Source organism: Salmo trutta, chromosome 22 (genome assembly GCF_901001165.1).
Source record: "Salmo trutta chromosome 22, fSalTru1.1, whole genome shotgun sequence".
Lineage (NCBI taxonomy): Eukaryota > Metazoa > Chordata > Actinopteri > Salmoniformes > Salmonidae > Salmo > Salmo trutta.
In genome coordinates, this window is record NC_042978.1 from 35,518,078 (window position 1) to 35,590,166 (window position 72,089).

At 44.2% G+C, this 72,089-nt stretch overlaps 2 protein-coding genes and 1 long non-coding RNA gene across 5 annotated transcripts in view; 2 read left to right on the forward strand and 1 right to left on the reverse strand.

The window, feature by feature from the left end:
* The window catches only part of LOC115158644 (solute carrier family 22 member 23), a 43,882-nt gene extending 43,341 nt beyond the window's left edge, over nucleotides 1-541 (reverse strand). The window contains exon 1 of the mRNA XM_029707829.1: nucleotides 1-541. This exon is cut by the window's left edge and continues 651 nt beyond it. The gene's annotated coding sequence lies outside the window, so the exon portion shown is untranslated.
* Nucleotides 542-15,513: 14,972 nt separating this feature from the next.
* LOC115158647 (desmoplakin) lies at nucleotides 15,514-57,485 on the forward strand. Of its 3 annotated transcripts, none has more exons than XM_029707833.1 (24): nucleotides 15,514-15,892; nucleotides 17,285-17,378; nucleotides 18,505-18,638; nucleotides 21,086-21,227; nucleotides 22,536-22,661; nucleotides 22,829-22,888; nucleotides 23,542-23,709; nucleotides 24,194-24,298; nucleotides 26,112-26,333; nucleotides 26,959-27,114; nucleotides 28,607-28,761; nucleotides 31,206-31,332; nucleotides 31,553-31,739; nucleotides 39,510-39,817; nucleotides 39,929-40,107; nucleotides 40,319-40,457; nucleotides 40,700-40,893; nucleotides 41,292-41,454; nucleotides 41,544-41,627; nucleotides 41,736-41,843; nucleotides 42,153-42,251; nucleotides 50,674-52,500; nucleotides 53,628-53,822; nucleotides 53,965-57,485. In XM_029707833.1, the coding sequence occupies exons 1-24, from the start codon at nucleotides 15,702-15,704 to the stop codon at nucleotides 57,205-57,207; spliced, it is 8,406 nt and encodes a 2,801-aa protein (XP_029563693.1). In that variant the 5' UTR covers nucleotides 15,514-15,701; the 3' UTR covers nucleotides 57,208-57,485. The 3 variants fall into 3 exon arrangements, with proteins under 3 accessions (XP_029563693.1, XP_029563694.1, XP_029563695.1); XM_029707834.1 differs by having other exon boundaries at nucleotides 50,674-51,171; XM_029707835.1 differs by lacking the exon at nucleotides 50,674-52,500.
* On the forward strand, nucleotides 35,695-35,923 carry LOC115158648 (uncharacterized). The gene is made up of 2 exons (XR_003868705.1): nucleotides 35,695-35,752; nucleotides 35,794-35,923. It is a non-coding gene; the product is annotated as an uncharacterized LOC115158648 (long non-coding RNA).
* Nucleotides 57,486-72,089: the final 14,604 nt, after the last annotated feature.

Sequence of the window (72,089 nt, forward strand, 5' to 3'; positions counted from 1 at the left end):
TATCCAACAAAGACTGGGGAAGAATGAGAGTTGAATCGGGGTACTCTGGTAGATTACCGAGTGGCTGCTCGTCTCACCATGGTGCTCCGGTTAGAATAGGCTGACCGAATGACGGTTTCAGGTGGAGCCTGGGGCTCAGGGCGAAGCTGCGGCGAGGACACCGGCAAGGTGTGGGCTCGGAGAGGCAGGCAGGCTCACCATGCTGAAGGTCTTTGTGTTTCTACGGGGTAGCATCCATCCATGTGGGGATAAACTAGACACACAGGCAAAGAGGTGTGGGTGACTGATCGGCACATTTGCTAGCCCCTCCACGTGCTCCACAGGTAACACACCTGCCCAGTCCTTGACCCCTCGCAGGTATAGTGGTGGTCATTGCTGCAGTTTACAAACAGAACCAACCTTTAGGTCTATCCTACATATCATACGGCTCTCATCCAATATGAGATCACCGTTTGATTTCAATGAATATTCGTCCAGGTCTCTCCGTCCGGATTAACTTGGCTTTGAACAAGTCGACCATACACTCCAATCCCGAAATGTTTCGCTGGTAATCGATGGTGTAGGCTAAACTGTGCGGTGCACGCAGTCTCAGAGAATCAAGCCCCGCCCTTCCCCGTTGTTCGGCGCGCTGTGATTGGTCCGTGTTCACGGGGCGATTGCACCACTGACGCGCAATTGGGCATCGGTGCCGTAGCCTACCGAAACCGCGACAAAGATATCCTTTGTTTACCACCTGCCCCCTTTCCCTCAAAATAATAACACGGGTTTGTGAGAAATACTATACAGTTCATGTTTATCGTCAATTAGGTGAGATTTAGAGATTAACTGGAGATGTGTTGGAGGCTATAAGGATTTGTGTCAATTAAAGTCTCACTCGCACAGGCTACCCCCCCCCCCCATATAGCTGCGTTTATTATGTATGTCAGAATGTCTGACTCATAAATAGATAATAACGTTTGCATTTCTGGAGATGACAATAGCCTGTCACACAGATGGGTTGCAGCTGCAGCCTACTGTCTGTCTCCTCCGCAGGGTGATGTGTGGAAAGTCCTTCGCCAGAGGGCGTCAAATGATCAAAAACTGTTAAGAGTTCCTGCCTGCATTTCTCAAGGTTTGACAAGAAGTATGGTAATCTGTTGTTTTAGAATTTATCTGATGCATCACTTTCTCTCCTATAATTTGTTCCCGGTGTGAAATGTTATTTGCTCAAATGTCAGGGAGACATGGATGAGTTGAACGTTACTCCCAGGCTTGAATTTGGCAAAGTTCTATGGAAATGACTAATGTAGGGCTCCTGGTCACCATAGCTCAGGTGTACCAGGAAGTGGTGATTATTAGAGGTCAGACATTAGATGTGTTTGAGGAAAACACCACGTTTCTCCACATTATCTGCTTCATAATCCGACTGCACGGTATCTAGGTCATTTCATGTGAAACAACACACCATTGAATCATTTGATGACATTTCAAGTCATATATTCATATGGCATATTCTATTTCCCCATCCTGCACTGCAGCTCTGTAAAGATGCAGTATTACTGTCGGGAACATGGAGGCAGTAGAACCTCATCAGAACCTTCACTAGTTAGGATACAGCAGTAACAGTAGGCTAGTAGCACAGCTAAGCAGAACCATATGGCTCTCCAGCAAGGTAGTCCTCTCTCTCACATTCTCAATCTCACAATCATTGCATTGGTACATTATTAGAATATACATTTCTTCATAGAATGATGGGGCAAAACTTGACCTGATATTGAAAACTTGTGAATTGCTTCTGAATGCCTGACTATTGCTCAGCTCTGGAAAAAACTCCATCAGCCAGCTGGTAGTCAGTGACTTTTTGACAGCATGTGTATGTAATGATGTTATGAATAAAAAATAACGGACAGATCTGATTCTTAATTTATTGGTGTCGGCATGACATCGCTATGACATCGAGGTGGTATCCGGAGTGTGATTGGCTCTTTCACAGTGAGATGAGAACATGTGCTCAGCCCTCACTCATTTCTCACCTTCACACAAGCACCTCGCCTCAGCTCGGTCGCTGCCTTACCCAGACATTCCTTCAGGGGGTTAGAGAGAGAGGGAGGGAGAAGGGGGGGAAGCAGAGGAGGAGAAGTGTGTGTCACATATCACTGTCTCCCAACCACACCCTTGTATACCTTCACTCCTGACGCGCACACACACACACACACACACACACACACACACACACACACACACACACACACACACACACACACACACACACACACACACACACACACACACACACACACACACACACACACACACACACACACACACACACACACACACACACACGTTGGCTTTACTATCCAAGTGGGGACCCATAACTAATAAACCTAAACCGAACTCCTAAGCCTAAAATAGCCTCTTCCTTTTGGGGACCTGCAAAATGTCCCCACTTATCAGAATGTTTCTTGTTTTTACTATCCCTGTGAGGACTTTTGAAACCCAAAAGGATTGGTCATTTTACACTTACAATCTACTTTAATTACAGTTATTTATTTGATATGCTTTGTGAATAAAGATGCCAACAGACTGATTCATCTCTCTTGTGAAGTATTAACTTGCCTTTTGCCTTTTAAAACAGGTTTGACAAAACTGTTGAAAAACTATTGTACTATCTCATAAAAGACATACACTATATATACAAAAGTATGTGGACACCGCTTCAAATTAGTGGATTCGACTATTTCAGCCACACCCATTGCTGATAAGTGTATAAAATAGAACACACAGCCATGCAATCTCCATAGACAAACATTGGCAGTAGAATGGCCTTACTGAAGAGCTCAGGGACTTTCAACGTGGCACCGATATAGCATGCCACCTTTCCAACAAGTCAGTTCGTCAAATTTCTGCCCTGCTAGAGCTGCCCCGGTCAACTGTAAGTGCTGTTATTGTGAAGTGGAAACGTCTAGGACAGGGGTATTCAAGTACTATTTGAGAAGGTCTGGTCACACAAATGTCCTAGCTGTAACGTCTGCTTCCAACTCACACCCTCAAACACATAGATCCTCTGAACACAGCTCACTTTCCAGCCCACTTTCCAGCTCACACTCTCAAACATCTAGATCCCCTGAACACAGCTCACTCTCCAGATCCCAATCACCTGAATTCTAATCACCTGTTCACATACCTGTATGTCATTACCACACACTATTTAGTTCAAGTCTTTGCACCCCATCACTGTGAGGTATTGTTTGGTTTGTGACAAACATCTTTCAGAGTGCTATTTGTGTTGTGATTCACACCTCCTGTGTATGATAGTTTTTGCCTGCCTCACTAACAATGCCTTTTGCCTATTCCCTGCCTGTACTTTAGCCTATTAGATTTCCTGATCTACCTATTGCCTGATCTCCCGGACTACATAACTAGCCTTCTCCCTGCCTGTACTATTGCCCTTTTGGACCCCTTGTGTATAACCTTCTGCCTGCCCCTGGACCCAGCTACCTGCCTCCTCCTGTGGTCCTTTACAATAAACACCTGCTGTGCCCTGCACTTGAAACCAGCTCTCTGTCTCCCCTCGTGTTCATTACACTAGGTGGCAAAGGTCTGGATGGATAATGTTATTTATCTGCGTAGTAACAAACACCCACCTCGCAACCCATGCAAACCCAGACTGTTCACACCCCTCTTGTAGGCGGAGAGCAAATTTTGCAGTTTTAAAGTTAATTTCCTGCAATTCTCCGCATTATTCCATGTCTTATGTGTGTTTATATGATACCAGGGGTCGAAGCCCGAGTAAAATAAATAATAATTATAATTATTTTTTGGGACCCACGGTCCGTATTGACCCTGTTCTGGGTCTGGGTGCGGTCTGCAGTCCTTCAATTGAGTATGGGGGGTCTAGGAGCAACAACATCTCAGCCGCGAAGTGGTAGGCCACACAAGCTCACAGAACGGGACCACCGAGTGCTGAAGCGCGTAAGGTGTAAAACTCATCTGTGCTCAGTTGCAACACTCGCTGCTGAGTTCCAAACTGCCTCTGGAAACAACGGCAGCACAAGAACTGTTAGTCGGGAGCTTCATTAAATGGGTTTCCATGGCCGAGCAGCCGCACACAGGCCTAAGGTCACCATGGCCAATGCCAAGCGTTGACTGGAGTGGTGTACAGCTCGCTGTCATTGGACTCTGGAGCAGTGGAAATGCGTTCTCTGGAGTGATGAATCACGCTTCACCATCTGGAAGTCCGACAGACAATCTGGGTTTGGGAACTCTACCTTCCCCAATGCATAGTGCCAACTGTAAAGTTTGGTGGAGGAGGAATAATGGTCTGGGGCTGTTTTTCATGGTTCGGGCTAGGCCCCTTAGTTCCAGTGAAGGGAAATCTTAACGTTACAGCATAGAGTGACATTCTGTGCTTCCAACTTTGTGGCAACAGTTTGGGGAAGGCCCTTCCCTGTTTCAGCATGACAATGCCCCTGTGCACAAAGCGAGATCCATACAGAAATGGTTTGTCTAGATCGGTGTGGAAGAACTTGACTGGCCTGCACAGAGCCCTGACCTCAACCCCATCGAACACCTTTGAGATGAATTGTAACGCTGTCTGCGAGCCAGGCCAAATCGCCCAACATCAGTGCACGACCTCACTAAGGCTCTTGTGGCTGAATGGAAGCAAGTCCTCACAGCAATGTTCCAACATCTAGTGCAAAGCCTTCCCAGAAGAGTAGAGGCTGTTATAGCAGCAAAGAGGGGAACAGCTCCATACTTTTGGTCATGTAGTGTGCTTGTAATGTAAAAAAATGCTAAATTAGTGGGCGGGGCCACATCAGTTAGTGGGCGGAGCCACATCGGTTCTTACAGCAGGTAAAAGTGATGTCAGTGGCCTAGTTGGGCTCAGGTGTCAGGTGACAGATATCTGATCCTCCTTTTTTTTCTCCCCCTCTCCCCCTCCATCCACCCCTTTCCCCTGCTCTGTCTCACCCCCTGGGTGAGTATCCATGTCACACGGCTCACACAGGTACTCTATTGTCAGGCATTGCTCTCCCTCCGTCCCTCTCACCGCTTCCCATCACTGTGCCCCTGGTGACCTAACAAAGCGTTGCCTATCCACAGGATCATTTTCTAAATAAAACAAACCCTGGTGAAGGGAATCAGATAATCACAAAATGTCCCCTCAAGTATTGTGATTTGTGTTTATTTGTCATGCCAAGCGTCATTTGACTGAGACCAGCACAGAAAAAAAATGTATGATATGTATGAAATGTATGCATTCACTACTGTAAGTCGCTCTGGATAAGAGCGTCTGCTAAATGACTAAAATGTAAAATGTAAAATGTGTTTGAGCTGCAAACAGAGAGTGACTGTGTCAGCCTCCCAGGTGTGACAGTGACAATCACCAATTTGGCCTCCTTCCCACACACTCACTATCTGAAAACATTGAAAGACAAGCTTCATCATCACAACCTACACTGAACAAAAATATAAACTCAACAAGTAAAGTGTTGGTCCCATGTTTCATGAGCTGAAAGAAAAGATCCCAGAAATGTTCCATACGCACAAAAAGCTTATTTCACTCAAATGTTGTGCACAAATTTGTTTACATCCCTGTTAGTGAGCATTTCTACTTTGCCAAAATAATCCATCCACCAGACATGTGTGGCATATCAAGAAGCTGATTAAAAAGCATGATCATTATACAGGTGCACCTTGTGCTGGGGACATTAAAAGGCCACTCTAAAATGTGCAGTTTTGTTACACTACACAATGCCACAGATGTCTCAAGTTTTGAGGGAGCATGCATTTCGCATCCTGACTTCAAGAATGTCCACCAGAGCTGTTGCCAGATAATTAAATGTTAATTTCTCTACCATAAACTGCCTCCAATGTCGTTTTAGACAATTTGGCAGTACGTCCAACCGGCCTCACACCCGCAGACCACGTGTATGGCGTTGTGTGGGTGAGTGGTTTTCTGAAGTCAACATTGTGAACAGAGCACCCCATGGTGGCGGGGAGTTTATGGTATAGGCAGGCATAAGCTACGGACAATGAATACAATTGCATTTTGTAATTTGAATGCACAGAAATACCGTGCCGAAATCCTGAGGCCCATTGTGAGGCCCATTTTCTTTTAAGGTATCTGTGACCAACAGATTTATATCTGTATTTCCAGTCATGTGAAATCCATAGATTAGGGCCAAATTAATTAATTTCAATTGACTGTTTTGAACTGTAACTCAGTAAAATCTTTGAAATTGTTGAGTTTATATTTTTGTTCAGTACATAATGTCCGCTGGGATACAGAACTACCTCATCATCATCTTACTGTAGACTCAGATTCTTCCATAGAGATCTTAGCTACATAATCTGAGAGAACAATTGTGTGTAAAGCAGAGGTGTGGACTCAAGTCACATGACTTGGACTCGAGTCAGACTCGAGTCACAAATATGATGACTTGCAACTCGACTTTGACTTTAACACCAATGACTGGTGACTTGACTTGGACTTGAGCCTTATGACTCGACCTGACTTGATACCCTCCCCAAGCTCAAATATTAAAAATGATGCTATTAAAAACAGTCAGCATCGCATCAACTCTTCATTTAACGGATTACAGTTTGAATCGGACAGCAGCCAATGAAATTGTGCCAGCTGAGAAAAAGTTGTGTGTGGCAGTGCAGAGGAACGTCGGGTGAATTCAGATGGAGCCCTTGAAAGATGATACCCAAAATTATTATTTTCGGATATGAAGACGACGCTGTATCAACAAAAACCGGATTGCAACTTGCAAAACATGCGGGAAGAAAATGACTGACGGAGGCACAACAATTTCTAACTTTGTTCGACATTTGAAGCTGCACAAAGAACGGTAAGTCGTGGCTAATATAGCCAACAGCTATATATTTTATTACCTTACTAGTGTATCATGTAGGCTAACGTAACGGTAAATCAATGAGCCTCCATACAGTCAGTCAGTGCGGGAACGTGATCATTGCACCCAAGATTGAGCTACAACTGGCTAGGAAGTTGGTAGCCTAAATCCTGCCTGATGTTACAGCTGTTCCTAAAACCATACGTTAGCCTACTGTAACCACACAGAGAGAGAGAGAGAGAGAGAGATAGAGAGAGAGAGAGGAGAGAGAGAGAGAGAGAGAGAGAGAGAGAGTGTGTGTGTGTGTGTGTGTGTGTGTGTGTGTGTGTGTGTGTGTGTGTGTGTGTGTGTGTGTGTGTGTGTGTGTGTGTGTGTGTGTGTGTGTGTGTTAAGATTGGGTGATTGTGTACAGTCGTGGCCAAAAGTTTTCAGTGACACAAATATTCATTTTCACAGTCTGCTGCCTCAGTTTGTATGATGGCAATTTGCATGTACTCCAGAATGTTATGAAGAGTGATCAGATGAATTGCAATTAATTGCAAAGTCCCTCTTTGCCATGCAAATGAACTGAATCCCCAAAAAACATTTCCACTGCATTTCAGCCCTGCCACAAAAGGACCCGCTGACATCATGTCAGTGATTCTCTCGTTAACACAGGTGTGAGTGTTGACGAGGACAAGGCTGGAGATCCCTCTGTCATGCTAATTGAGTTCGAATAACAGACTTGAAGCTTCAACAGGAGGGTGGTGCTTGGAATCACTGTTCTTCCTCTGTCAACCATGGTTACCTGCAAGGAAACACGTGCCGTCATCATTGCTTTGCACAAGGGCTTCACAGGCAAGGATATTACTGCCAGTAAGACTGCACCTAAATCAACCACTTATCAGATCATCAAGAACTTCAAGGGTTTCCCAAGAAAGTCCAGCAAGCGCCGGGACCATCTCCTAAAGTTGATTCAGCTGCGGGATCGGGGCACCACCAGTACAGAGCTTGCTCAGGAATGGCAGCAGGCAGGTGTGAGTCCATCTGCACACATAGTGAGGCAAAGACTTTTGGAGGATGGCCTGGTGTCAAGAAGGGCAGCAAAGAAGCCACTTCTCTCCAGGAAAAACATCAGGGACAGACTGATAATCTGCAAAAGGTACAAGGATTGGACTGCTAAGGACTGGGGTAAAGTCATTTTCTCTGATGAATCCCCTTTCCGATTGTTTGGGGCATCTGGAAAAAAGCTTGTCCAGAGAAGACAAGGTGAGCGCTACCATCAGTCCTGTGTCATGCCAACAGTAAAGCATCCTGAGACCATTCATGTGTGGGGTTGCTTCTCAGGCAAGGGAGTGGGCTCACTCACAATTTTACCTAAGAACACAGCCATGAATAAAGAATGGTACCAACACATCCTCAGAGAGCAACTTCTCCCAACCATCCAGGAACAGTTTGGTGACGAACAATGCCTTTTCCAGCATGATGGAGCACCTTGCCATAAGGCAAAAGTGATAACTAAGTGGCTCGGGGAACAAAACATCGATATTTTGGGACCATGGCCAGGAAACTCCCCAGACCTTAATCCCATTGAGAACTTGTTGTCAATCCTCAAGAGGCGGGTGGACAAACAAAACCCCACAAATTCTGACAAACTCCAAGCATTGATTATGCAAGAATGGGCTGCCATCAGTCAGGATGTGGCCCAGAAGTTAATTGACAGCATGCCAGGGTGGTTTGCAGAGGTCTTGAAAAAAGGTCAACATTGCAAATATTGACTCTTTGCATCAACTTCATGTAATTGTCAATAAAAGCATTTGACACTTATGAAATGCTTGTAATTATACTTCAGTATTCCATAGTAACATCTGACAAAAATGTCTAAAGACACTGAAGCAGCCAACTTTGTGGAAATTAATATTTGTGTCATTCTCAAAACCTTTGGCCACAACTGTACAAGCCTACATGGAAATATAACATTTATTTGGAAGGTAATGAATTTTTAGATATTTTTAAAAGCATTCATGATTTGCGTAAATGTAATATACTATCTATTACTCTTGTTAAAAATATGAAATGGTATAACATTTGGTGAAGAGCACATTATGACTTGTTTAGGACTCGAAACTCAAAGTTTAGGACTTGAGACTTAACTTGATACTTGACGGGCTTAACTTGAGACTTGACTCAGACTTGCCTGTCTTGTCTTGGGGCTTGACTTGGGACTTGAGTGCTAAGACTTAAGACTTACTTATGAATTGTAAAACAATGGCTTGGTCCCACCTCTGGTGTAAAGATCTCTCTTTCTTTCCTTCGTGAGATGAGGACAAGCTGTGACCCGGTTCAAATACATAAGAGTGAGACCAAAGCTAACCGCTCTATGTTTGGCATGTTACTGATTTCCTGTAAGAGCCTTGAAGCCTGAACACCATTGTATCAGACCGACTGACACACCACTCATTACCCATATTCCTCATCATTATTGACACTCCTGTTATGTCTTTTACAGGCAGAGCAACTTTTCCTGTGTACATACAAACCCACGTACTCACACCTACCTCCACCTACTGTTGAAGTCTGAAGTTTACATACACCTTAGCCAAATACATTTAAACTCAGTTTTTCACAATTCCTGACATTTAATCCAAGTAAAAATTTGCTGTCTTAGGTCAGTTAGGATCACCACTTTATTTTAAGAATGTAAAATGGCAGAATAATAGTACAGAGAATTATTTATTTCAGCTTTTAATTCTTTCATCACATTCCTAGTGGGTCAGAAGTTTACATACACTCAATTAGTATTTGGTAGCATTGCCTTTATATTGTTTAACTTGGGTCAAACTTTTCAGGTAACCTTCCACCAGCTTCCCACAATAAGTTGGGTGAATTTTGGCCCATTCCTCCTGACAGAGCTGGTGTAACTGAGTCAGGTTTGTAGGCCTCCTTTCTCGCACACACTTTTTCAGTTCTGCCCACAAATTGTCTATAGGCTTGAGGTCAGGGCTTTGTGATGGCCACTCCAATATCTTGACTTTGTTGTCCTTAAGCCAATTTGCCACAACTTTGGAAGTATGCTTGGGGTCATTGTCCATTTGGAAGACCCATTTGCGACCAAGCTTTAACTTCCTGACTGATGTCTTGAGATGTTGCTTCAATAAATCCCCATAATTTTCCTTTCTCATGATGCTATCTATTTTGTGAAGTGCACCAGTCCCTCCTGCAGCAAAGCACCCCCACAACATGATGCTGCCACCCCCGTGCTTCACGGTTGGGATGGTGTTCTACAGCTTGCAAGCCTCCCCCTTTTTCCTCCAAACAAAAATGATGGTAATTATTGCCAAACAGTTCTATTTTTGTTTCATCAGACCAGAGGACATTTCTCCAAAAAGTATGATATTTGTCCCCATGTGCAGTTGCAAACTGTAGTCTGTCTTTTTATGGCGGTTTTGGAGCAGTGGCTTCTTCCTTGCTAAGCGGCCTTTTAGGTTATGTCGATATAAGACTTGTTTTACTGTGGATATAGATACTTTTGTACCTGTTTCCTCCAGCATCTTCACAAGGTCCTTTGCTGTTGTTCTGGGATTGATTTGCACCTTTCACACCAAAGTATGTTCATCTCTAGGAGACAGAACACCTCTCCTTCCTGAGCGGTATGACGGCTGCGTGGTCCCATGGTGTTTATACTTGCGTACTATTGTTTGTACAGATGAACGTGGTACCTTCAGGCGTTTGGAAATTGCTCCCAAGGATGAACCAGACTTGTGGAGAGGCACTGAGTTTGAAGGTAGGCCTTGAAATACATCCACAGGTACACCTCCAATTGACTCCAATGATGTAAATTAGCCTATCAGAAGCTTCAAAAGCCATGACGTAATTTTCTGGAATTTTCCAAGCTGTTTAAAGGCACAGTCAACTTAGTGTATGGAAACTTCTGATCCACTGGAATTGTGAATGATAAGTGAAATAATCTGTCTGTAAACAATTGTTGGAAAAATTACTTGTGTCATGCACAAAGTAGATGTCCTAACCGACTTGCCAAAGCTATAGTTTGTTAACAAGAAATTTGTGGAGTGGTTGAAAAAAATGAGTTTTAATGACTCCAACCTAAGTGTATGTAAACTTCTGAATTCAACTGTACCTGTACAAACACAGGCAATGATTGAAAAGCAAAAATATAAGGTGACAGGAAATTGGCAGAGTTGTGACAGTTTGTTGACAGTTCAAAGACGGGGGTGGGGAGAGTCAAAGGGGCAATTGAACGGGTTTCTACTCAGTGTTCTTCAGAAGAAAGTGTCTGATCACGCCTCCCAGAGTCAGCACAGAGAGGGGCAGAAAGAGAGGGAGAGTGTGATAAGGGGTTGGAGGAAAGACAGGTAGAGAGAGAGAGAGTTAGGATAGGTGGAGAGATAGAGAGAGAGAGACAGTGGAAGTAATGTAGCGAGGTAGGACAGAGAGAGAGTGGGAATTGGCAGGCGCTCTGTTCTCGATACCAGGGCTGGGTGTGGTGAGATAGGGGTTGGTTTTAGTGTTTTTTGGTGGAGTTTTAGGTGTGTCTGTTCTTCAACAGAGCCTCCCAGGGCTCACTCATCTCAGCACACCTGATGAGGCACGATGGGACAGGTGTATGTGTTGGTGGTTGCCCCTCTATTGTGAGACTAGGGCGTAACCCCTAAGGCGTGGTCAGTTGGAAGTGTGATGAACGACCGGTTTTATCACACTACCATGGGAACAACTTCGAGAGATTTATATCAAAGAGTGTCACTATAAAAATGCTAATCACACAGTTTTTCTGGTCAGCCCACATACACAAGGAGACTTATTAGATGCTCATTACAAGCCCTCATGTCTCATCCTGTCTGACGTCTGGAGATGAGTGAAGTGTCATGTGATGTGTGAACTGAGAGCCTATCCAATGCCACACCTGATTCAGCCCAAGTATACACACACTACAATCACACACACACACACACACACACACACACACACACACACATTGTCATTCAATTGGGATGCTGATGGTGATTCTTCTTTGTCCTGTCTCTCTGATTCTTACATCCATTCTCGTAAAGATGTCTCCATGTACAACTGGGTCAGACATCTGTGTTTACTGTATACAAATGCATTTTAGACCTTGTAAAATGTACATCCTATATAACCTACCTGAGCCACGCACACATGTGAACATGTACATGTCTGCTATGCATCATCATAAAAGTGTCAAAGAAACATTTAAGCCCATGGAAGATTGTATTTCTATTAAAGACAAGAACACGGATGTGTTCCAACACACACTGATCTGTTTTCTTGTTTTCTATCGTGGTAGAATGAAGACCAGCTGTGGAATGTTGGTTTGGCAGAATGTGTGTGTGTGTGTCAGTGTGTGTGTGTTCATCTGTGTGCACACACAGGCAGGGACGTGTTTCAGAGAACAGAAATGCGCCAACAGGCATATAGCCTAGTGATTATAAGGGTGGGACTACATTGGTCTTCTATCTGAGAAAAACTCCAACTCCGAGTTTATTACTTTCATGAATCAATCCACCCATACTGCTGCTATTAAAAGTCTGAACATGTTGGGGGATGGAAGGGAGGAATGGGGTTGATAGAGAAGGGGTGGTTTGTAGGTTTGTCACGCTGCATTTCCATGACAACAAACTTAGGTGTACTAACCCTGGTCTCTGGCTTGGAGCAATAGGCCTAGCTCACACACCAAGGAGCAACATTCTGCACTTACATGTTTGAGCTAACAGAAAATATAGTCTTTCAATAATTCAATCATGACCACACAAACACCCACTGTACCCTGACAGTCAATCATCACACACACACACACACACACACACACACACACACACACACACACACACACACACACACACACACACACACACACACACACACACACACACACACTGTACCCTGACAGTCAATCATCATAAACACACACAGACTCTCTCACACACACACAAACACTGTCCCTTGACAGTCAATCATCACGCACGACACACACAGAAAGAGCTGTGAGATTCCTCAGAGCCTGCTGAAATCGTAGGAGTAGAGTTGTTCTGGTTTATAGGCCAAGTACAAACATAAAATCGAATCCCCCTTATTTATTTTTTATTTCCTTTAGACTTTTTCCCCTTACCCTACCATCCCTAACCTGACTGGAGTAAGCTAACGGACAACAATACTTCTACTGCTATTTACAGCTATTTTTGCTCACAGTCATGGTACCTGTAGTTAAATAATTATACATATAAATTCAGCAAAAAAAGAAACGCCCCTTTTTCAGGACCCTGTCGTTCAAAGATAATTCGTGAAAATCCAAGTAACTTCACAGATCTTTATTTGAAAGGGTTTAAACACTGTTTCCCATGCTTGTTCAATGAACCATAAACAATTAATGAACCTGTGGAACGGTCGTTAAGACACTAACAGCTTACAGACGGTAGGCAATTAAGGTCACAGTTATGAAATCTTAGGACACTAAAGAGGCCTTTCTACTGACTCTGAAAAACACCAAAAGAAAGGTGCCCAGGGTCCCTGCTCATCTGCGTGAACGTGCCTTAGGCATGCTGCAAGGAGGCATGAGGACTGCAGATGTGGCCAGGGCAATAAATTGTAATGTCCGTACTGTGAGACGCCTAAGACAGCGCTACAGGGAGACAGGATGGACAGCTGATCGTCCTCGCAGTGGCAGACCACATGTAACAACACCTGCACAGGATCAGTACATCCGAAAATCACACCTGCGGGACAGGTACAGGATGGCAACAACAACGGCCCGAGTTACACCAGGAAAGCACAATCCCTCCATCAGTGCTCAGACTGTCCGCAATAGGCTGAGAGAGGCTGGACTGAGGGCTTGTAGACCTGTTGTAAGGCAGGTCCTCACCAGACATCACCGGCAACAACGTCACCTATGGGCACAAACCCACCATTTCTGGACCAGACAGGACTGGCAAAAAGTGCTCTTCACTGACGAGTCACGGTTTTGTCTCACCAGGGGTGATGGTCGGCTTCGCGTTTATTGTCGAAGGAATGAGCGTTACACCGAGGCCTGTACTCTGGAGCGGGATCGATTTGGAGGTGGAGGGTCCGTCATGGTCTGGGGCGGTGTGTCACAGCATCATCGGACTGAGCTTGTTGTCATTGCAGGCAATCTCAACGCTGTGCGTTACAGGGAAGACATCCTCCTCCCTCATATGGTACCCTTCCTGCAGGCTCATCCTGACATGACCCTCCAGCATGACAATGCCAGCAGCCATTCTGCTCATTCTGTGCGTGTTCTGCCATGGCCAGCGAAGAGCCCGGATCTCAATCCCATTGAGCATGTCTGGGACCTGTTGGATCGGAGGGTGAGGGCTAAGACCATTCCCCCCAGAAATGTCTGGGAACTTGTAGGTGCTTTAGTGGAAGAGTGGGGTAACATCTCACAGCAAGAACTGGCAAATCTGGTGCAGTCCATGAGGAGGAGATGCACTGCAGTACTTAATGCAGCTGGTGGCCACACCAGATACTGACCGTTTGTTCAGGGACACATTATTCCATTTCTGTTAGTCACATGTCTGTGGAACTTGTTCAGTTTATGTCTCAGTTGTTGAATCTTGTTATGTTCATACAAATATTTACACATGTTAAGTTTGCTGAAAATAAATGCAGTTGACAGTGAGAGGATTTTTTTTTTTTGCTGAGTTTATATTATACATTTCTTCAAGTGCTGGATTTTCACCCACAGTGGCCAATCCACCATTAATTCTGATCTTAACGCCAACCCTCCGATGCCCAAGGCTGTTCAGCCAAGGATGTTCAGTCTGTACAGAGTGCAAGATAGGCTATACCCTATGCTAGACAAGCCATTACTGCAACATTATCCTCTGAGCTGGAAACATTTGAGAGCAAGACACATTACTGCAAACCTTTTAGAAGAGCTCGTGCCTAGTGTTGAAGACTGATTGTCTTCATATTATCTTTAAAGACAATATGGTGATAAGATGGAAATTATTATAATAACTCTTTATACAATGTGCTGAGCAGGGCCAGCTCCAGGCATACGCTTCATAAGCTGAGGCTTAGGGCCCCCAAAAGGCTAGAGCCAGCCCTGGTGCTGACTGACACCAGTATGCTTCACTGGCAGTGGCAATATGCAATCCAAATTGTTTTTCCTGTGGACCGCATCCACTGTCTTGGATGAGGGATAGAGTTTGTATATTGTTAGTGTGTAAAAATGTGTTGCTGTGAAATGTATTAAAAAAAATATTGCAATGAATGCTGTAATAAATGCTATTGTAATTAATGCTGTGATGAATATCTCATAAGAGATGAAATGTCACAATTGTGTGCAACATACAGCACTTTTTAAGATGTTTATTAGCTTATCCAGGGGGCCTTTGCTGTTCAGACTCTTGCTGCATTCGGTCTGTCAATAGTGATCTAGGGGAAAGGAACAGTAAACATTTCAGTGTCGAGACTTCTTAAACTTGAGTGACGCACTGAGACGCTGAGATAATAATAATTAGGCTGGTCACTAGAAACAAAATAATAGCGTACCCTCTCACAGAGCACGCACACACACACACACACACACACATTCTTCCCTAGTCTAGAAAGAGGAGGGTGTGGGAACATGGAAAGAAAAAAGGATAATGGTAGGTGTGGTCTGTCGTGTTTAAACAAAACAGATTCTCTTCCGTGTTGTCGATCCAGTCTGCGCTCCTCGGCAGAAAGGTGCGAGGGGAGAGAATTAAAGCGTCTCCACCAACCGCTTCGCTTCGCAGCATCTCCGCTCAAAGCTACCGCGCTGCAGCCAGGATTTTTAAGTCTTCGTCCCACATTTTTTTCCCCCTTCTACCGGAGTTTCATAACTTTTTGCATCCAAAGATGAGTTTACACACGTCCCAGAGAAACCGCAAATCCGGTTCTAGGCCCGACCTGAGTGGGGGAACTCAACTCTATGACCGGAGTGAAGTGCACGGTGGTAATGGATACGGACAGGAGTACATGGACGGCGCAGGATACAATACATACAGCTACTCAAAGACTTCAATGGGAGGTGGTGGAGGAGTACAGGGGTATGACGGTTTTTATTTATTCTAAAGGCCATTCATTGTGCTGTATTACACAACTGTTGTTCTCACTTGACCGAATAACTCGTTTAGTAGGCTAAATTCCTGCAGAGAGAAAATTCATTGTCCAAAGTGTTTCAATCTCCAATTGAAATCATCAAACACATATTTGATTTACATCTAGTTCATTAATAACTTGATATCAAGATAATGGAATTATTGAGGGATATGTATATATAGTTGTCTGTCTATTGACTGGGAGGAATATTTGTATTACCACAAAGCCTAGTAATACACACAGTAATTTTGTTCTGTGTGCAGTCCCATTTCATAATTTATTACCCTGCATTGAGAGGTATTTGTTTCGAAGAACGAAGCAGACCGCCTGACTGCTAAAAACATGACACTAAATGCAAATAAAACGCAATAACGTTATTATTGCAGCCTACATTAGTTAACATGTCACGACATGCATATTATGACCACTGAGAACGTATTTACATGCATCCAAATAGATATGTGGAGTTGTTTTCATGGGACTTTTTTCACTGAGAGATCACTCTGACTGTTGCCTGGCTACCTAAACGCCTTGCTCTGGCCAAACGCTATGCCACGCCCACCGACGTTGGTTCATGTGTGTAGTAAACATAGAACTGAAACTATCTGTCTTTGTGCCTCTCTGTCGACAAGCTGCTGGGAGACTTCAGCTTTAATTATAACTTGCATAGCAAACTGTGAGGCGTTCTTTAGACACCAGCTCTAACACGCTTTTACTCCATTCCTGAGACCTATGTAGGAATCTTAAACATTCTATAGATTTTATACTAGTATAGAGGTCATAGTTGATGATTACAGTATGAATACCTGTAGAAAGGCTATTCATATGACAACAAACAAAGACCAACAGATCCTCTGGGAGCATGTAAAACCACGTGAAGTTTCAGTCGCTCTTTAGCAGTTGCATTCTCTTTATATGTGAAGTGTTTAGTGTCTGTCACTCTGTGTTGTTGTGTTTATAGGCTAAGGAAAAGCATGTCACTACTCTTGAAAACCACTTCCCAGGAAAAGCATGTCACTCTTGATTCATGTTTCCCCTTTGCCCATCCCTGCACATAGTCTATTCAATCAGAAGCATCCTTAGATAACTAAATACTTGCTAGTTGCTGCAATAAGACCACAATTCATAACAGGAAACCTCTGGGGTCATTGACGTAAATCATTGATCAATGTTAAACATTTATTTAACGAAGAAGTCACATTAAGGTCAGAAGAAGGGCCAGTTGTTTATAGGGTTGTTGACGGTGATGAGGATGATGATTAGAATGTGCTATAGTGATGTTTATAGTAGGTTGATGATGATGATGATAATGGTGATGATGTCTCCCATGTCTCCTACAGCCAATCCACCGCCAGTGCCCTCCAACAGAAGGCCTACATCCTGCAGGGCCAATGTCAGGAGTACCTGAGGAAGGCAGAACACTGCCTACAGGCTGTAAGTCACTACCTACCATAGAGATATAGAATACGTGTTCTAGTCTGAGTCACTGCCTACCATAGAGATATAGAATAAGTGTTCTATTCTGTGAGTCACTACCTACCATAGAGATATAGAATAAGTGTTCCATTCTGAGTCACTTCATGTCCTGTCTGCTTTGAGATGCCTGCTTTGGTCCTGTTTTAGTCTAAATCCAGTTAGTCTGACAAGTACATGCAATCAGACAGTCTGACTAAGGTATGTACCGTACCTGACTGAGGTATGAAAGCTGAGATAGTACTGTACTAATCCTACAACCAATCACCCTTGACTTGATTTAGTGGATTTGTTGTAAGTACAAGTAGTAGGTTTATGAGGTTTCTTAAAAGTCAAGTATGTTGTGAGATGATCCATAACAGGTCATTATTATCTTCGGTAGACACTCACACATGACGAATCCTCACACCTGGCATGTGAAATATGCTCTGTCAGATGCGACTCCAACCTTTCACTTATGTTCTCAAATGAGCTTAAAACAGCTTTAGATATTTTTCTGTCAAACCAGGTTATCAGAATCATGTCTTTGTTTAAGTATAACCAGTGAGATTATATGTCTCCTCTGTCCCTGTTATGTTTGACATGTTCATGCAGGTATGGCTGACTCAACGCGTGTGTGTGAGCATGAGCATGAGTGCGTGCGTGAGCTTTTGATTAAATCTGCTTGGAATGAAAGTGTGTTTTTGATTATGAATGGAATGAAAGAAGGCAGTGTCAGCTTTTGTCAGGAACACAGTCTGCAGCAAACCCAGGGATGATCTTTAATCACACACCCAGGGAAAGTGCTAATTTGGCCGTGACCTGTCACATTATAGTACACTACTTATAGTACATTATAGTACACTACTTATAGTGCACTACTACACTCTGATAGAAGTAATAGAAGCTGTCTGTCTAGACAGAAAGGTGATTTATACATTATGGTCCTGTCGTTAACTGGGTTTGAACTGAAGGACTCACCTGACTGAACATAGTCTACCGTATTTTCATTTGAGAAACCTAGAACAACAAGTCAAAGCTAGACTGAACATAACGTACAAATCCATAATGTGGAGCTCTTCCTGACATTTCCCTGTTGATCCTACAGGGCGGCGACTCTGGGCGTTCCACAGTCGAGGCAGAGCGCTTCATGGCCATGGCCAAAGAGACCATAGAGCAGCTGAAGGCATGTGCTCGGGACCTGAGCCACATGGGCCAATCCAACGACAACGTGTTCCGAAGGTCAGTAGTCTCATGGTACCAAACCTCAACACCATATTCTTGTTTGAAACCTAGAAAGGCTGGAGTCAAGGTTAAGAGGTAAAATATACAGAGAAATGATCACTACTACAGCTTTTTATTTGTACAGATTATTCTCATTTCAGCCGATTTCGATTTAGGAAATCAATTTATTTTCTACATGTTTTGATGTTAGTACTTCTCAGTATTTGGTATTTAGACTTACCTTATCCAGGTGTGCAACGAGCTCTTTGGAAGTGGCTCCCTTATGCACACTGAATAAATCTAATTCAACCGCCAAAGAACCTCCCACTTATTGGCCAACAGAAATAGGGTTTTCAGTACATTTATCTAAAGCAATCCCTTTCAATAGTGTACCTTTTTTAATTTGAATTCCTGACAGATGTTCCCCAGCAAGAAAACCAAATAATGTCGCTCAAATGGAAGGGGGAACTAACAGAGTCACTGACTACAACCAGAATGAAACAGGTGGGGTTTTAGCAGGGGTTCTGAATGAACACCCGCAAACTTTGCCCAAGAACAGGCAAACTATATTAAAACTCACATCAAAGTTAAAGACAAGAAGCAAAACAAAAACAGGGAAGATCAGATAAAGGATTGTCCTTCTGTAAATCAAATAGGGAGCTCCAACTCAAGACAACTGGAGTATTGGGCCAGCCACTCTGTAATATCACCCGGGCCAGCACAGGTGAAACACCTACCCACTAACGAGATGACAAACCAGCACAGGTGTAACATATACTGACTAACAAGGTGACACCAATCGGTGCGCCCCACATGCTAACGTCCAACCTCAAACTATAAATGGGAATGCCAAAGCCTGTAACAAGACTCGCTAGAATATATGAAGAGAATTGGTTCTGAGTATTAGGGATCAATGAAGAAAACCATCAAAATATGCATATTCGTCTCTGTTTAGTATATTTAAAAATACTCTGATCTTATAAATTATTAAGGGTTAGGAAAGTATTAATGAATTTACCTACTTCTTAAAAAAACTAAACAGGTTTGGATAGCCTTTACGCACAATATTTTGGTGAATCAAAAATGCAGAGGTTTGATTCATCCTGAAAGTTGCCATATTCAGTTGTTCAATTCATGAGTATTGGAAGGGGAGAAAAGTGTACAAAGTTTGTTGAACAATAGTCATATAAATCTCCCTTAATCACTGATAATGGAACTGTGATGACTCGTTGTGAACCGTGCTACAGGTTTAAACTGCCACGTTTTTTCTGCGTTCCTTATTGATACCAAATTATTTCACATCAGTGTTTACAGAGGAACCAAATAAAGGTAGGCTAAATCAAACAATGTGGCCTAATGGAATGATACAGAATGTAGTGACTGAAGGGAACTAGCTGAAGGGAACTAACCCTAAATAAAGTTATAAGGCCATACAATTTAAATTCTGCTTAACGGCACAGCATGCCATACTTCACTGTGGGAAAGAGGTAGAAATACCTGTTATGTTGATATGCTTTTCAGTTTGCAGTCTTATGACTGATTTCACATTTGTCTCCAGTGATCATAAGATAAAATAGATGTAAAACAATAGGCATTTATATTTACCATCCTCTTATGATCCAAGAGGATTACTCATGTACCTAGCTCTTATCAATACAGTGAGCTCCAAAAGTATTGGGACAGTGACCAATTTTTTGTTGTTTTGGTCAATGTTGTTGTCCTTCCAATTGAACACCAGCTCTTTTGAAATGATACAACTATGAGTTTAAAGTGCAGAATCTCGGCTTTAATTTTAGGGTATGTTCATCCATATCGGGTGAACCGTTTAGAAATTACAGCACTTTTTGTACATAGTCCCCCCGCATTTTAGGGGACCAAAAGTTTTGGGACAAATTCACTTATGTCTATTGAGGTAGTAAAAAGTTAAGTATTTGGTCCCATATTCATAGCACGCAATGACTACATCAAGTTTGTGACTCCACAAATTATTTGGATTCATTTGCTATTTGTTTTGCTTGTGTTTCAGATAATTCTGTGCCCAATAGAAATTCATGCTAAATAATGTATTGTATTATTTTGGAGTCACTTTTATTGTTAATAAGAATAGTATATGTTTGTAAACACTTCTACATTAATGTGAATGCTACCATTGTTAGGGATAATCCTGAATGAATCGTGAATAATGAGAAAGTTACAGACGCACAAATATCATACCCCCAAGGCATGCTAACCTCTCACCATTACAATAACAGGGGAGGTTTGGTGGGGTATAATATTTGTCCGTCTAACTTTCTCACTCATCATTATCAGCACTCCTACTTTGAGAATCTTTGTGGATAAGGGCCCAGTTCTGTGTTAATATCTTAGAAATCCTTTACCGACTTTCCCTTCGTCCTCCAAACGGTTAGGGTTATGTATAGGCGTTGTTTAACTCTCTCTCTCTGTCTCTCCCCCTCCCTCCATAGTATTGAGCTGTTTAGGGACCAGTTAAAGGGAGTCCACATGGCCGTATATGGGACCATGCAGAGGCGGAGCAGGGGGAGTGGTGCATGGGAGGAAGCTGGGAGGAGCTTCAACGAGGCCATTGCCTGGATTGGACAGCAGAAGGTACAGAAAACCACACCCTACCTAGAGATATAGGACAGATGTCTAATGCTGTGTAGGAAGGCATATGCTATAGGATTGCATAATATTATTGCTGCCACCTGTACATATTCAAAATATATCATGATAACTGCATGTAGTTGTGAGTCAAAAGTGGTGTGGACAAATTCTTGCAAAACATTCCCAGTGCAGTCAAACAGTGATATTTAGAATATTTAGGTCATCATTGTGAGACACTTGACCCTTTGACTGTTTTGATCCTGAAGGGCTGGGGTATGTAGGAGAGGCCAGTGTAGATAACACACTGACAATGACATTCTAATCTAGATCTGAATACACAGGAAATCCCACACCGCACTCACACACAAATGCACGCATACACACACACGCAGTAATTAAAATAACCATAGCCCTTCTCTGACAATTCCCACTAAGACATACTGTACTGTTATCACAACCGCTGGTGATGTACGTCATCCCTGCCTGCTCAACTATTGCACACCTTCCTCTGCCAGCTCCCGCAACACTCTGGAGAAGGATGACTGGAGAATGAACAGAGAGGATAGAGCAGCTGGTGGGGAAGGTTATGACTGCAGCTTTGCCACTTATGTATTTACAGAAAATATCCAAATGTCATGTTAGAGGTTACCTGTTTAGAAATGTATGTAAATTGTTGTGCCAAGTTGAAAGCATTCTTCTTATTTGCACATGCAGTAATTAGAGTTTTTTTTAAGTTGTAAAGAATGCTTTTGAGTCCATCTGCCACTGTCAGACATAAATCTCAATTAGGAGGGGTGGAGACCAGAGACACAGAAGGACAAAAACATTCTCACACACACCCACACTTGTATGCAACCACACTCCCCACAAACCGAAGGGAAAGTGAGACTATGTTATTGTGGTCTTCAGTGGATCAAACTCCCTGTCTGCTGGTGAACTCCTGACATACTGTTCTTCCTTGGTTGTTTTTTTGTGTGTATTACAGCCTTACAGGGGTTACCATTCAACGCCATACCTCATGTTTCTCTATCACCACCTAGTGGCAATATGCAGCATTGTCTTCACAATAGTAAAATCAAATCAAAGTTTGTTGGTCACGTACATAGTTTAGCAGGTGTTATAGCAGTGCAACGAAAGGCTTATGTTGCAAATAAACATTGGGTCAAAACTGGGTATTCATGGACAGGTTGGTTGCTGTTGCGTGTATTCAATATGTCTCGCCTCTGTGCGTTGGTTGAGATGTGTTAATGTTGTGTGTGAGAAGGGGTTGATATGTGGTTATTACATGGTTGTGATATCTTTGTGTTCCAGCGTCTTATAGAGACCTCTCACTGGGGAGACGACTCTGCAGCCATCGAGCAGCAGCTGATCAGCCACAACAAGTTTCACAGCTCCATACAGAGAAGTGCAGAGGTGGACAAAGCCAAGGATGAACTGGTGTGTAGGATATATATATATATATATATATATATATATATATATATATATATATACAAACAAACATATCGCAAACACAGTTACTTTCACACTCTCACACATTCTATTTCTGTGTGTGCGGTTCTGAGTGTGTGTGATTCTAGCTCCGTGTGTGTCTTTCCCTACAGTTCAAGAAAGGAGACAAGGCCAACCAGCACGCTCTGGATCAGGAATGGGACACGCTGCAGGTGTGAGAGGGCTCTGGGGAAAACTCTCTCACACCCTGCATTACTTTATAATATGGTTGTTGTACCATATCTTATCTCTCTGTATGTTTGTGTTGTATTTAACATGTTGGTGTCCATCTGCCTGTCAGTTAGTCATGTCACAACCAGAGGTGTAGTGCTGCCAGAACGTGGAGCAGCGGCGTTCATTCACTTTTTTACATTTGAGAATGCACTGAGCTGGTAAAACTTTTGGGAAAATTCATTCAGATACATTTAAATAAATACCAATAACATTCCATGAAAAACGATGTATAGCAGCCTAGAGGTAGATGGTGGTTTCTTCCCTGACTTCTCTCTGGCAGTGGAGAGAATGATGCAGAACTATAAGTTACGTGTGTACCGCTAAGGCCCGTCGGAGGTTTGACCACTTAGGTTAATCAGAACGTGTGTCTGCCTTGATGTTCATAAAACTCCATGGATCCCCCTCGTGCGCAGTGGAACCCAGGATGATATGTGACCACTTGGTTATGGCAACACCGTTCTGCTGAGGACACCCAAACCAGAGTGGCCACCGCAAAGCCCCCAAGAATAGCACTACACCACTGGTAACAATGGATGTTTAACTTTATTGATTGTACCTAACTATAGATGTCTCACCATGTTTTGTGTGTCAGAAAATGTCTCATGGCCGTAGCAACCAGCTGAGAGAGCTGCAGCAAATCATTGAGGAGATCAGCAGAGAAATCATGTGGGTGAATGAGAGAGAGGAGGAGGAGCTGGTGTTCGACTGGGGGGAGAAAAACATTGACCTCTACATTCCCAAGAAGCAGGAGAGCTACTCGGTAAGGACTGGGTCAAGGGTTAAAGGTCAAGGGTCAGAGGGGAAGTGTCACAGTGGGAGGGGGGAAAGGCCATTTGATTATTCCCATAGAGGCCATATAGGATGTCTGGTACCAAATGGCACCCAATTACCTATTTAGTGCACTACTTTTCACCAGGACTCTGGTCAATGTAGGGAATAGGGTGCCATTTGCGGTGCATACTAGCTGTAATAATTCCTGATTGTTACCAATCATTCCTGATGATTGGTAATGTTTGGTAATCTCTAGTCCCGTGACTGACTCATCTAGTTTATTGTGTATCTGCATGTCATTATGTCTTGTTCATCTGTTTTGCATTCTGTTCCCTAGGGAACTATAATGCCAAACCACTGGGAGTTGTGCAATGAAACCACAGATCATTCTTCCAGTCCCAATGGGTCCCCAGGTCCTAACACTGTTTCTGTCTCTCCAGTTCTGCCCTAACTGTGTTGTTGTTCTCTGACAGAAACTGATGAGTACCCTGGAGGAGAAGGAGAAAGACCTGAATAAACTGAAGTTGAAAGTGGACAGCCTTCTGAAGAATCATCACCCTGCCTCTGACAAGATCGAGGTGAGAAGAATATCTATTTGATTATTAGCTGTTACAGTCGCAACATCTCCTCTTCCTGTGGCCCATGATATCTAGCAATATCTACTGTAGCTATATACACTGAACACAATTTTAAACGCAACATAAAACTCTTTCTAAGATTTTACTTAGTAATAGTTCATATAAGGAAATCAGTCAATTGAAATACATTCATTAGGCCCTAATCTATGGATTTCACATGACTGGGAATACAGATATGCACATGTTGGTCACAGATACCTTAATATAAAGGTAGGGACGTGGATCATAAAACCAGTCAGTATCTGGTGTGACCACCACTTGCCTCATGCAGTGCAATACATTGGCTTCACATAGAATTGATCAGGCTGTTGATTGTGGCCTGTGGAATGTTGTCCCACTCCTCTTCAATGGCTGTGTGAAGTTTCTGGATATTGGCAGGAACTGGAACACGCTATCATACACGTCGATCCAGAGCATCCTAAACATGCTCAATGGGTGATATATCTGATGAGTATGCAGGCCATGGAAGAACTGGGACATTTTCAGCTTTCAGTAATTGTGTACAGATCTTTCGACATGGGGCCGTGCATCATCACGCTGCAACATGAAGTGATGGCGGTGGATGAATGGCACGACAATGGGCCTCAGGATCTCGTCACGGTATCTCTGTGCATTCAAATTGCCATCAATAGAATGCAATTGTGTTCATTGTCCATAGTTTATGCCTGCCCATACCATAACCCCACCGCCACCATGGGCACTCTGTTCTCAACGTTGACGTCAACCAACTGCTTGCCATCTGCCTGGTACAGTTGAAACCAGGATTCATCTGTGAAGAGCACACTTCTCCAGCATGCCAGTGGCCATCGAAGGTGAGAATTTGCCACTGAAGTCGGTTACGACGCCGAACTGCAGTCAGATTAAGACCCTGGTGAGGACAACGAGCACGCAGATGAGCTTCCCTGAGACAGTTTCTGACAGTTTGTGCAGAAATTCTTCGGTTGTGCAAACCCACAGTTTCATCAGCTGTCCGAGTGGCTGGTCTCAGATGATCCCTCAGGTGAAGAAGCCAGATGTGGAGGTCCTGGGCTGGCGTGGTTACTTGTGGTTGAGGCCGGTTGGACGTACTGCCAAATTCTGTAAAACAACGTTGGAGGCTGCTTATGGTAGAGAAATTAACATTCCGTTCTCTGGCAACAGCTCTGGTGGACATTCCTGCAGTCAGCATGCCAATTGCACCCTCCCACAAATGTATTTACCTTTATTTAACTAGGCAAGTCAATTAAGAACAAATTCTTATTTTCAATGATGGCCTAGGAACACTGGGTTAATTGCCTTGTTCAGGGGCAGAACGACAGATTTGTACCTTGTTAGCTCGGGGATTTGATCTTGCAACCTTTCGGTTACTAGTCCAAGGCTCTAACCACTAGGCTACACTGCCACCATCTGTGGCATTGTGTGTGACAAAACTGCACATTTTAGAGTGGCCTTTTATTGTCCCCAGCACAAGGTGCACCTGTGTAATGATCATGCTGCTTAATCAGCTTCTTGATATGCCACACCTTTCAGGTGCATGGATTATCTCGGTGAAGGGGAGATGCTAACAGGGATGTAAACACATTTCTGCACAAAATGAGACAAATCAGCTTTTTTGTGCATATGGGAAATTTCTGGGATCTTTTATTTCAGCTCATGACACATTACACCAACACTTTACATGATGGGAATATATTTTGGTTCAGTGTCATTTGTGATGTTATCTTGATTCATTCATCCTTTAACCCCTCTATCCTATTGTTTTTATTTCTTCCAGGCCTACATGGACACTCTGCAGACCCAGTGGAGCTGGCTCCTCCAGATCACCAAGTGTATTCATGTCCACCTGAAGGAGAATGCTGCATACAGCCAGTTCTTCAAGGAGGCCAATGAGACATACAGCAAGCTGCAGAAGGAGCATGAGAACATCCGTAGGAAGTTCACCAGTGACAGGAACACACCTCTGGAAAACCTGCTGGAACTACTCAACAGCCTGGAGGTAAGACATGTATATCAGCACCACGGATGCTGTTCATCAAGGCACAAGGTGAGACCCAAATGCAGATACAGGAGGCAGATGGTTGGAGTTTTACAATGTTTATTAATCCAAAGGGGTAGGCAAGAGAATGGTCGTGGACAGGCAAAAAAGTAAAAAACAGATCCGAGTCCAGGAGGTACAAAGCGGCAGGCAGAATAGTCAGGCAGGCGGATACAAAGTCCAGAAACAGGCAAGGGTCAAAACCAGGAGGTCTAGGAAAAAGGAGAATAGCAAAAAGCAGGAGAACGGGAAAAACTCTGGTTGACTTGGAAACATACAAGACAAACTGGCACAGAGAGACAGGAAACACAGGGATAAATACACTGCGGAAAATAAGCGACACCCGGAGGAGGTGGAGACAATCACAAGGACAGGTGAAACAGATCAGTGCGTGACAGTTCAAGGCTATATCTCAAACAACCAATTCCCAATATAGTGCACTGCGTTTGACAGTAGTCACTCCAATGGAAAAAAACTGCACTACATAGGGAATAGGCAGTGATTTGTGAAGATACCAAAGTTCAATTGCTCCCTTGTCCTCTGAAATGGATATTAACCTCTGACCCCTAACCTCTGTGTCCAACAGAAGGAGAAAGAGTGGATCTTGGAGAATAAGAGGCAGGTGCAGCACCTGGTCAACATGTCCAAAAGCATCGTGAGGCTGAGACCACGTAACCCTGAGGAAGAGAAGAGCAGCAGTCCTGTTATGGTACAGGCCCTGTGTGACTTCAAACAGGACCAGGTCAGAGACGTATTTATTTAACCTTTATTTTATCATGGAGTCATACTGAGACCAAGGTCATTTACAGATGAGCCCTGAATTACATAAATTACAAAAAAATACACATCAATATAAATACAAAATGCAAGCAGAAAGAACATGGTCATTAAAAACAAGCGCATTCGTCAGTAATGAGGTCCTAAAATCAGCCTACTGAATTGTCCTAGAGGCACCAAAACATAAAATGTAATAACATTTTGAAGATTGTTCCACCAATAAGGTGCAAGAAAGGTAAATCAGCTTTTAGTTAACTCAGTAGAGACCAAAGGAATTCCCAGAGTTAACCATTCCTGAGACTGGGTGTGGTAACTCATATGTCTAAAGTTTAGTTATGTTAGGTACAGTGGGACTTTTTGTAAAAGGGCTTTATAAATGAAAACATAGCAATGTATCAACCTACAAGACATCGAAGAGGGCCAACCAACTTTCTGCTAGAGAATGCAGTGATGAGTACTAAAATTGTCACCCGTAATAAAGCGCAGTGCGCTATGATAAACTGCATCTAACGGCTTTAATGAGGTGGCATTTGCGTTCATATAGATGATGTCGCCATAGTCTAGGACCGACAGAAATGTTGACTGAATAATCTGCTTTCTACTATTTAGCGAGAGGCAGGACCTATTTCTGTAGAAGCCCATTTTTTAAAAATTACTCATCATTATGCTTTGTAAAAGACAGCTTTTCATTTATCAAGATGCCCAGATATTTGTAAGCAGGGACACAATCAATATGCACACCATCCAAAATACATGTGCGTAAATCAGCTTTACTTTTATGCGCGCTAGAGAACGACATATACTTAAGTTTTACCGACATTCAATACTAATTTCAGGTCAATAAAGTGTTTCTGTAATACAATGAATGCAGACTTTCTTCAGATAGAGCCTGGTCAACCGTGGGGACAATAGCATCATCGGCATACAAGTGCCGGTTACAATTTTTTACAGACAAGTCGAGATTGTTAATGTAAAAAGTACAGGACCCAGAATTGACCCCTGCGGGATACCTTTCGTAATATCCAGGAAACCTGATTCAACACCATCAGTAGATAGTTTTATCTGTCAAGTCATTTTTCAACTAGTTACATGCAGCCTGGTCTAGGCCAATTGAGGAACGCCTCTGAATTAGAGGTGAGTGATCAACAGTATTGAAAGCCTTTGAAAGGTCAATGAAGAGGGCAGCACAATGTTATCTTTCATCCATACAGTTAACCACATCATTTATAACTAGGGTTGCAGCAGAGATAGTGCTATGACCTGGACTAAAACCCGACAGATATACATTTAGAATACATTTCAAATATCAAAAAGATCTTAGCTGAGAATTAATCAAGGATTATATTTTAGCTAGGCAAGAAAGTAGAAATAGGGCAATTTGTAATTATTTAGGTCACAAATAAGGGTCTCCTCTTCTACACATTCTTGCCTAACATTGTATGTATTGTGCTCTACAGAAGGTAATTCTGAAGGGCAACGAGGGCATCCTGAAAGACAACTCCCAGCGTAGTAAGTGGCAGGTAACAGGACCAGGAGGACTGGACATGCTGGTGCCTTCTGTCTGTCTGCTGGTGCCACCACCCAATTCCCTGGGCATCAACCTGGCCAACAAGTAAGAACACTCGCATACACACACACAGTACCAGTCAAAAATTCTACAAATGTACTTAAAGGCACACCTCTTAATTGAAATGCATTCAAATCAAAATTGTATTTGTCACATACAAGGTTAGCAGATGTTAATGCGAGTGTAGCAAAATGCTCGTGCTTCTGGTTCCCACAGTGCAGTAATATGTAACAATTCCCCAACAACTACCTAATACACACAAATCTAAAAGGGGAATGAGAATGTACTGTGGCAGACCAGGGGGTTTGGGCAAGATGTTTACACAGATCAGACAGACAGACTAGGATTAGCTCGGTTTCAAGGGTGTTGATTTAAATAATAAATCAAAAAGGATAGGTCTCACCCCTGAGACCCTCTCTGGGATACCGTCTTCTGGGCGCCGGGTCTTGCTGTATCCTGTCGGGATCAAAACTACACTCACTCCTGTTACCTCTGCAACTATACGGGAGTCCTTTCTTCCCCCCACTCTCCCTGTGCGCTGCCCTTCTGGCAGCTTTATGGGCCTTGCACAGCTGGTGAGCAATCAGCCCTTGATTACTCACCAACTCCCAATCAGCCCCAATTAGTCCTGGCCAGAGAACCCATCAAGACCTGGCACGTCCAGCAGATGGAGCCATCGCCTCGTGATGTATACACCGTCTGTCACCAGGCCTCGACGAGTCTCCCCCTGTTGGCTGACCTGCTGTACGCCACAGTACATATAAATATATGGATGAGCGATGGCCGAGCAGCATAGACAAGGTGCAATAGATGGTATAAAATACAGTGTATACATATGATATGAGTAATGTAAGATATGTAAACATTGTTAAAGTGGAGTTTTTTAAAGTAACTAGTGATCCATTTGTTAAAGTGGCCAGTGATTGGGTCTCCATGTAAGCAGCAGCCTCTCTGAGTTAGTGATTGCTGTTTAGTAGTCGGATGGCCTTGAGATAGAAGCTGTTCTTCAGTCACTCAGTCCCAGCTTTGATGCACCTGTACTGACCTCGCTTCTGGATGGTAGCGGTGTGAACAGACAGTGGCTCGGGTGGTTGTTGTCTTTTATCTTTTTTGCCTTCCTGTGACATCGGGTGGTGTAGGTGTCAGGTAGTTTGCCCCCGGTGATGCGTTGTGCAGATCGCACCACCCTCTGGAGAGCTTTGTAGGTTGAGGGCGGAGCAGTTGCCGTACCAGGCTGTGATACAGCCCGACAGGATGCTCTTGATTGTGGATCTGTAAAAGTTAGTCAGGGTTTTGGGTGACAAGCCAAATTATGCGCTGTTGCACCTTCTTCACCACACTGTCTGTGGGTGGACCATTTCAGTTTGTCGTTGACGTGTACGCTGAGGAACTTTAAAACTTTCCACTTTCTCCACTGCTGTCCCTTCGATGTGGATAGGGGGGGTGCTCCCTCTGCTGTTTCCTGAAGTCCTCGATAATCTACTTTGTTTTGTTGACATTGAGTGCGAGGTTGTTTTCGTGACACCACACTCCGAGTGCCCTCACCTCCTCCCTGTAGGCTGTCTCGTCGTTGTTGGTAATCAAGCCCACTACTGTTGTGTTGTCTGCAAACTTGATGATTGAGTTTGAGGCGTGTATGGTCACGAAGTCATGGGTGAACAGGGAGTACAGGAGGGGGCTGAGCACACACCCTTGTGGGGCCCCAGTGTTGAAGGTCAGCAAGGTGGAGATGTTGTTTCCTACCTTCACCACCTGGGGCGGCCCGTCAGAAAGTCCAGGACCCAATTACACAGTGCAGGGTTGAGGCCCAGGGCCTCCAGCTTGATGATGAGCTTGGAGGGTACTATGGTGTTGAATGCTGAGCTGTAGTTAATGAACAGCATTCTTACATAGGTATTCCTCTTGTCCAGATCGGTTAAGGCAATTTGATGGTGATTGCATCATCTGTGGACCTGTTAGGGCGGTAAGAAAATTGAAGTGGGTCTAGGGTGGTTGGTAAGGTGGAGGTGATATGATCCTTGACGTAGTCTCTCAAAGCACTTCATGATGACAGAAGTGAGTGCTACGGGGTGGTAGTCATTTAGTTCAGTTAACTTTGCCTTCTTGGGTGAAGGAACAATGGTGGCCATCTTGAAGCATGTGGGGACAGCAGACTGGGATAGGGAGTGATTGAATATTTCCATAAACACACCAGCCAGCTGGTCTGCGCATGCTCTGAGGATGTGGCTAGGGATGCCGTCTGGTGGATCCTTGCAAGGGTTAACACGTTTAAATGTTTGCTCACATCGGCCATGGAGAAGGAGGGGGGGGGGGCGCAGTTCTTGTTAGCGGGTCATGACGGTAGCACTGTATTATCCTCAAAGCGGGCAAAGAAGGTGTTTAGTTTGTCTGGAAGCGTGACGTCGGTGTCTGTGACGTGGCTGATTTTCTTTTTGTAGTCCGTGACTACAAAAAGACTAAATCCTTGTCCGTGTTGTGTGGTCCATCAGGAATGAACAGTACTATGAGGCCATCCTGTCTGTGTGGAACCAGCTCTACATCAACATCAAAAGTCTCATCTCCTGGCAGTACTGTGTCCAGGACATCGCACGCATTAACTCCCTCACCATCACCATGGTAAGAACCTATCACCACCGTAACCATATCACGTCATCACTGTCACTACAGTTTCACTTACAAGGTCCACGACTGACTCAAATGTCAGTTTGACTTTATGGTGCAGCTGAGTCCATTATTACTAAGATTACAAATGACCTGACTACAAAAACTACCTTCACTAAAACGAGGACACAAAAACAATGTCTGAATTTTTCTTAATATGTGTGTGTCCTCTCAGCTGTCCCGTATGCGTCCTGAGGAGTACCGCAGCATCCTGAAGGGTCTGGAGACCCACTACTCAGAGTTCATACACTGTTGCCATGGCTCTGAGATGTTCAAGGACGAGGACAAGAGGAGCATCGAGAGCCAGTACACTGGAGCCCAGGCTCACTACGACCAACTGGTGGTCCAGCTACCTGCTTACAGTGAGTAGATATACAGTAGCGAGTCAGTACACTGGACCCCAGGCCTACTACGACCAACTGGTGGTCCAGCTACCTGCTTACAGTCAGTAGATATACAGTAGAGATATAGTAGATATACAGTATAAGGTCCATTAGAAGGATTACTTTATCCTATCCCAGGTATTCCTTAAAGAGGTGGGGTTTCAGGTGTCTCCGGAAGGTGGTGATTGACTCCGCTGTCCTGGCGTCGTGAGGGAGCTTGTTCCACCATTGGGGTGCAAGAGCAGTGAACAGTTTTGACTGGGCTGAGCGGGAACTGTGCTTCCGCAGAGGTAGGGGGGCCAGCAGGCCAGAGGTGGATGAACGCAGTGCCCTTGTTTGGGTGTAGGGACTGATCAGAGCCTGAAGGTATGGAGGTGCCGTTCCCCTCACAGCTCCGTAGGCAAGCACCATGGTCTTGTAGCAGATGCGAGCTTCAACTGGAAGCCAGTGGAGTGTGCGGAGGAGCGGGGTGACGTGAGAGAACTTGGGAAGGTTGAACACCAGACGGGCTGCGGCGTTCTGGATGAGTTGTAGGGGTTTAATGGCACAGGCAGGGAGCCCAGCCAACAGCGAGTTGCAGTAATCCAGATGGGAGATGACAAGTGCCTGGATTAGGACCTGCGCCGCTTCCTGTGTGAGGCAGGGTCGTACTCTGCGAATGTTGTAGAGCATGAACCTACAGGATCGGGTCACCGCTTTGATGTTAGCGGAGAACGACAGGGTGTTGTCCAAGGTCATGCCAAGGCTCTTAGCACTCTGGGAGGAGGACACAATGGAGTTGTCAACCGTGATGGCGAGATCATGGAACGGGCAGTCCTTCCCCGGGAGGAAGAGCAGCTCCGTCTTGCCGAGGTTCAGCTTGAGGTGATGATCCGTCATCCACACTGATATGTCTGCCAGACATGCAGCGATGCGATTCGCCACCTGGTTATCAGAAGGGGGAAAGGAGAAGATTAATTGTGTGTCGTCTGCGTAGCAATGATAGGAGAGACCATGTGAGGATATGACAGAGCCAAGTGACTTGGTGTATAGCGAGAATAGGAGAGGGCCTAGAACTGAGCCCTGGGGGACACCAGTGGTGAGAGCACGTGGTGCGGAGACAGATTCTCGCCACGCCACCTGGTAGGAGCGACCTGTCAGGTAGGACGCAATCCAAGAGTGAGCCGCGCCGGAGATGCCCAACTCGGAGAGGGTGGAGGGGAGGATCTGATGGTTCACAGTATCAAAGGCAGCAGATAGGTCTGGAAGGATGAGAGCAGAGGAGAGAGAGTTAGCTTTAGCAGTGCGGAGAGCCTCCGTGACACAGAGAAGAGCAGTCTCAGTTGAATGACCAGTCTTGAAACCTGACTGATTTGGATCAAGAAGGTCATTCTGAGAGAGATAGAAAGAGAGCTGGCCAAGGACGGCACGCTCAAGAGTTTTGGAGAGAAAAGAAAGAAGGGATACTGGTCTGTAGTTGTTGACATCGGAGGGATCGAGTGTAGGTTTTTTGAGAAGGGGTGCAACTCTCGCTCTCTTGAAGACGGAAGGGACGTAGCCAGCGGTCTACCAGCCTGCTAGCTGGTAAAGTTGGCTAGCTAGCAGTGGCTGCGTTGTTGACTTTGTTAGAAAATGTTGCTGGCTAGCTAACCTCGATAGTTTCTCTGTACTACACCTTTATCTTTGATATAAAGACAACTATGTAGCTAGCTAACATCACAAATCGTTCCATTGTAATGTATTACGTTTCTACAGTACTGCTAGTTGGTAAAGTAAGCTAGCTAGCAGTGGCTGTGGTGTTGACTTTGTTTGGAAAACGGCGTCGCTGCGAACGAATATAGCTGGCTAGCTAACCTCGATAGTTTTTCTAAACTACACCTTTATCTTTGATACGAAGACAGCAAAGACAACTATGTAGCCAGCTAACATTACACTAATCAAATCGTTCCATTGTAATGTAATATAATGTAATGAAATGTAATATTACCTGCGGAGCAAAGTACAGCACGACTATTTTAATGTTAATTTATCTACCATAAGCCACCTCCAATGTCGTTTTAGATAATTTGGCTGTACGTCCAACTGGCCTCACAACCACAGACCACGTGTATGGTGTCGTGTGGGCAAGCGGTTTGCCGATGTCAACGTTGTAAACAGAGTGCAGATATACTATATAAGAGAGACAGTGAGAGTTGATATACAGTATCAGGTCCATTACAGTGAATAGATATACAGTAGAGATATAGTAGATATACAGTATCAGGTCCATTACAGTGAGTAGATGTATAGTAGAGATATAGTAGATATACAGTATCAGGTCCATTAGTGAATAGATATATAGTAGATATACAGTATTGGGTCCATTAGTGAATAGATATACAGTAGAGAGATGGTAGATATCCTCTTACATCTAGATGTTCCGCTAATGGAACACCTGCTCCAATATCCAATGATGGGCGTGGCGCGAAATACAAATTCCTCTAAAATCCGAAAACTTCCATTTTTCAAACATATGACTATTTTACAGCATTTTAAAGACAAGACTCTCGTTAATCTAACCACACTGTCCGATTTCAAAAAGGCTTTACAGCGAAAGCAAAACATTAGATTATGTCAGCAGAGTACCCAGCCAGAAATAATCAGACACCCATTTTTCAAGCTAGCATATAATGTCACAAAAACCCAGAAGACAGCTAAATGCAGCACTAACCTTTGATGATCTTCATCAGATGACACACCTAGGACATTATGTTATACAATACATGCATGTTTTGTTCAATCAAGTTCATATTTATATCAAAAAACAGCTTTTTACATTAGCATGTGACGTTCAGAACTAGCATACCCCCCGCAAACTTCCGGGGAATTTACTAACAATTTACTAAATTACTCACGATAAACGTTCACAAAAAGCATAACAATTATTTTAAGAATTATAGATACAGAACTCCTCTATGCACTCGATATGTCCGATTTTAAAATAGCTTTTTGGTGAAAGCACATTTTGCAATATTCTAAGTACATAGCCCAGCCATCACGGGCTAGCTATTTAGACACCCGGCAAGTTTAGCCTTCACCAAAATCAGATTTCCTATAAGAAAAATGGTCTTACCTTTCCTGTTCTTCGTCAGAATGCACTCCCAGGACTTCTACTTCAATAACAAATGTTGGTTTGGTCCCAAATAATCCATCGTTATATCCAAACAGCGGCGTTTTGTTCGTGCGTTCTAGACACTATCCCAATGGTAAATCAGGGTCTCGCGCATGGCGCATTTCGTGACAAAAAAATTCTAAATATTCCATTACCGTACTTCGAAGCATGTCAACCGCTGTTTAAAATCAATTTTTATGCAATTTATCTCGTAACAAAGCGATAATATTCCGACCGGGAATCTGCGTTTCGGTAAAAAGAGGGAAAAACAGAAAGGCGGGGGCGGCCAGTGCACGAGCATGAAGCCCTTTGTCCTCTGATAGACCACTTAGCAAAAGCGCTCGTGTGTTTCAGCCAGGGCTTTGAATGACGTCATTCAGGTTTTTCCCGGGCTCTGAGAGCCCATTGGAGCCGTAGGAAGTGTCACGTAACAGCAGAGATCCTTTGTAATGAATAGAGATGACAAAGAAGGGCAAGAAATGGTCAGACAGGGTACTTCCTGTACAGAATCTTCTCACGTTTTGGCCTGCCAAATGAGTTCTGTTATACTCACAGACACCATTCAAACAGTTTTAGAAACTTTGGAGTGTTTTCTATCCAAAGCTAATAATTATATGCATATTCTAGTTTCTGGGCAGGACTAATAATCAGATTAAATCGGGTACGTTTTTTATCCAGCCGTGAAAATACTGCCCCCTAGCCATAAGAGGATATACAGTCAGGTCCATTACAGTGAGTAGATATATAGTAGAGAGTACAGATATAGTAGATACAGTAGATATATATAGGAGACACAGTAGATATACTGTAGAGCGATAGTGTATATATAGTAGATATATAGAGACAGTAGATATACAGTCAGGTCCATTACAGTGAGTAGATATATAGTAGATATACAGTAAGGTCCATTAGTGAATAGATATACAGTAGAGAGATAGTAGATATACAATCAAGTCCATTACAGTGAGTAGATATATAGTAGAGTACAGATATAGTAGATACAGTGTGTATATACACTGCTCAAAAAAATAAAGGGAACACTTAAACAACACATCCTAGATCTGAATGAAAGAAATAATCTTATTAAATACTTTTTTCTTTACATAGTTGAATGTGCTGACAACAAAATCACACAAAAATAATCAATGGAAATCCAATTTATCAACCCATGGAGGTCTGGATTTGGAGTCACACTCAAAATGAAAGTGGAAAACCACACTACAGGCTGATCCAACTTTGATGTAATGTCCTTAAAACAAGTCAAAATGAGGCTCAGTGGTGTGTGTGGCCTCCACGTGCCTGTATGACCTCCCTACAACGCCTGGGCATGCTCCTGATGAGGTGGTGGATGGTCTCCTGAGGGATCTCCTCCCAGACCTGGACTAAAGCATCCGCCAACTCCTGGACAGTCTGTGGTGCAACGTGGCGTTGGTGGATGGAGCGAGACATGATGTCCCAGATGTGCTCAATTGGATTCAGGTCTGGGGAACGGGCGGGCCAGTCCATAGCATCAATGCCTTCCTCTTGCAGGAACTGCTGACACACTCCAGCCACATGAGGTCTAGCATTGTCTTGCATTAAGAGGAACCCAGGGCCAACCGCACCAGCATATGGTCTCACAAGGGGTCTGAGGATCTCATCTCGGTACCTAATGGCAGTCAGGCTACCTCGGGCGAGCACATGGAGGGCTGTGCGGCCTCCCAAAGAAATGCCACCCCACACCATGACTGACCCACCGCCAAACCGGTCATGCTGGAGGATGTTGCAGGCAGCAGAACGTTCTCCACGGCATCTCCAGGCTCTGTCACATCTATCACGTGCTCAGTGTGAACCTGCTTTCATTTGTGAAGAGCACAGGGCGCCAGTGGCGAATTGACCAATCTTGGTGTTCTCTGGCAAATGCCAAACGTCCTGCACGGTGTTGGGCTGTAAGCGCAAGCCCCACCTGTGGACGTCGGGCCCTCATACCACCCTCATGGAGTCTGTTTCTGACCGTTTGAGCAGACACATGCACATTTGTGGCCTGCTGGAGGTCATTTTGCAGGGCTCTGGCAGTGCTCCTCCTGCTCCTCCTTGCACAAAGGCGGAGGTAGCGGTCCTGCTGCTGGGTTGTTGCCCTCCTACGGCCTCCTCCACATCTCCTGATGTACTGGCCTGTCTCCTGGTAGCGCCTCCATGCTCTGGACACTACACTGACAGACACAACAAACCTTCTTGCCACAGCTCGCATTGATGTGCCATCCTGGATGAGCTGCACTACCTGAGCCACTTGTGTGGATTGTAGACTCCGTCTCATGCTACCACTAGAGTGAAAGCACCGCCAGCATTCAAAAGTGACCAAAACATCAGCCAGGAAGCATAGGAACTGAGAAGTGGTCTGTGGTCCCCACCTGCAGAACCACTCCTTTATTGGGGGTGTCTTGCTTATTGCCTATAATTTCCACCTGTTGTCTATTCCATTTGCACAACAGCATGTGAAATTTATTGTCAATCAGTGTTGCTTCCTAAGTGGACAGTTTGATTTCACAGAAGTGTGATTGACTTGGAGTAACATTGTGTTGTTTAAGTGTTCCCTTTATTTTTTTGAGCAGTATATATATATATATATTTATACATACATACATACATACATACATACATACATACATACATACATACATACATACATACATACATACATACATACATACATACATACATATACATACATATATATATATATATATATACATACATATATATATATATACATATATATATATATACATATATATATATATATATATATATATATACATATATATATATATATACATACATATATATATACATATATATATATATATACATATATATATATATATATATATACATATATATATATATATATATATATATATGAGACAGTAGATATACTGTAGAGCGATAATATATATATATATAGTAGAGACAGTGAGAGTAGATATACAGTATCAGGTCCATTACAGAGAATACATATACAGTAGAGAGATAGTAGATATACAGTATCAGGTCCATTACAGTGAGTAGATACTGTAGATACAGTAGATATATAGTAGAGTACAGATATAGTAGAGATATAGTACATACAGTAGAGCGATAGTAGATATATAGGAGAGACAGTGAGAGTAGAGATGGTAGATACATAGTTACAGTAGAGATACAGTATAACGATAGTATAGATACAGTTGAAGTCGGAAGTTTACATACACTTAGGTTGGAGTCATTTAAAACTTGTTTTTCAACCATTCCACAAATTTCTTGTTAACAAACTATAGTTTTGGCAAGTCGGTTAGGACATCTACTTTGTGCATGACACAAGTAATTTTTCCAACAATCGTTTACAGACAGATTATTTCACTTATAATTCACTGTATCACAATTCCAGTGGGTCAGAAGTTTACATACACTAAGTTGACTGTGCCTTTAAACAGCTTGGGAAATTCCATAAAATGATGTCATGGCTTTAGAAGCTTCTGATAGGCTAATTTACATAATTTGAGTCAATTGGAGGTAACTGATGTATAATGTGGATGTATTTCAAGGCCTACCTTCAAACTCAGTGCCTCTTTGCTTGCCATCATGGGAAAATCAAAAGAAATCAGCCAAGACCTCAGAAAAACAATTGTAGACCTCCACAAGTCTGGTTCATCCTTGGGAGCAATTTCCAAATGCCTGAAGGTACCACGTTCATCTGTACAAACAATAGTAGGAGGGAAAAGGGGGAGGCTTGCAGGCCGAAGAACACCATCCCAACCGTGAAGCACGGGGGTGGCAGCATCAGGTTGTGGGGGTGTTTTGCTGCAGGAGGGACTGGTGCACTTCTCCAAATAGATGGCATCATGAGGGAGGGAAATTATGTGGATATATTGAAGCAAAATCTTAAGACATCAGTCAGGAAGTTAAAGCTTGGTCACAAATGTGCCTTCCAAATGGACATTGATCCCAAGCACACTTCCAAAGTTGTGGCAAAATGGCTTAAGGACAACAAAGCCCTGACCTCAATCCTATAGAAAATTGGTGGGCAGAACTGAAAAGCGTGTGCGAGCAAGGAGGCCTACAAACCTGACTCAGTTACACCAGCTCTGTCAGGAGGAATGGGCCAAAATTCACCCAACTTACTGTGGGAAGCTTGTGGAAGGCTATCTGAAATGTTTGACCCAAGTTAAATAATGTAAAGGCAATGCTACCAAATACTAATTGAGTGTATGTAAACTACTGACCCACTGGGAATGTGATGAAAGAAATAAAAGCTGAAATAAATAATTCTCTCTATTATTCTGACATTTCAAATTCTTAAAATATTGGTGATTTTAACTGACCTAAAACAGGGAATTTTTTACTAGGATTAAATGTCAGGAATTGTGAAAAACTGAGTTTAAATGTATTTGGCTAAGGTGTATGTAAACTTCCGACTTCAACTGTATATAGTTGAGATACAGTATCAAGTCCATTACAGTGAGTAGAGCATCTCTCTCACTGTAGGGGACAGTATGCTCCTCTATTCTGCTGTGTCTCTGCACCTATGTACTCTGAGTGCATGTCAATAATCTGTTGTACCTTTACCATACAGCATATGACCTCTAACTCTCTGTCCCTAGCTGCACAACAGACCGCCAACGAAGGGAGGATCAAGGCAGAGGAGGAGGCTAGGATACTGGTGGTCAATCAAGAGGAGGCAAAGAAGATAGAGGAGACCAAGATAGTGGAGGTTAAGCAACAGGATGTGAAAAAGGGGGTGGTTAAGAAGGTGAAGAAGAAAGTGGTGGTGACGTCACACAGCCTGACGGAGCTGCACACGCTCAGACAGCGCCTGGAGGAGGCGGAGGCGGGGCTTACCCAGCACATCCATATCTGTCTGGGAGAGGACGGAGCGCACGACTGTGGCCTGAGGATTAGCCAACTAGAGGTACACACACACACGGACGCACGCACACACGGATACAATATACTGTACAATCCTAGGAGTACGTAGGGTTAGGTTTGGGCATGTGTATAATTGTGTGTGTTTTTTCCCCAGTCTGTACAGAGGGATGTGAACTCTATCCGTGAGGAGTACCAGCGTCTGAATGAGCATGTTCTGAAGGAACTAGAGGGCATGACTGACTCTGACAAGGCCACGTTCTTACGCAGCCAACTCAGCCTCATCAACGAGAGACTGGGCAGTCTGGACGGGTGCTCCGCCGCCTACCTGCAGAGGTAAACATTATGCTGTGTGAGCATACACACAGCCTGAAAGGGTTCTCTGCAGAATACCCATATAACTACTCCATACACAGACAAACTCATCCATACACACACTTATTGCTCAAATTGAACTAATTTGTTCTGACGAATCCTCTCTCTCATTCTTTGCATCTCTTCCCCGTCTCTTTCTCTTCTCGGTCCTCCCTCCCTTTCCCACTCCAAGGCTGCGGGCTCTAAGGGCCCTCCTGGAGAGTGAGTCCAGGGCTGAGGACATCATTAAGGTCCACGAGGCCAGACTGACAGAGAAGGAGACCACATCCCTAGATCCTGCAGAGGTGGAGGACTACAGGTCCACTCTGAAGGTAACAGTTACTGTTTGAAACACAAGCCCCAACATTTTGGGAATGGGAGTGTCTGTCACAGCAATGATTAAGCTGTGTGTGGTGCTCCTAGGCTAAATGTTCCGTTGTGTGTAAATGCTTTGAAGTCAGTGAGTTTTGTGGTTATTACTATTCCCGGTATGTACTCTGTAAAGGCCAGTTAGCTTTGTGATTCAAATCTCAGATGTTCTGTTGTGTGTGTGTGTGTGTGTGTGTGTGTGTAGAGTATGAGGGCAGAGCTGGAGGGGAAGAGGGACATCCTGGTCTCCATGGAGACTGAGCTCGGGAAGGCGGTCCACTGGAACGGCCAGGTGGGCGGAACCTTCCACAGGTGTGACGTGGACCTGTCCAGATACAGTGAACAAGTCACCCAGCTGTCTGACCGCTGGAGACGCCTCCAGAGCCAGATAGACTTCAGGTATACAGACCTCTCTATATCTTATCTATGCACACCTTTTTGGTTCCATATCTCACTCAGACATTTATCTCAGTCTCTAGCTGTATCTGTTTTGTTGTCCCTCTGACTTCTGTATATAGAGTCCTGTTCTCCATACATATTCACCTTGTGATGTGCTGTACCTCCTTCCTTTACTTTGTGATGACTTCAAACATTTACTATTGATGACAATTTTTTTCTTTTATATATATATATATATATATATATATATATATATATATATAAAAGAAAAAAATTGTCATCAATAGTAAATGTTTATATATATATATATATATATATATATATATATATATATATATATATATATATACACACCTCAAAATATTTTTTACCTGTATCTCTTGCTTTTCCTCTCTCAGACTGAGGGACCTAGAGGGGTACCAGGGGCGACTCCAGCAGTACACCACCACTAGCTCAGTCCTCAGTGAGTGGATCGGTACTACGCGTCAGAAACAGGATGCCCTGCAGGCCACCAAGATAGACAGCATCACAGCCCTAGACGAACACCTCAACCAGCAGAAGGTCAGTCAGTCGGTCAGTCAGACAAACAAACAGTATAATTGTTCAGGGCAATATAATCAACATATGGAGGTTTTTGTGTATTTGTCTAGGCTCTGAACTCTGAGATCAAGGTGAAGAGAGAGAGTGTTGAGAGTGTTCTGAGAGACACTGACGCCTGTGTGAACTCCATCAAGGTAAGGGCTTTCACATCGGCCCATGTATTACTATACCTGTCATAGTATAGTAATGTACTGCTTTTCCTGCCTTCTAGTCCTGTGAAATTAAGATATATTTGTTTTCAGGATTATGAGCTGGAGTTGGCTTCATACAGTGCTGGTCTAGAGACTCTACTGAACATCCCTATGAAGAGGACCATGCCACAGTCTCCTTCTACTCAGCTCACAGAGGAGGTAACAATCATAGCTCCACCAAGTCACTCAAACATATACTGTTTACTTATACAGGTACATACACTACATGTACATCTCTGTTACTGAGTGCCTTCAGTGTCAAGGTGAATCTAGCCTCATACATACAAACTCTGCTTTACCCCGGGTTAGAAACCCAGTAAATAGGTAGACCTGCGTCCCTAGTCCGGTGTATTCGGTGCCCAGTATGTTAATTTTACAACTGAGTTGATTGTGTGGTTAGGTAACTGTGTGTTACTGAGTAGTTTGTATGTTTCCGTTATTAACTGTGTGCTGTATGCCCTCTCCCAGGCTACTCTACTGCAGACCCGTTACATCGAGCTGCTCACTCTGTCTGGCGACTACTACAAATACCTGGGAGAACTACACAAGAACATGGAAGAGCTCAAGGTACTGAGAGGAACCACACTGACTGCCTGTAGAATCAATCTGTTCAGCTGTTTTTACAACGATGAGCTTTTAGACCTTCTGCATTATAATTTCAAGTTTATTTTCCATGATTTAATGAATACATTGGAAATATTATTCAGCCTTATAACTGGTAAATCTAACATTGCATTATTATTATATTAAATCTAAAGTGCTACTATTTTGGTTGCATATGCTCCTTAATATTTTGCTGTGCAACCTGCATGTAATAATAATGTTGTAATAATTGAAAACGGATCGTTTTTAGCCCAAACAGTTCCAAAGATTCATTAATTTACCCAAGTATACCTCCCCACCCGAAAACATGCAGAAAGTGTACAAAAATTTAACGGAGGCCATTACCACTTCAGGAATAATTACTTGTTTAGCCCTTGCTAATGAATTGAAGTTGAAATGATTATTACATTGTAAAATATGTGAGAATGTGGACATCACCTGACTAAATAGATTGGATGCATGGTGATTTTTCTGTAGACTGTGGCCAACGCAGGCACACATAATAAAACCATGAATAGCGGTAGCATTAATCTCACCATTTGAATCTCACCATTGCTGTTTATCATGAGAAAGTGACCAAAAAACAGGTCATTTTTTTAATGGAAGGATTTGTATGGAAAGCCAAGTTGAAGCCAACATTAGGTTGTCGTCCTCATTATAACCACACCTGGTTTTACCGCAACGGAGTACTGCAACACCCTTCAATTGAAGCGGCGGGAAACAAACGAAAGTGGCCACATCTCTCACAAAAACAAATAAAAAATAGAATTACAGATAATTATAAGGGAACAGGAGAATTTATAAATTGGCTACAATAATTACAATAACTTTTCAAGCACCAAATTGAGGAAATGTCAGTTTTTCAAGGTAATCCTATTCTAGTACTTGAATTTCTGAACTCTAAATTCAAGTTCAAGTAGGCTACTGCAAGCCTCTTGTGTTGTTTACAATTGCTGGTCAAAATGTATTTTTCATGTCATTTCATTACCAGATCATATTGTCAATAAGCCCACTAGGCTATGTAATTTGTTGTCCTTATATCCAGAATACTTAATAGGAATAGCTTTGGGGTTGCACAATAGTCTATCCTACACAATTGTGCACAGTAAACTCAGAGGCACAAAAACATATGAAAACATGAACTCAGTACCTTGATGCTTTCTCTGTTAAATCAAAGGAGACCCTGCTGTAAATCAAACAGACAACAACATATGATCAACATCAATTCACTAGGGATATTAGATCAAATGTGGATCCAGGCACAACTGTCTTCCCTGGCATAACAAATTAGACAACAAAATATTCAAACACTTTTTTTCCAGCACTTGCCTGCACTATCAAAACAGCTGTTCGTCACTTGACAGACACCAAATGTGCATCCAACAAGTATTATGCATAATTATTGAAGAACCACATTCATAACATTATTGATTTAGGTGTTAAGTATCAAGGTAAGGCGACTCTTTCGGTTAGAAGAATTTGATTTTGCAATGCATACATTATTTTAGAAGCCCATGAAAACTGTTTTCACCCTGTAACATAAGGACACAAAATGTTATGGAGTTACACTGCATTTCTGAGATCTCTATACAAAAAAACATAAGAATCCTGGATCTAGCTGTCTTACAAGGTTCAAGTTCAATGTCTAATTTAACTGATTAATACTTAATATATTACGTACAGCTGAAGTCGGAAGTTTACATACACCTTAGTCAAATACATTTAAACTCAGTTTTTCACAATTCCTGACCTTTTTAATCCTAGTAAAAATTCCCTGTTTTATGTCAGTTAGGATCACCACTTTATTTTAAGAATGTGAAATGTCAGAATAATAGTAGAGAGAATGATTGATTTATTTCAGCTTTTATTTCTTTCATCACATTCCCAGTGGGTCAGAAGTTTACATACATTCAATTAGTATTTGGTAGCATTGCCTTTAAATTGTTTAACTTGGGTCAAATGTTTCGGGTAGCCTTCCACAAGCTTCCCACAGTAAGTTGGGTGAATTTTGGCCCATTTCTCCTGACAGAGCTGGTGTAACTGAGTCAGGTTTGTCGGCCCCTTTGCTCACACACGCTTTTTTCAGTTCTGCTCACAAATGTTCTATAGGCTTGAGGTCAGGGCTTTGTGATGGCCACTCCAATACCTTGACTTTGTTGTCCTTAAGCCATTTTGCCACAACTTTGGAAGTATGCTTTGGGTCATTTTACACTGCTGCTACTCTCTGTTCTTATCATCCATGCAAAGTCCCTTTAATAACTCTACCTACATGTACATATTACCTCAACTAACCGGTGCCCCTGCACATTGACTGTACCGGTACCCCCCTGTATATAGTCTCACTATTGTTATTTTACGGCTGCTCTTTAATTATTTGTTACTTTTATTTCTTATTCTTATCCCAAAAAATGCAAACTGCATTGTTGGTTAGGGGCTTGTAAGTAAGCATTTACCTGTTGTATTCAGCGCATGTGACTAATACAATTTTATTTGATTTAATAGGCTCTAGTGGGAACCAATTTGGAAAGATTTTGGGGTGGGAAAGGGCATACTTAGTCAGTTGCACAACTGAATGCATTCAACTGAAATGTGTCTTCCGCATTTAACCCAACCCCTCTTAATCAGAGCTGCGGGTAGCTGCCTTAATCGAAATGTTCAAAGATATAGTTATACTGAACAAAATATAAACGCAACATGCAACAACGTCAAAGATTTTACTGAGTTACAGTTCATATAAGAAAATCTATCAATTTAAATAAATAAATTAGGCCCTAATCTATGGATTTCACATGACTGGGAACACAGATATGCATCTGTTGGTCACAGATACCTTTAAAAAAAGGTAGGAGCGTGGATCAGAAAACCAGTCAGTATCTGGTGTGACCACCATTTTCCCCGTGCTTCGCGGTTGGGATGGTGTTCTTCGGCTTGCAAGCCTCTCCCTTTTCCCTCCAAACATAACGATGGTCATTATGGCCAAACAGTTCTATTTTTGTTTTATCAGACCAGAGGACTTTTCTCCAAAAAGTGATCTTTGTCCCCATGTGCTTTGCTGGGGTGGCAGGTAGCCTAGTGGTTAGAGCGTTGGACTAGTAACAGGAAGGTTTCAAGATCAAATCCCCGAGCTGACAAGGTAAAAACCTGTTGTTCTGCCCCTGAACAAGGCAGTTAACCCACTGTTCCTAGGCCATCATTGAAAATGAGAATTTGTTATTAACTGACTTGCCTAGTTAAATAAAGGTTAAAAAAATAAATGTGCAGTTGCAAACTGTAGTCCAGCTTTTTTATGGTGGTTTTGGAGCAGTTGCTTCTTCCTTGTGGAGCGGCCTTTCAGGTTATGTCGATATAGGACTCGTTTTACTGTGGATATAGATACTTTTGTACCCGTTTCCTCCAGCATCTTCACAAGGTCCTTTGCTGTTGCCTGGAATTGATTTGCACTTTTCGCATCAAAGTACGTTCATCTCTAGGAGACAGAATGCGTCTCCTTCCTAAGCGGTATGACTGCTGCGTGGTCCCATGGTGTTTATACTTGCGTACTATTGTTTGTACAGATGAACGTGGTACCTTCAGGCGTTTGGAAATTGCTCCCAAGGATGAACCAGACTTGTTGAGGTCTACAATTGTTTTTCTGAGGTCTTGGTTGATTTTACCATGATGAGTTTGAAGGTAGGCCTTGAAATACATCCACAGGTACACCTCCAATTGACTCAAATGATGTCAATTAGCCTATCAGAATCTTCTAAAGCCATGACATAATTTTATGGAATTTTCCAAGCTGTTTAAAGGCACAGTCAACTTAGTGTATATAAACTTCTGACCCACTGGAATTGTGATACAGTGCATTATAAGTGAAATAATCTGTCTGTAAACAATTGTTGGAAAAATTACTTGTCTCATGCACAAAGTAGATGTCCTAACCGACTTTCCAAAACTATAGTTTGTTAACAAGAAATTTGTGGAGTGGTTGAAAAACTAGTTTTAATGACTCCAGCTCAAGTGTATGTAAACTTCCGACTTCAACTGTAACGACAACTTACACTGCCATAAATGCAAGGACAGAAAAGTAAATGTTTTATGTCACATGATTTTGGACAAATCCGTCAAGACACCAACCATGATAAAGGTTTAAATTGACTCGTATGTTTTCTTGAATATAGCTATGATCCCCCCATATATCTTAATATAATGACAGAAATGTTTTTTGCATGTTATTATCAATAACTTATCAACAGCTGTAACAAGTTGTTCAGTGTAGGAAATCCTCACTGATACCCTAGTTTTATAGAAAGACCAAAGTACACAAAAAAATACACATTTCTTATATTTGTCCCAGACCTCAGACTTAGAACATCCAATTTTGTTATTTTCAGATTAAAAAAGTGTTATTTAGAGAGCTAAAACCTGAAAAAAATTGAGAGAATCCTAAACCTGGAAAAACAAAACCAAGAAAATGGATGGCATGGATAAGAGCATTTGGCCAGTAACCAAAAGGTTGCTGGTTTGAATCCCCAAACCGACTAGGTGAAAACTCTGTCAATGTGCCCTTGAGCAAAGCCCTTAACCCTAATTGTTCCTTTGTCGCTCTGGATAAGAGCGTCTAATAAATCACTAAAATGTAAATTTGTGACAAAATGGAATTAGGCAAAAAATAACACAGATTTTATAAGACCCTAACTACAGTGCATTCGGAAAGTATTCAGGCCCCTTGACCTTTTCCACATTTTCTTACGTTACAGCCTTGTTTTAAAATTGATTACATCGTTTTTTCCCCCTCATCAATCTACATACAATACTCCATGATGACAAAACAAAAAACGCTTTTTATTTTTTTGCTAATTTATATATTTTTTAATATCACATTTACATAAGTATTCAGACCCTTTACTCAGTACTTTGTTGAAGCACCTTTGGCAGCGATTACAGCTTCGAGTCTTCTTGGGTATGATGCTACAAGCTTGGCACACCTGTATTTGGGGAGTTTCTCCCATTCTTCTCTACAGATCCTCTCAAGCTCTGTCAGGTTGGATGGGGAGCGTCGCTGCACAGCTGTTTTCAGGTCTCTCCAAAGATGCTAGATCAGATTCAGGTTCTGGCTGGGCCAATCAAGGACATTCAGAGACTTGTCCCAAAGCCACTTCTGTGCTGTTTTGGCTGTGTGCTTAGGGTCATTGTTCTGTTGGAAAGTGAACCTTCGCCCCAGTCTCAGGTCCTGAGCGCTCTTGAGCAGGTTTTCATCAATGATCTCTCTTTACTTTGCTCCGTTCATCTTTCCTTCGATCCTGACTAGTCTCTCAGTCTCTGCCGCTGAAAACATCCAAACAGCAAGATGCTGCCACCACCATGCTTCACTGTAGGGATGGTGCTAGGTTTCCTCCAGACATGACGCTTGGCATTCAGGCCAAATATTTCAATCTTGGTTTCAACGAGACCAGAGAATCTTGTTCCTCATGGTCTGAGAGTCCTTTAGGTGCCTTTTGACAAACTCCAAGCGGGCTGTCATGTACATTTTACTGAAGAGTGGCTTCCGTCTGGCCACTTAACCATAAAGGCCTGATTGATGGAGTGCTGCAGAGATGGTTGTCCTTCTGGAAGGTTATCCCATCTCCACAGAGGATTTCTGGAGCTCTGTCAGAGTGACCATCAGGTTCTTAGTCATCTCCCTGACCAAGGCTCTTCTCCCCCGATTTGTCAGTTTGGCCAGTTGGCCAGCTCTAGGAAGCGTCTTGGTGGTTCCAAACTTCTTCCATTTAAGAATGATGGAGGCCACTGTGTTCTTGGGTACCTTCAATGCTACAGACATTTTTTGGTACCCTTCCCCAGATCTGTACCTCAACACAATCCTGTCTCGGAGCTCTACGGACAATTCCTTCGACCTCATGGCTTGGTTTTTGCTCTGACATGCACTGTCAACTGTGGGACCATATATAGACAGGTGTGTACCTTTCCAAATCATGTCAATCAATTGAATTTACCACAGGTGGACTCTAATCAAGTTGTAGAACCATCTGAAGGATGATCAATGGAAACAGAATACACCTGAGCTCAATTTTCGAGTGTCATAACAAAGGGTCAGAATACTTATGGAAATAAGGTATTTCTGTTTTTCATTATGGGGTGTTGCGCGTAGATTGATGAAGAGAAATGATTTTAGAATAAGGCTGTAACGTTACAAAATGTGGGAAAAGGGTCTGAATACTTTCTGAATGCACTATATGTAGAAAGCTTAATATTCCACAAATGACTTTGTAATTTTAATGACTGGTATTTCTATCAACTTTTTTGCTTTTCATAATAAACAAATACATTTACAGGGTTACCTATTCGTTTCTCAATCGATTAGAAAAATCCTAGTTTCTGATGCTCCTACATTTAGTGGTGTGCTCCAAACTTATTTAAGTTGGGAATAGGGCTGTTATGGTGATCATATTACCTCCACACCAGCGGTCACAAGCCATGTGACTGTTTAGTCGCGGTAGTTAGGCTTCTCCAAGCTCTGATGCTGCTGATGGTCATTAGTAACCTACCAAACTTGCTAACTGCCTGGTACTCAGCACTCTATTGTCCCTCTAATTACTCTGACATCAATGCAAATGTGTTTGAAAATCGAATCAATCACTTCATGAGAGCCTATGAGCTCATGTTGCGCAACATTTCTATAGGTTATGAAATTGCATGAAAAATACAGAGTGATGGCCTCTATTAAAAAGAGGATGATCCCATCAGCTTTCAATAGGCTAGGCCTACTATATTTATTTCTCAACTTTCCTAATATTAAGCACATTGCTTCTCTTTACAACAAGAGTATAGCCTACCTGGCTGGCATGAAAATGAATCACGGGAAAAGTGTCCTCCATTCACTATTTAAGTGCATAGATGACATTTATTTTTTCCCCTTTCCCTGATTCGAGACAGGTGCATGATAATGGTCCATTCTAAATCAAAATAAATTTCACACATATACTAAATAATATATGTAAAGACAACAATAAATCAAGAATAGGCTGATATTGTCGCCCATCAGATGATCACTTGTGAATGATATATTATCACTTGTGAATAATGCCCAGCTTGTGTGCAGTAAGGCCAGAAATGCATACCTTTTTTTTGTGCTACTTTTTCAAATCATAGTCACACACCTCATGTAGCCTAGCCCATAGGCCTATATGGTTTGTATCACAACTAAAGTGGCCAAATAATGTCTATAAATTAAGTACATTAAATTGGCTTTACAACGGGTGTAGAGCCTAACTTGCATACATACGCAGAGCCTGAGTTTGAAGTTTGATCATTTTCACATGCATAGTCACATTTGTGGTCACTTTTGAAAATTGTGTTTTCCCAGTAATGGAACATTTGCACTTACAGCCTACTGCTGTAGGAGCATTGCTGCGCTTATAATGTGAAGAAATAGCCTACTAGTTTATCAACATTTTAAGCTAAAAGTTCTGACCTGTTGCGTCAGCATCACTGCATAAAAAAGTTTTTTTTTGATGCTAGTGGTTGTATTAATTTGGAATCTACCTCATCCCACAACTGTCCCAGACTATGTTTGGAATATTTATTTCTCGCACAGAATAGGTCAACTTTCGTACTATGGGGGATAGTAGATTGACATAGGCTAGTGCTTTTGCTGTTCGTTAGGCTTACTCATCTTGTTGGTTGACGAAAAGTAAATGTGGACAGTTCGTCCAATATCTTTAATATGCACCTCTGAATTGAATAAGGACGCTCACAGTTGCATCCCCGATGTGTCTGTCTTCACTTATAGCCTGTGAGAAAGACCCGATCACGTGACGGGTAGCCATGTGAGTGAGAGGTGCTTCGAGCATACAGCCGGGAGAAGGGAATTATAATTAGTATATTCAGCCCAAGGGCACAACGGCCACTGGCCGCAAAAGGCATGGATTTTTTTAGGGTTACACAAAGAGGATGCCACCGGGAAATTCTAGGCATTATCAAGTGCTTGTCAAATTGTGAATGAGAGACTGATGAAGTGTGTACAGCCTGCAAAAAAACAAAGCAGAGCTCATGCCTTTCATGCAACTTTTTTCAAATCATCATTAGAGTTGCATCATGCAGCCTTAGAATGTATTAAAATTGAAAAATATTTAGCCCAATGTTTGGATCACAACTACAGTTACATAAATAACTCTAAATTAAGCGTGTATGATGTGCTTATGTTAATTTATCAGTCAATTACTGTGGGACTGGCAGTTTCAGTATTTGCTTGACAATCACCAGCTGACTAAATTTCATGACCGCCACAGCCCTATTTTGGAGCACCAGTGCTACCAATGATTCTTTTTTTAAATTTAGAGCCCTGCATGTACTTCCTCCACTTTACCTTACACCTGGACCCGAATCCTTCCTTCTCCTCCTCTAGATGCGTAACACCAGGATCGACCTGTTGGAGGAGGAGCTACGGCTCCTCAAAGAGGATATCAGGTACCGCAACACTAAGAACAGTTCTCTGGAGGAGGCGTTAGCTCGCTACCGGCTGGAGCTGTCCCAGTCGCAGGAGCAGCTCCACTCTGTGGAGGAGGTGAAGAGGAGCAAGGCCCTGCAGTGCAGCGTCACCCAGGACTCCCTTGCTTCCACACACAGCCAACTGAAGGAGCTGCAGGAGCAGGTGGCCCGCCTCACCTCCATCATCGAGGAGGAGAAGAGGAAGAGGATGCTGGCGGAGGAGCGCTACAGGGAGCAGCAGGAGGAGCACGAGCAGGTGCTGAGGAGGAGGCAGAAGGAGCTGGAGGAGGCCAACTGGGCAAAGATGGAGGTGGAGAAGAGTGTGGGGGACCGGGATAGGGAGGCGGAGAGGCTACGGAGGCAGCTGGAGGAGGAGGTGCGACGCTGCAAGGACCTGGAGCAGGAGCTGTCTAAGGTAAGGAGCCAGTGCAGTGTGGAGATCAGTAACCTAAAGCTCAGCTACGAGTCCCAGATCACCTTCTGCAGGACAGACATCCAGCACCTGTCTGCCCAGAGGGAGGAGGTGGACCAGGGCATCAGACTGCAGTGTGATAAGCTAGAGGCCGAGAGGAGAGACCAGGAGGACCAGCTCAGGAGGCTAAAGGTGTGTCTGAGCCAGGCCGAAGAGCAGAGGAGGAGGGCCGAGGAGGAGGCGCATGCTCAGAAATCTGTGGTCACAGAGGAGGTGCGGAGGAGGAGGGAGCTGGAGGCTCAGGTGGAGATGTTAGTTAGGGAGAGAGGGGAGGACAGTAATCAGTATAGAGAGGAGGTGTCAGAGCTCACAAAGGCCCTGCAGGAGAGGAGCGGCCAGCAGGTTCTCCTCACACACAGCCTGGAGGAGGAGCAGAGGAGGAGGAGAGCCCTGGAGGAGGAGAGGATCAGGCTTGAGCTGCTCCTGGGGGAGATTCAGGCCAAGCAGGCATCCTACTCCCAGGCTGTCACCCGGCTGAGAGAGTTGGAAGAAGAGCTGGTTAGCATCAGTACAGAGTTTAAGAAAGAGAATGGTGAGAAGAATAAGGCAGAGCAGAGTGTAACCAGGTTACAGGGACAGGTCAGGGAGCTGCAGGCCACGGCTGATAGGCTAGAGGGGGAGGCGGAGGCCCTGAGGAGAACCAACCAGGAGGAGGTGACCAAGAGGAGGCTCGTGGAGACAGAGCTCCAGAAAACCACCCACACCATGCGGGAGTACACCAGCACCATCGCCACCCTACGCCGGAGCCAGGAGGAGGCCCAAACCACAGGGAGGAGGGGAGAGGAGGAGCACAGGAAGCTCCAAGTGGAGCTGGAGAGTAAGTTGAAGGAGTTCAAGGCCTCCACTGAGCGCCTGACGTCCCTGAGCTCGGAGCTGAAGTCTCTCCAACAGCAGCTCCTCCAAGAGCAGGCTAAAGTCCGTGAGGCAAACATGCGCAATGAAACACTCTACAAGACCATCGAGGAAAAGAGCCTGGCACTCAACGAGAGTTCTGTAGAACGGGAGAGACTCCAGACCCTGACCCAGACACTGACCAAGGAGCGACTGCGGCTCGAGGAGGAGCTGAGGGGAGTGAAGCACGAGAGAGAGGAGTTGCTGAGAACGAGGCAGGGGGCTGATGATGAGCTGGTGTCCCAGAACACTGCTCTGGAGCTGCAGCTAAAGAGCAGCTTGAGAAGCAGCGTGGAGACCCAGATCCTCGTGGCAGAGCTCTCTTCAGAGAGGGAGAAACTCAGGATGGAGATAGATCAAGTCCAGAGGCAGGCCATGGAGGTACTTGTCTTGGACCTTTAGAGGTTCATGTCGGACTGTTCTGTGTTTCTCTAAATCAAACTATACTCCTTCAGTAAGTCTTAGTGGAATAGGCTTTAGGCTGCCTGTGGACAATGCTTTCTCTTGCATGCTGAAATACCTCCTGTTGATACCTTTAATTGTTCTTTGTTTAGTTTTTTGCTCTAATTAGATTGTGAAACACATACAAGTTATTCTTCTATGATGGAATTTGCAATCTTTGGATAAAAAAAAAAAAATGATGCAAATGCCATCTCTGCTTCCCCTTCTGCCTTCTCTCACAAAACTGCTGTCCCACCCACAACTATACTCTTAGAAAAAAAGGTGTTATCTAGAACCTAAAATAGTTATTCGGCCCCCTTTGAAGAACACTTTTTGATTCCATGTTGAACCTTTTTGGGTTCCATGTAGGACCCTTTTCACAGTCGGTTCTACATGGTACCCAAAAGAGTTATACGTGGAACCAAAAAGAGTTCTTCCTGTAACAAAAAGGGGGTTTCCTATGGGGACAGCCAAAGAACCCTTTTTTTCTAAGAGTGTAGACGCTTCTTCTGTGATTGACTAATCAGCATGCTTTTTTGCCATTGCTTGTTTTGTCTACAATGATCCACAGTGTCTACATCATCACTGGTCCTGTGGTGTCTCTCGTGTCATCCTCAAGTCCTTGTCTAGTCTAGATATCAGTCCTAGTCTACTGTGTCTGCCTATTTCCTTTGTACATTCTAGAAACCTACAATGTACAAATGTGCTGTTAATTGCACTCACTCTTAATTGAATGTGAATTGTGTTGATGTATCCATGTTGAGGTTTAACTGGTAATCTCTTTACTCTTATCATTTTAATTGACAAATGATAAATGCTCATTGTTTATGTGTGGGTAAGTTATTGGAGCTGTGTTGTGTTTCTTCAATAACAAAGCATGCTGTCACATGTCATTCTTATTGTAAATGCCAAATCAAAATATTTTGTCATTTTTAAACAAAATACTTAATTATTATTCTCAAACAAATTACTCAACTAATATTTTGCCCCTTCCTGTCTGTCTATATCTCCTCTCTCCCTCCCCATCTGTATCCCTCAACTCTTCTTCCCCATCTCTCCCCATCCAGACCTCTCTGATCCAGTCTACCAAGACCCAGTACAGTGAGATGGTGGTGGAGAGAGATGCTCTTCTGCTAAAGCTGAAACAGACAGACCAGGACAGGGCCAGGTCCCAGAAGCTGGAGGAAGAACTAAACCGCATCAAACTCTCTCTGGAGTCCGAGTTACGCCTCAAACTGCGTCTGCAGGAGGAGAACGAGAAGGTGTGTATTGTTGTTTTCACTTTGCCGTCTAGAAGCAACTTTAATGTATATATTTATTTTAAATTTGTCAAGTAAAATTCATTCATTCATCCATCCATCCATTCCTTCCTTTATCCATTCCTTCATACATTCATCCATTCAGGTCAAGAATGACTTCCTGTACTGGAAGGGCCAGTACGAGTCCAAGGAGGGTGCGGTGAGGCAGTTCGACTCCGTGAAGGAGAAACTGGAGCGGGAGAGGAGCTCTCTTGAGACTGAGATTGAGCGGCTGATGAGAGAGCTGAGGGAGGGGGAGGACAGGTATAAGAGCAGGCTGCTGATCACGCAGACCCAGCTCTCTGAATTGACCTCTGTCAGAGACACCCTGGAGACAGATTTGAGGAAACTCAGGAAGCAGCATGACGCCTGCGCCAAACACACCCAGACGGACGAGAACGGGAAGAAAGACCTGGACCCCGCCACACTGGTTTTTGACGGTGTCCGTAAGACAGTGACAGCCAAGCAGCTGCTAGACTGCGGGGTCATCGACAAGTCAACCTATGGCCAGTTGTTGAAGGGTCAGAAGACGGTCCGTGAGGTATCTGTGGACATCAAACTGAATCTGAAAGGGACCGGCATCATCGCTGGTGTTGCTGGAGACGGTCAGGATAAAATGACTCTCACAGAGGCCAAGAGAGCCAACATCCTCTCTAAAGACACCGCCACCTTGCTGCTGGAGGCCCAAGCTGCCACAGGCCACATAGTGGATCCCAAAGCCAACGAGAAGATGTCGGTGGAGGAGGCAATTAAGAGAGGAGTGGTGGATGAGGAGGATAGAGAGAGGTTGCTGGCTGCAGAGGCTGCCTGTCTGGGGTACCGCGACCCCAATACTACCAAGCCCCTGTCAGCAGGCCAGGCTATGAGAAAGGGCCTGATCAATAGAGACACAGCTCTACGGATGCTGCAAGCCCAGGAGTCTGTTGGGGGCATCATAGACCCGGTCCTCAGTGTCTTCCTCCCTAAAGATGCAGCCATGGACCGGGACCTGATTGACGAGGACCTGTACAGGGCCTTAAACCAACGACCTGAGTGTTACCTGGACCCAGACACCCAGATGGGAATCAGCTACGTCTCCCTAAAGAGGAGATGCAAGTCCGAACCCACCACTGGTCTCCTGCTTCTCCCTGCCCCAGAGAAGCCCATGACGGTGAAGGGTCTCAGGGGAGAGGTGTCTATCAAGGATCTAATGGACGCTAACCTCTTGGAGAAATCGGACATGGACCAACTGAAGGATGGAAAACTGACCAGCCAGGACATCGAGGACCGGTTGAGGTCGTACCTCCAAGGCTCCACCTGTATCGCAGGGGTTTATGACGAGGCCAACCACAAGACCCTATCCATTTACCAGGCCATGAAGGAAGGGTTACTGAGGCCCGGCACAACCCTGGAGCTCCTCGAAGCCCAGGCTGCCTCGGGATTCATGATCGATCCCATCAACAACCTCTGTCTGACCGTGGCCGATGCCTACAAGAGCGGCCTCGCTGGGCCCGAGTTCAAAGACAAACTCCTGTCTGCAGAGAGGGCCGTCACCGGGTACAAAGACCCAGGCACGGACAAGATCATCTCCTTGTTCCAAGCCATAGAGAAGGGGCTGATGGAGAAGGGACATGGGATCCGTCTACTAGAGGCTCAGATTGCCAGCGGTGGCATCATTGACCCCAGGCACAGCCACCGCATTGAGGTGGAGACTGCCTATAAGAAGGGTTACTTCGGCAAGGAGATGAACCAGATCCTGACAGACGAAGCGGACGTCTCCAAGGGCTTTTTCGATCCCAACAACCAGGACAACCTGACTTATCTCCAGCTAAAGAAACGCTGCATCATAGACCAGAAGACTGGCCTGGTTCTCCTGCCCATCAAGGACAAGAAGAAGGAGCCTCCACAGACAACGACACAGAAGAATACTCTGAGGAAGAGGAGGGTGGTGATCGTAGACCCAGACACCAATAAGGAGATGAGTGTGAAGGAAGCATACGACAAGGGGCTCATCGACTACGAGACCTTCCTGGAGCTGTCGCAGCAGGAGTGTGAGTGGGAGGAGATTACGATCACAGCCCAGGATGGATCCTCGCGATTGGTCATCATCGACAGGAAGACTGAGATCCAGTATGACATCAGAGAGCTGCTAGAGAAGAAGGTGATTGACCAATCAGTGTACGACCAGTACCGATCCCAGAAAATCACTCTCGCACAGTTTGCTAAAATCATCACCAGCAAGACCAACTCCACCAGATCCTCCTCCTCAACATCCTCCTCCAAAACCAGAGCATCAGCAACATCAGCATCCTCCCTGTCTTCACCAACCACCACCTCTCAGCGGATCACTTCCAACAAGGCTGAGAAGACGAGCTCCATCCTTGGTGGCTCCACCACTGGTAGCTCCACCATAAATGGTTCCAGCATTGGCAGCTCCTCTGGTGGCTCCCTTGGCAGTTCCATCACCTCCAGAACCACCACCATCAGCTCCTCTACCCAGCCCGATGGCCCTCCCTCCCACAGCTCCCTGAAGAACAGCGCCAGCATCTCGGTCTCCCTGGCTGGCCCTGCTGAAGCTGTGGTCTTGGATGGGGAGCGAAGCCCTGTGGGCGCCATCTTTGACATGGAGGCCCTAGAGAAGATTTCCATCTCTGAGGCCCACAAACGTGGCCTGGTGGACAGCATCTCTGCCCAGAGACTACTGGAGGCCCAGGCTTGCACAGGAGGCATTGTAAACCCTTCCGATGGCAGGCGCTTGTCCATCCAGGAGGCCTCCCGCCAGGGGATCATCGAGAATGACATGGCTACCAGGCTGAAGCCCGCCCAGAAGGCCTACATTGGGTTTGAAGACGTCAAGTGTAAACGCAAGATGTCCGCCGCCGAGGCCATGAGTGAGAAGTGGCTTCCCTATGAGGCGGGCCACCGCTTCCTGGAGTTCCAGTTTGTCACTGGAGGCCTGTATGACCCGGAGCTAGGCCGCAGGAGAACCATCGAGGAAGCTCTCAAAGTGGGCTGGCTGGACGGGAGGGCAGCCCAGAAGCTCCAGGACATGAGGCACCACGCCAAGAACCTAACCTGTCCCAAGACAAAGCTGAAGATCTCTTATAAAGAAGCGTTGGATAACTGCTTGTTGGAGGAGAATACGGGAGTCAAGATGCTCCAGGCTGCCTCCACCTCCTCCAGAGGGATCAGTAGTCCGTACAACTTCTCTTCGGCTCCCGGGTCCACCTCGGGCTCCAGGACCGGGTCGAGGACGGGCTCACGGAGAGGCAGCGTGGACCTGGGGTCGCCTAGCTCCTCCAGCCGATACAGCGTCATAAGCAGCTCCACCTACAGCCGCACCTCCTTCAGTTCTAGCTCCATTTCATAGGGGAAAGAGGGAAAACGATTAATTAATTCATTAACTTAGTTGTCTTACTCTTTGCATACTTTTAGTTTTGTTTTTACATATTACCTTTTGCTTTACTTATGTAAGGAAAACCTGCTTATTGGTCAGTTAGAAATGTGCCTGTCCTAGATAGAGGTACCATCACATGTTGTTTGTTCTGTTTAAAGTGGTAAAAGATGGATAAGAATGGAAAAACACATTTGTAGGTGTTTGAATTTAAGTAAAATTTTAAGTAAAACTTTATGTATACTGAGCAAAAATATGAAACGCAACATGGAACAATTTCAAAGATTTTACTGAGTTAGTGTATATACAAGGAAATCAGTCAATTTAAATAAATAAATTAGGTCCTAATCTATGGATTTCACATGACTGGGCAAGGGTGCAGCCATGGGTGGGCCTTGGAGGTCATAGGCCCACCCACTTGGCAGCCAGGCGCACCCACTGGGGAGCCAGGCCCTGCCAATCACAATGAGTTTTTTTCCCCACAAAAGGGCTTTATTACAGATAGAAATAGTCCTCAGCAACCCCCCTCAGACAATCCCGTAGGTCAAGAAGCCGAATGTGGAGGTCTTGGGCTGGCGTAGTTACACGTGGTCTGCGCTTGTGAAGCCGGTTGTACGTACTGCCAAATTCTCTAAAAACGACATTGGATGTAGCTTATTGTAGAGAAATGAACATTAAATTCTCTGGCAACAGCCCTGGCGGACATTTCTGCAGTCAGCATGCCAATTGCACGCTCCTTCAAAACTTGAGACATCTGTGGCATTGTGTTGTGTAACAAAACTGCACATTTTAAAGTGGCCTTTTATGGTCCCCAGCACAAGGTGCACCTGTGTAATGATCATGCTGTTTAATCAGCTTCTTGACATGCCACACCTGTCAGGTAGATGGATTATCTTGGCAAAGGAGAAATGCTCACTAACAGGGATGTAAACAAATGTGTGCACAAAATTTGAGAGAAATAAGCTTTTTGTGCGCAAGGAACAGTTCTGGGATTTTTTATTTTGTCTCATGAAATATGGGACCAACACTTTACATGTTACGTTTATATTTTTGTTCAGTGTAAATTGGCTTTGTTCTCTCAGACAGCATGATACGACCACTTCGTTGACAGACATGTTTCCAAACTCCATAGTACTACAGTTTAAATTTGATTCATTTTGGTGACAATAATAAAAAAATGTAATGAATGTATAAAAGGTTGGATGGGAGAGGGTTAGTGTCTTATGTGTGTTTTGGAGAAGATTAATAGGTGTTATGTTTACTTTGAATTTGGAAGTACAGTAGTGTTTTTTGCATGGGATGTGAGGTGTCATAACATTGCTTAGTGTTTATACTGTTAGTGTAATATGGGGCTGTCTTCTTTTAACACATGGTAACAATTTTTCTATTTCTTAAAATAAAATGTTACATCATTGCACTTGTCTGTGTGAAATAGCCTATAAGATTGTGATGATTTTGGTACGAATACATGAAAATACCACACTAAGCCGAAGATATGAGCATCATGACATGTATTCATAGTCATAAATATTGTTTGAAATAAATACAGAAATCGTTAATGATCGTTTAGAGTAGTGTCTAACTCATTCCATGGAGGGCCGAGTGTCTGCGGATTTTCGCTCCTCCCTTGTACTTGATTAATGAATTAAGGTCACTGATTAGTAAGGAACTCCCCTCATCTGGTTGTCTTAATTCAAAGGAAAGAACAAAAACCAGCAGACATTAGGCCTTCCATGGAATGAGTTTGACACCCCTGGTTTAGACTGTGCCAGATGGCTCTCACATAAAACCTAAATGTTCCTGGTCAGAGAGAAAGTTTTCAAAATCTGGTTTAGAGAATAAATAACAGTCAAATAATGAATCGTTTAAATCGTCCAATTTTCAACTATACAAGTCTGTCAAACTTGAATTTCTGAATTCAACTCACTAGATTCTAGTGAGTTGGACTCAGACATTGGATTGCAGTAGACCAGGTATTCCCAAACGGGTACACGCAATGCCGTTGGGGGTACGCCAAATAAAAATGTGATTCACATTTAATTATTGTTATAAAAATAAAAAATAAATGTTCAAACAGTCCATTTATATTTTCCAAAGGAGCTATACATTTGGGTGAGGTTTTTTCTCACCTGAGTAGCCTTGTTTCACTGCCAAAAATAAAATGAAACCATCTACTGTTCAGCAAAATAACAACACAATGTCAAATACAGGTAGCCTAGTCAAATAATTAACATCCAATCACATTAACTGTTACTCTCGTGGGAATTCCACCAACGGTCCGTATGTAGCCAAACGTACAGTGGCTTGCGAAAGTATTCAACCCCCTTGGCATTTTTCCTATTTTGTTGCCTTTGGGGGTTTGTATCATTTGATTTACACAACATGCCTACCACTTTGAAGATGCAAAATATTTTTTCTTGTGAAACGAACAAGAAATAAGACAAAAAAACTGAAAACTTGAGCGTGCATAACTATTCACCCCCCCCCAAAGTCAATACTTTGTAGAGCCACCTTTTGCAGCAATTACAGCTGCAAGTCTCTTGGGGTATGTCTCTATAAGCTTGGCACATCTAGCCACTGGGATTTTTGACATTTCTTCAAGGCAAAACTGCTCCAGCTCCTTCAAGTTGGATGGGTTACGCTGGTGTACACCAATCTTTAAGTCATACCACAGATTCTCAATTGTATTGGATTAATAATGGATTTAATTGATTAGGCCATTCCAAGATATTTAAATGTTTCCCCTTAAACCACTTGAGTGTTGCTTTAGCAGTATGCTTAGGGTCATTGTCCTGCTAGAAGGTGAACCTCCATTCCAGTCCCAAATCTCTAGAAGACTGAATCAAGTTTCCCTCAAGAATTTCCCTGTATTTAGCACCACCATCATTCCTTCAATTCTGACCAGTTTCCCAGTCCCTGTCGATGAAAAACATCCCCACAGCATGATGCTGCCACCACCATGCTTCACTGTGGGGATGTTGTTCTCGGGGTGATGAGAGGTGTTGGGTTTGTGCCAGACATAGCATTTTCTTTGATGGCCAAAAAGCTCATCTAGTCTCATCTGACCAGAGTACCTTTTTCCATACGTTTGGGGAGTCTCCCACATGCCTTTTGGCGAACCCAAAACGTGTTTGCTTATGTTTTTCTTGAGTTAAGCAATGGCTTTTTTTCTGGCCACTCTTCCGTAAAGCCCAGCTCTGTGGCATGTACGGCTTAAAGTGGTCCTATGGACAGATACTCCAATCTCCGCTGTGGAGCTTTGCAGCTCCTTCAGGGTTATCTTTGGTCTCTTTGTTGCCTCTCTGATTAATGCCCTCCTTGCCTAGTCCATGAGTTTTGGTGGGTGGCCCTCTCTTGGCAGGTTTGTTGTGGTGCCATATTATTTCCATTTTTAATCATGGATTTAATGGTTCTCTGTGGGATGTTCAAAGTTTCTGATATTTTTTTATAACCCAACCCTGAGCTGTACTTCACAACTTTGTCCCTGACCTCTTTGGAGAGCTCCTTGGTCTTCATGGTGCCGCTTGCTTGGTGGTGCCCCTTGCTTAGTGGTGCTGTAGACTCAGAGGCCTTTCTGAACAGGTGCATATATACTGAGATCATGTGACACTTAGATTGCACACAGGTGGACTTTATTTAACTAATTATGTGACTTCTGAAGGTAATTGGCTGCAGCAGATCTTATTTGGGGGCTTCACAGTGAAGGGGGTGAATACATATGCACGCAAAAAAAACATTTCTTCACTTCACCAATTTGAACTATTTTGTGTATGTCCATTACATGAAAATCTAATAAAAATCAATTAAAATTACAGGTTGTAATGCAACAAAATAGGAAAAATGCCAAGGGGGATGAATACGTTTGCAAGGCACTGTAGCTGCTGCTCATGTTGGTATCTGTACTGATGGTGTAAAAGCCATGACAGGGAGACATAGTGGAGTGGTAACGCGCTTGCAAGCAGTTGCTCCCAATGCCAATTGGGTACACTGCAGCCTCCACCGAGAGGCTTTTGCTGCAAAGGGAATGGCCGACAGCTTGAAAGACGTTTTGGACACTACAGTGGAAATGGTTAACTTTGTTAAAGAAAGGCCCCTGAACTCTTGTTTATTTTCTGCACTATGATATGGGCAGTGACCATGTAACACTTTTACAACATACAGAAAGAAGTGCGCTGGTTATCAAGGGGCAAAGTATTGACATGTTTTTTAAAAATTGAGAGACGAGTTTAAAGTTTTCTTTACTGACTATAATTTTCACTTGTCTGGCCACTTGCATGATGATGAGTTTCTCACACGACTGGCCTATCTGGGTGATGTTTTTTCTGGCCTGAATGATCTGAATCTAGGATTACTGGGACTCTCCGCAACTATATTCAATATGCGGGACGGAATTGAGGCTATGATTAAGAAGTTGGAGTTCTTCTCTGTCTGCATTAACAAGGACATCACACAGGTCTTTCCATCATTGTATGATTTTTTTTGTGTGCAAATGAACTCAAGCTTACGGACAATGTCAAATGTGATATAGCGAAGCCCCTGAGTGAGTTGGGTGCGCAATTACGCAGCTACTTCCCGAAACGGATGACACAAACAACTGGATTCGTTATCCCTTTCATGCCCTGCCTCCAGTCCACTTACCGATATCTGAACAAGAGAGCCTCATCGAAATTGCAACAAGCGGTTCTGTGAAAATGAATTTAATCAGAAGCCAGAATCAGAAGCCACTGCCAGATTTCTGGATAGGGCTGCGCTCAGAGTAGCCTGCCTTGGCAAATTGGCTGTTAAGACACTGATGCCCTTTGCAACCACGTACCTATGTGAGAGTGGATTCTTTGCCCTCACTAGCATGAAAACTAAATACAGGCACAGACTGTGTGTGGAAAATTATTTAAGACTGAGACTCTCTCCAATACAACCCAACATTGCAGTTATGTGCATCCTTTCAAGCACACCCTTCTCATTAACCTGTGGTGAGTTATTCACAATTTTCGATTAACAAATAAGGTTTTATATGTAAAATGGTTAAATAAAGAGCAAAATGATTGATTATTATAATATTAATATTTGTGCCCTGGTCCTATAAGAGCTCTTTGTCATTTCCCATGAGCCGGTTTGTTACAAAAACTCACACTCATTCTTATGTTTAATAAATGTATTGTACAGTGAGGGAAACAAGTATTTCATCCCCTGCTGATTTGGTACGTTTGCCCACTGACAAAGAAATTATCAGTCTATAATTTTAATGGTAGGTTTATTTGAACAGTGAGAGACAGAATAACAACAAAAAAATCCAGAAAAATGCATGTCAAAAATGTTATAAAATGATTTGCATTTTAATGAGGGAAATAAGTATTTGACCACTCTGCAAAACATGACTTAGTACTTGGTGGCAAAACTCTTGTTGGCAATCACAGAGGTCAGACGTTTCTTGTAGTTGGCCACCAGGTTTGCACACATCTCAGGAGGGATTTTGTCCCACTCCTCTTTGCAGATCTTCTCCAAGTCATTAAGGTTTCGAGGCTGACGTTTGGCAACTCGAACCTTCAGCTCCCTCCACAGATTTTCTATGTGATTAAGGTCTGGAGACTGGCTAGGCCACTCCAGGACCTTAATGTGCTTCTTCTTGAGCCACTCCTTTGTTGCCTTGGCCGTGTGTTTTGGGTCATTGTCATGCTGGAATACCCATCCACGACCCATTTTCAATGCCCTGGCTGAGGGAAGGAGGTTCTCACCCAAGATTTGACGGTACATGGCCCTGTCCATCGTCCCTTTGATGCGGGGAAGTTGTCCTGTCCCCTTAGCAGAAAAACACCCCCAAAGCATAATGTTTCCACCTCCATGTTTGACGGTGGGGATGGTGTTCTTGGGGTCATAGGCAGCATTCCTCCTCCTCCAAACACGGCGAGTTGAGTTGATGCCAAAGAGCTCCATTTTGGTCTCATCTGACCACAACACTTTCACCCAGTTGTCCTCTGAATCATTCAGATGTTCATTGGCAAACTTCAGACGGGCATGTATATGTGCTTTCTTGAGCAGGGGGACCTTGCGGGTGCTGCAGGATTTCAGTCCTTCAAGGCGTAGTGTGTTACCAATTGTTTTCTTGGTGACTATGGTCCCAGCTACCTTGAGATCATTGACAAGATCCTCCCGTGTAGTTCTGGGCTGATTCCTCACCGTTCTCATGATCATTGCAACTCCACGAGGTGAGATCTTGCATGGAGCCCCAGGCCGAGGGAGATTGACAGTTCTTTTGTGTTTCTTCCATTTGCGAATAATCGCACCAAATGTTGTCACCTTCTCACCAAGCTGCTTGGTGATGGTCTTGTAGCCCATTCCAGCCTTGTGTAGATCTACAATCTTGTCCCTGACATCCTTGAAGAGCTCTTTGGTCTTGGCCATGGTGGAGAGTTTGGAATCTGATTGATTTCTTCTGTGGACAGGTGTCTTTTTTACAGGTAACAAGCTGCGGTTAGGAGCACTCCCTTTAAGAGTTAAGAGTGTGCTCCTAATCTCAGCTCGTTACCTGTATAAAAGACACCTGGGAGCCAGAAATCTTTCTGATTGAGAGGGGGTCAAATACTTATTTCCATCATTAAAATGCAAATCAATTTATAACATTTTTGACATGCGTTTTTCTGGATTTTGTTGTTGTTATTCTGTCTCTCACTGTTCAAATAAACCTACCATTAAAATTATAGACTGATCATTTCTTTGTCAGTGGGCAAACGTACAAAATCAGCAGGAGATCAAATACTTTTTTCCTGCACTGTATAGTGTGTGTGGCAGGCTTACAATGATGGCAAAAAACAACATTTGAGAGTGCGCTGACCCTGGTGTTAGAGGGGGTATGCAGCTGGAGGTTGACTGTTTGAAGGGGTACGGGACTATAAAATGTTTGGGAACCACTGCACTAGTTTTCCCCCAGCTACACTACACCAAAACGTGACTACAGCAAATAATATGATTTACCCTACATTTTTTTGTTGCTAAAAAAATAAAAATGTATTTCATATTGATTTATCAGGGGGTGTTGCAGCACCCTCAGCACCCTTACTTCCGCGGCTATGTATTGGTATGAGCAATACACCTATTAGATGTACCATAGTGGTTACAGTAGCTAGCTTGCTGAAGACAGTGCCTTCAGAGTGACTGCAACCTGTAAAGGGCGTGGATGTAGAGGCCCACTGTTGCAACAGGGTAGGAGGCTGTAGGAGCTTTCCCGAAAGCACATTTTAACAATACATTGTACTTCTGTATGTAGGCCTATTCATCGCACAGTTTTCAATGGTTGTCGGTAAACTATAATGCTGTCACAGAAAATACTAGAAACTGCAAGCTTAGCTAGTTACATCAATTGTTCTGTGGCTACATTTAATTAACGTTAAGTGATAATGTTCGAGAAGCTGGCGTTTCCAAATGCCGGCTCCAACAGCATTATCACTTTTATACATACTCAAATACTGACCGTCATTTTCTTTAACGTTATTTTGATAAATGTATTCATACTATTTTATCCTTCCACGACATATAGTACCGACACAAATCTAAGGTTTCGTTCTATCGGTTCGGTTGTCTGAGACACGACTCGAGTCATTACGTGTTTTTGTTTTGTATGGACCGGACCCAGTCGTTGGTTCTTACTGTTCTATTGCCATACTGACGGGCAACGTTATCCCTTGCTTGCCAGCTAGCCAACTATTGTTAAGTTACAGTCACGTCAAACAGTGCAGCCAGAAAAACAGCAGAGTAGCTGCATTTGCGTTTGTTTAAGCTGTTTTCTAGTGACATTTATTTGGATAACTTACATCCATAACAATGAGCTAACGTAATGATGCGCGACTTCGCCTGGCATAGAACATGCGCTCTCGTCAGGACACTTGTTCAGAGGAGCTAGCCAACAACACAGCTAACACAATCAAACTGAAGCTGCAAAGACCGCAAACTACCTGCATTTCGTTTCGTTTTAAGTGTTTTCCATTGACATGTATTTGTATATGTCCATAAAAAGGACGCTAGCTGATTCATGATTTCGAATGGCTGAGAAAAGCTGCCGGCCTGTCTCGTCCCGACCCCAGACACGTTCATTATGGGACAGCTGGAGATCGAATTTCAATATTGCAAATGTCGGGGAGACACACAGTAAGGTTAATATAAATCTCCGCGGTTAAAAAACAAATGCTAGTGTAACAGATGTATATCGTACTCTCCTTGCGTTGTGTTTTCTCCTAATAACTCACATCAGCCAGTGGTCCCAGTTGAGCATCATTTATTCCTGTTGTTAAATGAGAAACAGCACGGTAGTTGTGCAGGGCTTAATGATACTGATGGCTGTCGATGGCAAAAGCCCTTGCATCACATTTTCATACTGGGGTCACAAAATACAAAAATACAATACAAAATATAACATGTGTAAATACCTGTTGTTAAATGAGAAACAGCACGGTAGTTGTGCAGGGCTTAATGATACTGATGGCTGTCGATGGCAAAAGCTGTAGCATGAAAACAACTGTGTTAGCAGTGGGCTTATGTGACCATTACAACGGTGTATGCTAGCTAACACTTATCTACAGCAATCATATGCCAAAGCACATCACAGAAAGCCCCTCAATCCCTAACAGGTACCATATACCCACACATGTATAAATCAGTAACGTACAGCAAACGTGTACACATTGTAAAATATAAAATATAAAACAGTATTCAGAACGTGACCTACCCCTTGCATCACATTTTCATACTGGGAAGACCTGACGTTCGCAATCTCTCCCTATCTGCAAGCGGGGCCAATCACAACACACCTTATTGTCATCAGTTGAACCAACCAATACGAATGCTTGAACATTAAGTACACATTGCTTTAGAGGCAAGTGGAAACATAACCAACCCTGTTACATTCTCCCCTGCTGAATTACACTTGCACACTATAAAGAAACAAAATGAGGTATGCAATACCTTGCAATACATATGTCACCAAATATTCCAGTGCAAAGACTATTCCCTCAAGAGAATTAGGGGAATTCAAAGACCCCGTAGGAAAACATGCCTGTTACATGTTCAGTACACTCAGTGACAATAAGAACCTCACAGAAAAACCTTGGTCTACTTGACCTCTGACCCATGACCCCCATGGGGTCTCTTGAATGAGAAAAAAAAAATATATAGAAAAGAAATGGGCTACAGACTTGGATTCTAATCCTACACCCACACAGGTATTCTAATGAATTCTGTATGAAAAACCCTCTGTGTCTGCATAATCTCTATGAGTCTCACTGGGCGTTTCTTAACCCGACCAGCCCCTGACCTGACAGGCCTAACAGAGTTATTACGTTTAACCTGTTCACCTACAACCACCACTGGTGGGTCACTTTCCACAGTCGGTGGATAGTCAAGGTCAAGGGTTCTGTGACTGTTGCTGGAGCTTGTGCTACCAGCGGCATCTTCAGAATGCCTTCCTTCTTCAGAGGGTTCTGACATTTCTTCTCCAAAGGTTAGCTCTGACACGCTTGTGCCACCAGTGGCACCCTCAGAATGTGGTGAGTTCTGAGGGTCCCTCGCCAGTGGCCCATCTTCCAGCACATCTGGGGTTTCTTTTTCAGAGTGCTCCGGCTGTCCTTCCCCCGAGGTCTGTTCTGATACCCACACACCAGTCCTCTCACCAATGTCCATTTCTAGTATATCGTTCACGGATGAGTCCTCCATCTCCTCACTCGGATCCTCACGGTCTCCCATATTAGGTGTCTCCAAGGCAGTGTCAGGTAGAGGCAAGAAGTTTACAGGCATTATCAGATTACGGTGGACCGTTTTCTCCTGGCCAGTCGACATGTTCTGTATATTGAAGATGTGGATGTCGCTATTATTCTCCGTAACAATATAGAGGTTGTTCTCCCAACAATCCGCCAGCTTCCTCTTTCCACGTTCACCCTTATTCGCCAGCAGCACCCGATCACCGACCTCCACTGGAGCCCCTCTGATCTTCCTGTTGTAGAGGCCCGCATGCCTCTTCAGCTGTTTGGTTGCCGACACCTGTACTGTCTCCATGGCCTCCCTCAGGTCTCTCGTCAGGGACTTTATGTACTCGTCATAGTCTACAACCTCTGAGTCTTGCAGCACCGTACCAAACATCATGTCGACAGGCAGACGTGGGGTTCTCCCAAACATCAACTGGAAAGGGGCGTAGCCCGTGGTTTCATGGACCGTACAGTTGTAGGCAAAGGTCAACGACTTCAGCTTCTGGGGCCACCTGTGCTTTGCTCTTGTAGGTAAAGCCCTGATCATGTTCCCCAGCGTTCTATTGAACCTTTCGACTCCCCCGTTCCCCATTGGATGGTAGGGAGTTGTGTGCGACTTCTGGACTCCTGCAGCACTCAACAACTCAGCAATCAATTTACTTTGAAAGTTGGCCCCTTGGTCAGAGTGGATACGACGAGGAAAACCATACACACAGAAGATGTTGTTCCATAGCTGAAGGGCCACTGCTTTAGCTGATTGGTTCGGACACAAGAAGGCATGGGCCATCTTAGTAAAATGATCAGTGACGACCGGGACATCCAAGGACTTGTTGTTGGAGTCTTCAGCAGACCAGAAGTCCACGCACACCAACTCGAGGGGCTCAGTCGTGATGATGTTCTCCAGTGGAGCTCTGGCCTCTGGCTCGGGGGCCTTACTGAACACACACCTCTTGCAGGTCTTGACATACTCTCTGACATCCGACTCCAGACCATGCCAGAAGAACCTCTGTCTCGTCAAGTACAACGTCCGCTGTTGCCCCTGATGACCGGCTTCATCGTGGACACCCTTCAAAACTGTCGCCCTCATTGAGGTGGGTACTACATACTGGTATGTCTTCTTCTTTGACAGCAAACTTTTGGTAACGCGATACAGTACACCCATTTTCAGAGTGAGCTTCTCCCAGGTCTTCAGAATCCGCAGAGCCTCGAGTTGTTCATGGCCACGTTCCCTCCTAGAAGGTCTACGGCCCCTGTCCACGTAGAAGACAACTCTGGCGAGAGCGTCATCCTGGCGCTGCTTTGATATCAGGTCGTCACGGGATAGCACTCTCACATCTGACATCTCAGACGGCACCAGTGACTGAGTGAGCTGAGGCAGTAGCAGCGCACAGTTCTGTAGACCAGCCTCCCCTTGCGACCTCAGGACTGCTGACACCGCTTCCTTTGACAGAGAACCAGGAGAAGGATAGGAGGAGGTTTGGCAGTCCATGACAATTTCACAGGCATCTGCCTCAATTGACGGTGAGCAGCTTTCGAGGTCGAATGGGTGGGTCGACCAGCGGAACACATCTTGCACCTTCTCAGCACGTACTCCCGCAGCTTCTTCCAGCAAGGCCTTGTATGGAACCCTTGTGATGCGGTGGAGAGCACTCGGCTGCACAAATGGCTGTCTACTGAGTGCATCAGCAATGACATTTTTGGGACCGGGAATGTACTTGATGTCAAACTCGAATGGAGCAAGTTTAGCAACCCATCTCTGTTCACAGGCGTCCAATTTGGGCTTGGACAGGATGTACGTTAATGGGTTGTTGTCTGTCCATACAGTAAAAGGCTTGCCCCTTAGCCAATGACTACATTTCTCACAGACAGCCCACCGTAAAGCAAAAAACTCTAACCTATGGGCAGGATACTTTGACTGTGCATAAGTAAGTGATTTGCTAGCGAATGCTACCGGTCTGGCTGCAGACCCATCCTCTGGCACCTGGGAAAGGACAGCACCTAATCCATTACTAGATGCGTCTACAGACAGCAAGAAAGGTCTACTAAAATCAGGGTGGGCTAGCATGACCTGATCGAGGAGAGCTTGTTTCAACTGACTAAAGGCCTGTTTGCACTCACCAGTCCAGTCTGCTGCTGTGAGTTTCCTATGTATTCCTCTTTTCCTCTTGCCTTTCCCGTGGTGTGGTGCCTTCGTCCCCGTTGTCAGCCCATGCAGCGGCTTAGCGATGGTGGAGCACCCCTCAATGAACTGCTGGTAATAGACTATCATTCCGAGAAAGGACCGAATCTTCCCCTGGGAAGGCACGTCCGTGTTATCCTCCATGAGATCCTTCTCTGTCATCCCTGCAATAGCCGTCACTTTTTCTGGGTCTGTGGCCACACCTCCTTCACTGATGACATGCCCCAAGAACCGCACTGACCTCTTCATGAAATGGCATTTCTTTGGAGACAATTTCAGATTATGGGCTTTGAGATGCTCAAAAACTGACTCCAAGCGTTGCAATCCAAGTTCTTCAGTCGGGGCAAAAACCAGCACATCGTCCAGGTAGCATAGGAGGCTAGAAAAATTTTGATCCCCAAAAATGCTCAACATCATCCTCATGAATGTAGCTGGGCTGTTGCATAGTCCTTGTGGAAGACGGTTATATTCATATAACCCAAAAGGAGAAGTGAAGGCTGTAAACTTCTTGTCGTCTTCATGCACCTCCACATTGTAGTCGCCGGAGGTCAAATCCATTGTAGAGAAGAAAGCATTGCCACCCAGGGCCGCCAGAGCATCAGCTTGGTGAGGTAGAGGGTGGGCATCCTTTACGGTGCGAGCATTGAGCCATCGGAAGTCTGTACACAGTCTCAGATCACCAGACTTCTTCCAGACCAGGACGAGTGGGGAGGCATACTCACTGCTGGATTTCCTGATTATCTCTCGCTCTTCCATCTCATCCAAGGCCTGCCTGAGCTTGCCATAATGGTTAGGGGAGAGCCTACGGTAAGGTAGCCTAAAAGGCTTAGTGTCACTGAGTCTGATGCGATGGACATATCCCGTAGCCTTCCCGCAATCTAGTTTGTGCCGGGAGAAGATGGACTCGTAGCGGGCTATAAGCTGAACTAGCCTGGCCTTACACTGTTGCGACAACTGAGTGGACTCAATGTCAATGTCACCTAACCCTAACTCGTGCAACACCTCACTTGTCACTCTGTGCGGGTTGACGGTACTGTCAACGGTCAAGCTATCTCCACTACCATTGTCAAAGTCTGGATTGTCATCTATTTTGTGTACCTGCTGCACCAGGGGGACCGGTTTGACAGTGGGCCCATCCATATAGTCAGTGTCAAAGTCCTCTAATGCCATGCAAGGAAAAACATCTGCTATCTTGGCATTCCGTCTCACCGTTACTGGCTTTGGTGAGGGATTGATAACTTTGACAGGGACCCAGCCATCGCTCCACAATGTCGCTACTGTTCTCCCCACTAGAATGTTTTTTGGTCTTGAGCGTGCCCTCGTAGGCTCAATAACGACAGCACTGCCCGCGGATACATTTTGAGGCGTACACAGCCGGCCCCAGACTAAATGTTCCTGCATAGGCTCCAATGTGACCGCTCGCTTCAGCCTTACTGTGCCCACTCTTTCTGGCACTTCAGTCCCTTTCCATCTCTCTACATTAGCCAGCAGACGGAACAGTTTGTCATCTCCATTGTGTTCAGATGATGACATCTTCTCCCAGAAGTCACCAGTCGTCTTCAGCTCCCTGATGAGGTGTTTAATCACGTTGCTGCCTAGGATAAGCTCATCACGTTGGCCATCCACAACTAGAACAGGAACAGAGACACTGCTGCCATACACAGACAGATTCAATTCACACACACCTACAGGCTTGGTCTTCAACCCCCCGCAGCCAACCAACACCACTTCAGTTGGACTGAGGGAGCCACTCTTGAGCACACCTGCTTTCTCAAGGCGTGGCACCACTGTTGAGCTCAATGTGCATGCCATAGAACCGCTGTCAATCATAGCGCTCACCTCTATAACATCCCCCAGTAACACACTAGTATAAAAGAGTTCATCGTTGTGGAGCACTCTCTGTGTATTTTGCATAACGACTTTTTCGTTCGACTTGACTTCATCACAAACATTTGAATATACTGACTCTAGATCTACACCACTAACTGATTGGGGCACCTCACAAGGCCCAGCACTTCCCCCCATCCCGTGCGGGCCAGCTAGTTTTCCTGCCGCTGTGTCGTGTCGCTTTTTGATGGAGCGACGGGAGTTACCGATGAAGTGCGAGGGCATTCTTGACGTGTGTGCCCAGCTGCATAACAGAAGAAGCATAGGTGGTTAGAATAACAATGATCCATTGTGCTGTGATTCGCATCACCACACACTTTGCATTGCAAAGACGGGTTCTCCCTTCTCGTGGGCCTCCTCTGGAAACGGTTATCATAGCCGCCTACAGGTTGCTGTGGCCTCTGCTCCAAGACCCGTTCAAGCATGCCAATCACCCGATCCAATGCCTCGGATGAGCCAGTTGTGGGCTGCTGCAAGGGGTCCGGACAGTTTGCAACAGCTGACACTGGCCTACTTACTTCCTGCGTCAGTGTGGTGACCAGTGGGGCCAGCCGCAAGGGACGTGGAGCCTTGAACTTCCTCTGGTACTCCTCCAGCCTGCCATGGACCTCCGCAACCGTCCACTCATGCAATGGTTTGCACATGAATATCAATGACAGCTCTGGGTTCGGACAGTGCTTGATGAACATGACAGTCAGAACACGTGATGGATTTTCTAGCTCCTTGTTCTGCCTCTTCAAACAGTCCTCTGCCACCTCTATGGCCCTGTTCAGTCTGATCCAGTAGTCAAATGGAGTCTCCCCTTCCATTGGCAACGTAGAATAAACATCAGCTAGGGGCATGTCGGAGTTGACTGTGTCGCTAAAGTGACGCTTCAGAATGTCAAAAACTGGTCTAGGGCCCTGGCTTAAGTCAACTGGGTTACTGCGTAGGCTTACTCTTACCACGTCACGTGCCCGCCCTGACAGTTTACCCAAAACTTCATCTGACCTCTCCTGCCCATCATAGCCCTTCCTCTGCATGTACGCTAACAGGGTCTCCTCCCACTCATGCACTGTGCATTT

Excerpts from the sequence above, each read along its gene's own strand:
- LOC115158647 (XM_029707833.1), top strand. The coding sequence starts at position 15,702 with ATGAGTTTACACACGTCCCAGAGAAACCGCAAATCCGGTTCTAGGCCC. Across the intron at positions 21,228-22,535 it reads CCTGGATTGGACAGCAGAAG|CGTCTTATAGAGACCTCTCA; the intron begins GTACAGAAAACC and ends TTTGTGTTCCAG. Across the intron at positions 23,710-24,193 it reads AGAAGCAGGAGAGCTACTCG|AAACTGATGAGTACCCTGGA; the intron begins GTAAGGACTGGG and ends GTTCTCTGACAG.